The sequence below is a fragment of the Prionailurus bengalensis genome, chromosome E3 (assembly GCF_016509475.1).
Source record: "Prionailurus bengalensis isolate Pbe53 chromosome E3, Fcat_Pben_1.1_paternal_pri, whole genome shotgun sequence".
Taxonomy (NCBI): domain Eukaryota; kingdom Metazoa; phylum Chordata; class Mammalia; order Carnivora; family Felidae; genus Prionailurus; species Prionailurus bengalensis.
Window position 1 is genome coordinate 20,401,376 of NC_057357.1, and position 70,730 is coordinate 20,472,105.

The window sequence follows — 70,730 nt, forward strand, 5'->3', positions numbered from 1 at the left end:
GATTCTGTTCCCCATTCTTGGGGATGCACCACCACAAAGTAGGAAATAAGCATGGGTATACATTTGAGTCAGAGGAGGAGCTGGCAACAATCCCACAGCCAGTGTAGGATATTTAACCCATCCCACTGTGACTCAGGTATTCAGGCTCCATTAGTTTCTGCCGCGAGAGAGTCTTTGTAATACCATAATTTAAAATAAATACATATGCTTGGTCCTCCCTCACCCCTCTGACACTGAGCTCTTAAAACCCTTGGAATTTCCTAAGTGATCGGAATGATCAAGGTGCCTTTTGTTCTGTTGATGGGTGGCTTGTGGACCACACCTCAGGATGGGAGCTGCTTACTGTGAAAACCAACCACGGGATTACAGGGTTGGAACTTTTTTCCATCCCCTGGCCTCCGGGGAGAGGAAAGTGATGGAGGATGAATCCATCACCAATAGCCAGTGATTTAATCAATCGTTTTATGCTATGAAGCCTCCATAAAAGCCTAAAAGGACAGGGTTCAGAGAGCATCGGAGCTGGTGAACATGTGGAGATTTGGGGAAAGTGATACCCGAGATACCCTCGGAAGCTCCAAGCCTTTTCCCTGTACTTTGCCCTGTGCATCTTTTCCATCTGGCGGTTCCTAAGTTATATCCTTTTGTAATGAACTGGTATCCGGTGAGCAAAAGAAAAAAAAAAAAAAAAGTCGGACACTTAACCGACTGAGCCACCCAGGCACCCCTAAATATTATTATTACCTCCTGCTTCCCCTGTGACCTAATTTACTGTGTAACTATTTGGATCTAATTATTTAAAAACAATTTTTTTTTAAATGTTCATTTCCGAGACAGAGAGCACGGGTGGGGGGAAGGGCAGAGAGACAGAGAATCACAGAATCACAGACAGAGACGCGGAAGCCGAAGCAGGCTCCAGGCTCCCAGCGGTCAACACAGAGCCCGACGCGGGGCTCGAACTCACGGACCGAGAGATCATGCCCTGAGCCGAAGTCGGACGCTCCACTGACGGAGCCACCCAGGCGCCCCGATGCGACCTAATTATTAAACTGCAATTATTCCACTCTTTCCAACCTCACAGCTCTTGTGCTATCCATCTTGAAGAAGAGTGCTCGCACCTGTCTTTCACCAAGCCTCCCTCGGTGTGTGATTACACGTTGTGATTACACAATGTCGTCTCTTCCTACTCGTGCTATGTTGTAACTGACGGCACTCCCTGCTTTCAGTCGAGGGAGGAATCCACAAGTTTCATACTCTACATGACAGTCCTACTGGACCCCTAACACTGGAGCAGAGAGCACCTTGCATCACTCACAAGGTTTTTAAAAAAGTGTGGTCTAGAGGTAACGTAGAAAGAACACATGGGGGGGGCACCTGGGCGGCTCAGTCGGTAGAGCGTCCGGCTTCAGCTCAGGTCACGATCTCAGGGTTCGTGAGTTCGAGCCCCACATTGGGCTCTCTGCTCCCAGCACAGAGCCCGCCTCAGAGTCTCTGTCTCCCTCTCTCTGCCCCTCCCCCAGCTCACACATGCCCTCTCTCTCCTCTCTCTCTCTCTCAAAAATAAATAAACTTAAAATAAAAAGGGAGACGTTAAAAAAAAAAAAGGAGTACACTTATCAGAAACAGAAACTGTAACAGAGAGACGTTGTATCTGTGGTGGAAATCAGTTGCGTTTGCCTGATTGCTCCTTCGACTCTCGTGGAACCCTAATTTTCTTTTTGGGAACCACTCCTCCCCCACTCTTAGTCCACATGGTTTGGGCAAGGCCGGTCCTATCCTACGTCTGTTCTCAAGGGGTGGGAATCTGACCCAAGTCTGGCCAGATGACTGAAACCCCTGGCTGAAGTGACTGGTTCAGGGATCAGCACATGACCCAGGTAGGGCCGATGAAAGCCCAACCTGAGATTTTTGCCAGAATCACAGGGAGAGAGGCACCCTCTTTCTGCTGGGAATGTCATCTACAGGGAGAAGAGCCACGAGATAGAGAGATTCTTGAAGATTTTTTTGAGCGCCTTGATCCAACCGTGCCTGAAGCCCAAACTACTGATGATCTTTCAGGAGCCAGAATATACCTATTTTCTCTTTAAGTCAGTTTGAGTTGCCTGTTGATTTTTGGCTATTTGTCAGAATACAGTACACTAATCCGTAGTGTTAGAGTGTTACATTACACTAGAGACATTACACTCAAAGACAGGCCAACAGGCATACAGATGATCTCTGATAATTAGGAACTTCTTCCCACCTCTTTGCAGGGCAGAGCCGCCCCACCCCTCCCTGTTGGGCCCCACCCCTCCCTGTGGCTTGCTTTGCTTGTGCCTGATGCCTCCAGGGCAGGGAGCCAGTATCAGGCAGGCTGCAAATATTACAAAACGTCTGGGGAAAACGGCATTGTTCCCAATTTATGTTTTTGCTTCCTTTCCCGTCTCTTGCATTTTCGCTTTTATTTAAGGCTGTGTTCAGTGTTGTAATTACTTTTTTAATCGGTAACGTCTGTGTCTGGGGCGTGTGGCTTCCCTGCCGTTGCCGGGGTCTGGCGCTGTAAACAAACATTGGCACTTTCGCTGGGAGGCTCCCGCTGAAATATTGCCCTAAATAAATAAAAGGCAAATTAGATATTGGAAAATAACTTTAAATTACGTTTGAATTCTTGGGGAATTACATATTACATCTGCATTCGGGACAGATGAGTTCACCATGAATAATACGTCGGGAATGAGCACCGAGAGAGGAGAGCCGTGCTGGGCATTGGGGGGAGGGGGAACCGAAGCAGGTCTTTCCAAGGATACTGAGGCATAAAACAGAGGGGGCTTCCCGAGGGGCAGTCCCGGAAATGGGGAGGGCGGAATGTGTGCGTCCTCAGAAACCTTGGACACGCCTGACGGATCTGCCAGAGAAATGGGGGCTCCCTGGATGGAGAGCCACTAGGTTCATTTAACTAGGTGACTTCCCTGTGGATGCAAGGGGCTGCTGACATTACCCGGTCCCTTCGATGTCCCTGTGACGTCCCTACGATGTACGTGGTTGCCAGCTTTGGTGACAGGGGCCTGGGTGCCAAGGCTGGTTTTCTCACTAACGCTGCTGACCAGTGGGTAGACTTCGGTCTCCTGACTCGGTCACTGAGGCATCTCGGGGCAGGGAGGGATATATGTCTTAACAGCAAGGGCTTTGGCATCAGTCTGACTTGGGTTCAAATCCCTGTTCTGCCACTTCCAACCGGGTGCCTTCGGCCAAGTCACTTACCTCGCCAGGCCTCAGTTTCGTTAGCTGTGAAATGGGGGAGCATGCCAATAGTAGCTTGTCTCTAAGAGCTGCTGAAGGATTAAACGTGACAGTGGATTTTGCTCGCTTAGCATGAAGTGTGCTCACCGAATGGTAACGAGAATAATTCAGTCTTGTTATCTGTACAACCGTCTGGTGTTAAGAGGATGTTAACATCGAGATTCTAATTAGGCACCGAGATAAAATGGGTGTGCGCTTTCCCAGTGAGGTGTCCCTGCACCGTAGGCGGACTCTTGGAAAGGTGTAGCCCAGCTCCCAACCACCCCACCTGCTTCAGAAGGAGGACAGGCTTGGGCCCTGCGGGCTCAGGGATTGGTGAGCCCGGCCTGGGTGGTTCAGCCCCTCGTCCCCCCAGAGGATGCCTTCGGTGGGGAACCTGCCCTCTCGCCCCAGTCGCTGTCAACCAGCTGAACAAATTCCATGCCCAGGCCACCCTCCAGAACAATGGCGGCAGACTCTTCCGGGGCAGGGCCTGGGCATCAGCAGTTTCTCCTTTTTTCTTCCTTTTCTCTCTCTTCGAACAATGCAGTACCTTTTAGTATATTCGGAGTTGTGCATATACATCACCACCAGTTTTTTCCATTTCCTTCAGACATGACGGGCACACGGCACTGTGTGTTCATGGCATAGAATGTCGTGACTTGGTCGATGTATACTGTGCAATATCACCCCAATAGCTGTAGTTCACCCCCATCACGTCATCGAGATGCAAAAAGGAAAAGGGGAAAAATGTTTACCACTGGTCATTTAAAGTCACCCCACTTTTGGGGTGCCTGGCTGGCTCGGTCAGGGGGCGGTGTGACCCTTGATCTTGGGGTTGTGAGTTCGAGCCCCACATTGGGCGTAGAGATTACTTAAAAATAAAATCTTTAAGGCGCCTGGGTGGCTCGGTTGGTTGAGCGTCCGACTTCGGCTCGGGTCACGATCTCGCGGTCCGGGAGTTCGAGCCCCGCGTCGGGCTCTGTGCTGACGGCTCAGAGACTGGAGCTTGTTTCAGATTCTGTGTCTCCCTCTCTCTCTGCCCCTCCCCCGTTCATGCTCTGTCTCTCTCTGTCCCCAAAATAAATAAACGTCGAAAAAAAAATAAAAGTAAAATCTTTAAAAGAATGTAAGTAGGGGCTCGTGGGTGGCTCAGTCGGTTAAGCATCTGACTCTTGATTTCGGCTCAGGTCATGATCTCATGGTCATGAGATCAAGCCCTGTATGGGGCTCCAGGCTGGGCATGGAACCTGCTTAAGATTCTCTCTCCCTCTCTCTCTGCCCCTCTGCTTGTGCTCCCTCCCTCCCTCTCTAAATAAATACATAAATAAATAAAATCATTTTCATTGCTGTAAAATGTCATGCATCTCTTAGCTGTCACTCCCCAGTGCCCCCCCCCCATCTTCCCCTGTCCCCCTGCCCCTAGCCACAGGCCACAAGGAAACTACCTTCTCTGTAGATTTGTCTATTCTGGCAATTTCACATAAATGGGATCATCCAGTACGTGGTCCTTTGAGCCTGGCTTCTTTCACTGAGCATCATGTTTACAAGGTTCATAGGATGAATCAGAACTTCATTTTTTCTTTTTTTTTTTGGCTGGATAATATTTTACTATATGGATATACCACATTTCTTTTATTCGTCGATCAGCTGACGGAAACTTGGGCTGTTTCCACTATACCCTCAGCAGCATTCCTCTATGAGATTTTGTGGGGACACATGCTTTCCTCTCTCTTGGGGACAGCCCTCAGGTGGCATAGCTGGGTCCCCTGGTGACTCGATGTTGAGCGTTTTGCACAATGCTTCCCGAAGTGGCCTCCCTGCTCTACGTTCCTTCATGCAGGGTGAGAGGGTCCCTATCTCGTCACGTTCTCACCAGCACCTGTTACTGTCTATCTTTTGGATCCTAGCCTTCCTGGTGGGTGTGAGGTGCTCTCTGCCTGTGGTTTTGGTTTGCGTTTCCCTCGTGGATAACGCTGTTGAGAATCTTTTCACGGGCTTCCTGGCCATTTGCCTACCTTCTTTGGAGAAATGTCTATTCAGACTGTTGGCCCATTTTAAAATGGGGTTACTCATGTTTTTATTATGGAGTTGTGAACGTTCTTTATATATTCTAGGTACGAGTCAGACATGGAATTGGTATTCATTTTCTCCCATTCTGCGGGTGGTCTTTTCCCTTTATTTGACAGTGTCCTTGCAAGCACAACATTTTTAATTTTGATGAAGTCCGATTCATCTGTTTTGTTGTTGTTACTGTGATTTTGGTGTCACATCTCAGATCTAAATCCAAGACCACAAAGATTTCTCTCATGTTTCTTCAAGAAAATTTTTTTTAATGTTTATTTATTTTTGAGAGAGACAGAGTGTGAGCAGGGGAGGGGCAGAGAGCGAGGGAGACACAGAATCCGAAGCGGGCTCCAGGCTCCGAGCTGTCAGCGCAGAGCCCAATGCGGGGCTCGAACTCACAGACCGCAAGATCATGACCTGAGCCGAAGCCGGACGCTCAAGCGACTGAGCCACCCAGGTGCAACCCCCCCCCCAAATTTTTAAAAAAATATTTATGTTTGAGAGACAGAGTGCAAGCAGGGGAGGGGCAGAGAGAGAGGGAGACACAGAATCTGAAGCAGGCTCCAGGCTCTGAGCCATCAGCACAGAGCCCGATGCAGGGCTCGAACTCACGAACTCATGACCTGACCTGAAGTCAGATGCTCAACCGACTGAGCCACCCAGGCGCCCCTGTTACATGTGTTTTTTAAAGCTCCCCAGATGGTTCCAATGTGCAGCCAAAACTTCACGATGATGTCAACAGCAAACATGGCTTCAGCGATTTTATGCCAGGTTCTGGCTTATCTCAGTTACTCCTTATAATAATCCCAAGGGCTGCAGGACCCAGGGGCTTTTTATAGGTGAGGAAGCTGGGGTTCCCTTGGCACACAGACAGCAAGTGGGAGAGCTCAGATCTCGACTCCAGGCCGTGACTCCACAGCCTTGCCTCTTAACGCTCTGCGTTGGGTTCCTCACCTTTCCGAGCACAAGCCTGTCAAATCGCCCGTAAGTCATGGTGCACGCAGTTCCCTTTGCCTGGAACCCTCCCTTCCGCCCCCATCTCCATTTTAGCATTTGGTAACTTTGCTCTTAACTTTTCGATCGTCGGCTTGGTGGCACCTCCTTTCAATGGCTTTCCCTGAGCCTCTTCTTATCACTCTCAGCAGGAATTAAGCTGGCATTCCCGTCCTGGGCTCTCTGTGCTGCGGGGCCTGCCTCTCATACAGCATGTATCCTCTATTACGATCAGCAGCGTGGCCACTTTAAAACACTCATCCGTCTGCTTGAATCGTGGCTGGCTTGCCGAGCAAATGACAGTCCGTGGCTTCCAAGGCTGAGTCAACCGTGGCCATGCAGCTTCTGCTGGGATCACTAGAACAATTGCTCCTGGAGCCCTGAGCCCCCTTGTAGGAAGTCCAGTGACCCTGCGACTGCCCTGCTGGAGAGGCCACATGTTAAGGACTCTGGTTGACAGTCTCAGCTAAGCCTGTTCTTCAACCCTCCCAGCAAGGGCACCAGAGCTGGGAGTGTAGAAGCCAACGTGGAAGTGGACCCTTCTGCCCCCATCATTCGGGTTGTCCCCAACGAGGCCTCAGATATCAGGGAGCAGAGAAGAGCCCTCCATCCCTCCATCCACTCTTTCCAAATTCCTGACCCACAGAATCCATCAGCATACTAGTTCTCGTTTTCCGCCTCTGAGTTTCTGAGTGGTAAACTACGCTGCAGTAGACAACCCCAGCAACTGGCTTGTGTGTCTGTTTTCTCCCGCTAGAACATGAACTCTCTGAAGTCAAGGTATTCATCTTTCTATGACTCGTTCCCAGTACACGGCCGACTCAGGATAGGTGCTTTTTTTTTTTTTTAAACATTTTAATTAATTAATTTATTTTTGAGACAGGGAGAGACAGACCATGAACAGGGGAGGGTCAGAGAGAGGGAGACACAGAATCCGAAACAAGCTCCAGGCTCCGAGCTGTCAGCACAGAGCCCGACGCGGGGCTCGAACTCACGGACCGCAAGATCATGACTTGAGCCGAAGTCGGCCGCTCAACTGACTGAGCCACCCAGGCGCCCCAGGTTAGGTGCTTTTTAAGGGGCATTGAGCAAACTAACAAAGTTGTGTATGGTCCAAATCGCGCTGAGTGGGGCTTTGCTGAGAACCTGTCCCACTAACATGACAGCTGTGCCCCAGACTGGACTGTGGGAGTTACACGTGCACACACCTGGAGTCCCAGAATTTTCCTTTCTAGGGATTTATCCTTTAGCTACCCATTTACATGCCAAATGGAGTACACGCAGCGATGCTCATCACAGTGTCGTTTGTAAGAGCAAACGTACCCGTGAAATTATTCATAAAAAGTATTAGCAGGAAGGGGAACCCTGGCTGGGGATGAAGGTGAGTTTTCACTGGATGTTCCGTAACCCTTTTTGAATTTTGAAGCATGTATTCCCTCTTCTAAAATAAATATTAATATATGTGCTGCGCACACAGTTTGACTTGGAACAGAATTAATATTCTTCTTTAAATAGACTCAATTTTTTAAAATAAATAAATTTCCTGAAAAGGGAAGCTCACTCTGCCACATCCCACAGGGAGAATTGGTATCATTTGCCATAGAGAGGAGATAATCACGAGACTGAGCGTGTTGGGAACAAACACTCTTTCGGAGGCTTCGTGAAACATCCTGCTTGCTTCTGCAGGCTCTGAGTCCGAGGCCAGCCCTTTACTGATTGATAAAGGAGATTAGCCGTGTCAGAGAGATGCGAGAGGCGTGTTGTCACCCAGCTCGGGCCAGACGGTTGGGGTCACGTGACTCGTTCTGGCCAACGGCCCGTGTGTGGAAGCTTCCAGTGCCCCTTTTGGGTTCTGGCCGTAGGCGGCTGGTATTCCCCTCCCATCTCTCTTTTGCTTGGAGGCCGTGTGCTCCAGAAATCAGAGCTGCAGGGGCATCCAGACTTGGCATGGGCGAGAAAGGACCGTATTATGTCAGGGCACTGAGATATCGGGGCTTACTTGTTCTGCGGCATGGCGTAGGCTGTTCTGACTGCTGTAGACTTGGGGAAATGCCATCTTTGAAGAGCTCTTTATTAGAGTTAGACTACCAGAACCACACCGCCTTCCCAGCTGGGCCCCTTATTTTCTTCTCCTCTGTCTCTCCTCCTCTCTTCCCCATACATTCCGCTAACAGGCTGCCTCCCATTGCTCACCATCACTCTTGGCTTTGCCTACAGACTCACGGTCCATTAAGCTTCAGAGAGGCCTCTGCATTATTTTAGTCAGGCTGGTTCCCCAGTGGGAGTCACCTCCCCACACCTCTGATAGGACCTGCTTGCATACGTGCCGGGACAAGAGGCTCACTCCCTCTCAAGGTGGTTCCTTCCCTCACTGGGCAACTCTGTTCACGAGGAGCTTCTTGGGATCCATCAGACAACACTTTCGCCTCTGGCCATTTCTTCTCGCCCCCATCCAGAGTCCCACAGAATGGCTGTCCCTGACCCAGGACAAGCCTTGGAAACCCAAAGCCCCTCAAAATTTCTTTTCCAGGCGTTCTCTTCCAGGGCGCAAGGAAGACACATCCTGTGGGGCTCTTGGCCATGTGCCCTGCGGTGGGAATACATCCAAGTCTTGTGTCCAAGACTTTGTCATAGCTTGCCATTTGAGCCCCACTCTCCTGGGTGGAGGGAACTAAATCTCAGTCTGTTTAGAATTCCTTCTTTGCTGTGGGATTGCTTTCAAGTTCTGCATGTGGGGAGGATCAAGGGGTTGGAGAGGGAAACGTATCATCCATGGGGATTCTCTGCAAGTCCTGGAGGGCCGGCCACATGTGCTGCTGTGGCTATATGGGCTCCTAGCCAAAGGTGAGGGCTACTTCTCACCATCCCTGTGTGCTGACTTCTGGGTGTGTGGGGATCAGGTGGCCTCTTCATACTACACTCTGTGAGAAGCCACAGGAAAGCCAGTGAGCCTTTCCAAGGCTTTCCGAGGTCCTTCACCACGTCCCCCTTGCTCTGGGCGCCTGGGACCCGTTCTGTGGCTTCTTCTCTCTGTGCTTCTATGTGGAGGGCCCTCCAGACCTTTCTCAGCCTAGAGTGCGCCACTGAGCCAGCCTCTCAGACTCTGCCCGGGAACGGGGGTGTAAGATAGGATGCAGCGGGAGGGAGGGACTCAAATCAGAGGGCCGAAAGGTGTCTCCGCAGGAAGGAACCAAAGCAGTGAAGGAATGTGGTTTTGCAGAACCCACAGTTCCAGCCCAGGCGATGTCTTGCCTGGTATAGCCCTTATGTGAGCCAGTTTGGGCCAGACTGGAGCTAGGACCTGTGCAGAAGCCTGCCCTGAATTATCCTGAAGTTCTCTTTAGCCCATTGTAATACTAAGCTCTCCTCCCATGGCCATGTTTCCGCTAGGTTTTGCACATACGATGTATACATTAGCATGTCGACGTGCTGGGCAGGCATGGTTGAACCAAAGTGTTTAAGTCATAGAATATGTATAAGTTCCTTAATGCATAGGAAATCTCCCTGCCCCCGCCCCCGCCCCCTAATACACTGAATAAAAGCTTCCTGTACTAATCCCACAGGGAGATACGGTGCTTGGAGACCTATCTCCCTGTCTCCTTACTTGTAACAAGTAATAAAGAGTTCCTTGCTTCCAATGCTTCCTTGGGTTGTGTTCAATTTAATGTACCCCAAGTGGTGAGGCCCTTGGGTCTGGTTACAGTGGCACAGATCTGCCTATTTCCCCCACCTGGGGCTCAGCCAGGACCCCCTTTCTCAGGGACACGGCAACCTCACATTCCCTTTGCTTTCTGTCCAATCCTTCTTCCCCAGTCATGGTGCCCTGGGCAGGGGGTAGGGGCAGGCGGCGTAGGAAGCCCTACTTACCCCGTCCCATTCATCCTCACAAGGACCCCTTTTATAGCAGATGGTGAAACTGAGGTCCAGGGAAAGTGAAGGGTATAGCAGAGCCAGGATTTAAACCCAGACGTGTCTGCAATATCCAGGCACTTCTCCAGGAATCACACCTGGGAATGTCAGTGCACTGCTGGAGTTCTGGGGTCCTGAGAGGATGCGTGGGGAGGTTTGAGGCAATAAAGCCACCATCACATCCTTTAAAAGACACTCAAGTGTTCCCTCTGACTTCAGAGGCTTCAGAGCTGGTGTCCTCAGGCCCTCCTTCTAAGTGAACAGACAGCTCGTGCATTAATTCCATAAACATTTGCCGAGTTTCTCCCATGTTCCAGGTGTGGCAGGAGGGGCTGGTGCTACAGCAGTGAACAGAAAAACCTGCCCTGGGGCGCCTGGGTGGCTCAGTCGGTTAAGCATCCGCCTCTTCATCTCCGCTCAGGTCATGATCTCAGGTTTCCTGAGTTCCAGCCCCGCACCCGGCTCTGTGCTGAAGGCACAGAGCCTGCTTGGGATTCTGTCTCAGCCTCTCTCTCTGCCGCTCCCCTGTTGTGCTCTCTCTCTCACTCTCTCTCTCTCTCTCAAAATAAATAAATAACCTTAAAAAAAGCCCTGCCCTTGGGGATTAAACAGTTTTGTAGATGGAAATAGACAAGACTCCCAGGCCAACAAATAAATGAGGGGACTATTTATAAATAAAATTCAGCCTAGTAAATGTGAAGATCCAGTTGACTTTATTAAATGATTGATGAATCAGGAGGCATCCCATCTAGCAAGTGGAGGGGAGCAAGGAAAGCATCATCTAAGCAAGGAATGTCCTCCTAAGGGGGGCGGAAAGGGGCCGCCAGTCTTGACCAGGAAATTCCACATTGACTGGTTAAAGGTTACGTTCCTGGAGGGTCGAAACTGCAGTTAGGTTAGGCAGGTATTAAGTCCTGGTTTGCTCAGAAGGCTAAGTGATGCCATTTAGAGGCTGTGAGTTTTTTGTGTTTTTTTTTTTTTTAAACAGGTCTCAATTTTGGATCGGTACAAGTCTGAAGGAAATTAATTAGGCTCTGTGATATTATGATATATCATAATCAGATACACACACACACACACACACACACACACACACACAAACTTGGTCTTTGTCCTCAGTTCCTAGCACAGAGCTCTTAAGACCCTTATAATTTATTGAGTGACGCAGTGCTAGTCCCCCATCTGGTCTTGGTCCCCAGTTCCTAAAGAACTTCTAAGAGCCTTGGAATCTCTGCAGTGATAACAGTTTTTTTTTTTTTTTTTTTGTATGCTGATGAATGGCTGGAGGGAGTACCTGATTCTTCCACAATGGGGGCTGCTTACCTACAAGACCAAGGCCAGACTAGACAGTTGGAAGTTTGAGCCCCACCCCCTGACCTCTCAGGAGAGGGAGGACTGGAGATGGCGTCCAATCACCAATAAATAGCTAATGATTTAATCAACTGTGCCTGTGTAACGGAACCTCCATAAAAACCTGAACAATGGGGTCTGGGGAGCTTCCAGGGGGGTGATCGCGTCAAGGTGCCAGGAGGGGGGACAAGCCTGGAGAGGGCTTGGATTCTCCATGCACCTGCCGTACCTCACACTATGTATCTCTTCCATCTGGCCGTTACTGAGTCGTATCCTTTTATAAGAAACCAGGCATCTAGTAAGGAAGCTGTTTTCGGGGGTTGTGTGAGTCATTCTAGCAAATTCTCAAAACTGAGGAGGGGCCGTGGGAACTCCTGATTTATAGCCCGTCTGCCGGAAGTACAGGAGGCCCGGGACTTGCCCCTGGCGTCTGATGTGGGGAGTCTTGTGGGACGGAGACCTTGATCCGTGGGGTCTGCGCCGACCGCGGGTGGTTAGCGTCAGAGCTGGGCTGGATTGTAGGACACCGGGATGGAGAATTGGTTGTTGTTGGGGAAAAAACTCCACACATCTTGGTGTTCAAAGCGTTTGGAGTGAAAAACAGAGGGTGACAGGTGGTTAGGGAAAGCCTCCCGGAACAGTGACACTTGGGCTGAGACCAGCTGTGTGAAAAATCCAGGCACAGCATCCCGGGCTGGAGAGAGCAGCAAGTAAGGTGGCATCGAGGAAGCCACAAGCTGGATGTGGCCAGAGGGTGGTGAGTAAGCAAAGGACGGAGGGCCCGGCAGGGGCTGGATCATAGGGGCCTTAGACCTATCAGTTGCTGTCCTGGGAGGAAACAGGAGGCACGCCCAGGGGAACTTGATAAAGGGACTGGCTACAAGGGTCTGGGTGGGGTTGACGGGTATTAACACAAAGTGACAAGCTCCCTGGGATCAGCAGCTGGGGCACCCTGGTGGCCACCCCTAGTCCTGAGGGGGCCATGGAGGAGCAGTTAAGGGAACCCAGGCGTTGTTGTACCTGTAGGAGGTCACCTGCAGCTTTCATCAAGAAGGGGGCCTGGTCACCGCCAACCTTTGGCCAAGCAGAGAGGAGGCTGGGGGGTAATGCCCCCACCTCTCTCTGCCCCTGCCCCCTGGTCTGCTGGCACCCCCTATTGACCGAATCCCCCAGAAGCCAGAGGGCAAAGGCTGATGTACTCCCTTCAGCTCTGCCTCTGGGGGTACCAGACAGGTGTCAAAGATGGGGAGTTATCTGGTGGACAAACAGGAAATACCCAGCACAGCCGTGGAAGCGGTGGCAGCCAAGTGCGTATTATTCTGAGTTCACTGAGAAGCCACCAAGGGGTCTGAACTGGGCAATGGCCCAATTTGGAAGTCCGCTGGCCTCTCTGGCTGCTCTCTGGGGAGTGGGTACAGCGGGGAGGCGCAGGGCAGGGAGAGCAGTTTGGAGGCTGTTCTTGTTGTCCAGTGGGTGACAACGGTAGCTGGGACCAGGGAGGGGGCAGTGAGGGCAGACAGAAGAGCGGGGCTCAGGGTTATACTCGACTTAAACTGGACAGGGATTGCTGGTGGATTGGCTGTCAGGAGGGGTGAGGCCACACGACGAGGGAGCCCGAGGCAGAGAATAACAGACGACTTAGAGCTCAGAAAGCTCCGGTGACACCCTCTGGACTTGTCCCTTTTGCCCACCCTTACCACGTCGTAGGGAAAGGAGACCTGGATGACAGCCTTAGGACAACTCTATGTGGCAGGTGTTTTTAGAACAAGTGAAGAATTCACACGTCAGAGAGGTTAAGATATCTGCCCAAGATCACACAGCAAGCAGGTACAGATGGGGATTTGGACGTGGGTCTGTCTGATTCACTGAGTACCCTGTGCAGGAAGATTTGATGGGGGTCTCTTGCCTTACGTGTCAGCCACAAACCGGGGCTTGTGCTGCCCAGGGAGATCTGCCCTCGAGACAGGCTGCAAGTACATCACCAACTCGGCCACCTGTGGCATGCCGGAATTTGGGCAGAGAAGTGGCCCTGGCAGGAGTTATTGGGGTTTCTAAAACTATTATTATTATTACAGAATTGGGGAACGATGAGGAAAACTAACATCTATAAAGCTCCTTTATATATTCATTCATCCTTGAGTTAAAAAATCCCTTTCTGGATTCCAGGCTTCTTGCTGGACAGGTCACTTGGATTATCTCATATCCCCCAAATGAACAACCCAGCTGAGGTGAGCTTCGTGCTTCACCCCTGTTTTGCGGGCCTCAGGGAATGAAGGCTCAGAGAGGGGAGTGACACATCCACCTCTTCCCTAAAGCACTTCCCACGGAGTCTCAGGCCAGCTGGGTGTCAGACTGTAGGGTGCTGGCCGTGGTTAGAAGCGTGGTGCTGAAATCAGGGCACTTTGTTCAAATCCCGGCTCTCCTTTGATAGAGGCGTGACCTCAGTTTCCACATCTGTCAAATGGGTCAGTAGCGGTATCTATCTGAAAGGCTGTTGCACGGATTGATGGAGACGAGGAATACAATTGAACAGAATAAGGGCTCAGGGCACCTTGACCATCATTGTGACCTCCGTTCCTGAAACCAGTGTCAATGCTTTGCGGGAGACTCTTCAGTCATCTCTGAGCTGCTTTAGCAGGTACCAGAGCTGTCACACCTGGTCGGGGGGACAGGTGCAGACGTTACACACATGTCAGAGTGCAACAGGTGCAGTGGCAAAGGGTTCAGATAAGAGCGGTGACAACAGGGTCCCCCGACGCCAGCCCTCTTTAGTGTATCACCTCATGTCATTTATTCCCCAGCACTTATTAGGGTCCAAAATCAGCTTGTGTGCGTTCCTTGGTTGACTTGTCACCTGCCTCCACCACTAAGCACCCTGTCCACCACTGTCCCCTCGCTGTCCAGCAAGCACAGTGCCTGGCCTCAGCAGACACTCAGTAAATACTGACTGCATGCAGGAACGAGTTGTCGGGTGAAATGAAGCCCCACGTGTTAATGTCATGCCTCTGGGCACCAAGGAGGGAGAGAGGAGACAGGTGGGGAGGGGTCGGGTGGGCTCAGCCTCTGAGGCCCCCTGAACCTTGCACACAGCCTGGGTCATCAAGAACGCTGTCAGTGACTGCCCCCTGGGGCCTCTTCAGAGGCTGATTCCCAACACTCCCCCACCAGCTCTGCAGCTATCTGAGGTCAGCTCCCAGGGTTCAAGGGAGAATTGCAGGTGTGGGGGTGGGATGAGGGTCCGGGCAGCTGACTATAGACAAGTGCCCTGGATAACCCTCTGGAGGCCTCAGTGTCTTTATCTGTAGGGTGGGAACGGGCACAGCATCTCCTGTCAGCAGCATGGCAGAGCCCTTTAGATAGTGAGCTCTCTGGATGGTCCTTCATGACTTAAAACCTGGGCTCTGACACTTTCTGGCTCTGTGCCCTTAACTCCTCTGGGCCTCAGTTTCCTATCTGCCAAGCGGGACGAATATCACCAACCTCATGGCTTCTGGCCGATAAAACAAGCTCCAGGTACGAAAGGTGCCTGGCAAAGAGAAAGCCCTCGGTCAGTATTAGCCGCGCCCCTTCAAGGGTCCCGGACCCAGCCCCCCCCCTCCCCCCTGCAACTCCCCGACCTCGGCCACCGCCAGGCCTGGGTGCTGCTCCTCCATGGGACCCTCTCTAAGCGGCGCCTCCAGCCTCCACTTTCCAAGATCTACCAGTGGCCGCTGGGCTGCAGCAAAGAGCTTCCCTCAGTGCTTCAGACGTGTTTCTGAAAAACGGGGAAAAACCTTCTCTGGATTGTTGCCTGCGGCAGACAGTTTAAATTAACTTAAACCGTTTCCTGCTCCCACCCCCATCTCGTTATCCTTTTTCACGGAGGCGAGAAGAGAAAACCTTTGCAGGAGAAGCCACGGGAGACGCTTCTCTCTCTCTTGCCTCCAGCGGATGCCAGACCGGGAGATGCTAAAGTTTGCAGTCGGCGCACCTCGGCGGGAGCGCGGGCCGCGGCCCCCGGGGCCGGTTGCTAGGGAACGCGCGGGCGGGGCGGGGCGGGAAACGGGGGGCGGGGGGCAGCGCGCGGGCCCGTGCGGCAGTGCCGCGCGCCGCCGCTAGGGTGCAGCAAGGCCCCGCGGATGCCCCGCGCCCGCTCCCGGTCGCGAATGCCGAGCACGTCCGGGCAAGGTGGCGGGAGGCACGAGCCGGCGGCGGCGCGGCGACCCGGGCGCGGCTCTGGCCTGCAGGGGCCGGAGGGCGCCGGCCTGAGACCCGTCTCTCCCGACCCTCGGCTCCCGCGGCCTGGGCCCCTGGGACCGGAGCTCGCCCAGGGCAGCGGCTCGCCGCCCTTTTGTCCGCGTTCATCTCTCCCGTAATTCATTAATTCGTGCTTTCTCTTTTCATCCCTTCAACCACTCCCCACACTACTATTCCTCCCCTCCCTCCCGCCTTGATTCTCGTCTTCCCGTCTTCCCTTCCTCCTTCCCTCCTTCTACCCGCCCACCCACCACCCATCCATTTTTTCGGTCCATCCATCCATCCATCCATCCATCCATCATCGTTCCGTTCCTTTTCCTTCTTTCTATCCACCCATCCATCCATCTCTCCACATTCTTCCCTCCCTCCCTCTCCTCCTTGCTTCTGCATTCTGGAGTGGGACTAACTTCAGAGTCCACTGCCAGCCATAAGTCTCTGGGCAAGTTAACTCGTCTGCCTCCCCCTCCGGCATCTGGGCAGTTGAGGACACCGGGCCAGCCTCACTCTCGGGCCGCTGCCAGGATGTAGTGACCACCCACAGAAGAATCTTGCACAAAGCCTGGCGCCTAGGGAGCGCCCAGTGCCAGGAGCAGCATGCTGCTCTGTTGTCCACTCCTGCTGGATGTTAGACTCCCGTACGGGAGCTTTGAAAGCAATGCCGATTCCGGTGCTTCTCTAGAAATTCTGGTGGAGCCCAGACACTGTAGCTTCTGCAGACTCTGTAGGTGATTAGAATGAGCAGCCGAGTGGAGACCTGCCGAGGAGACTATTTGACTGACGCCAACCAGCGCCAGGCTCTGTGCCAGGGGAACTGGGGATGAGGTGGGGGGAGTGGGGACCTCAGGGCCCTCCGCCTTCACCCGCCTCCCCTCCTCCTGCTCCCTGGTTCCTGGGAGTCCAGCCTGTCTGCAGCACTGCCCTCCCCTCAAGGAGCCAAGCACATGCATGCCCATAGGCCTTTGCACACACAGTCCCCTCTGACTAGAAAACACTACCTCCTGGGCAGATGCCCCTTCCCGGGGCAGCCTTCCCTGGCCACACTCTCCAGGCAGGCCACATCCCCTCCTTGCGCCCCCGGATCTGCTATTGCAGTGGCCTGTTTTTCTTGTCTGTCCTCTCCTGTGTGTAGACGCTTCCCCAGGGCAAGGCCTGGATTTGATTCTCCTGAGCGTGCCCAGCCTAGGCGCTGACGTGGGTTTAGTCACTGACGTGTCCGCTATGAGGATTTGGTTGTGATCAAACCAGCTGACACAGTTACCAGCAGATCCTACCGCTTGATCAACCCCCATTTCTCCAGGATCAGCCCGTCCGGCTGTCCAGTGGCCCTTCTGGGAGAGACTGCTTCCTGGGTGGGAGAGACTGCTTCCTGGGTGCGAGAGCTCCTCTCCTGAGAGGGGAAACAGTAAAGTGCTGGGGCCCAGGGACGTCTATTCAAGGGGAAAATGTCCTACCTCTGGCTTCTCACAGACCCAGCCTGTAGACAGAGCGTGGAAGCTTGACAAAGCAAGCCCCGCCCCCCACCCCCACCCCCACCCCAAGTTTTGTTTGGCGTGCATAGAGTTAATTTTCTTCCTGAGAAAAAAGGGTTGTCACCATTACAAAGCTGGTGTATTTTACACAAAAATGGGGATTTTTCACCTTGTCTTGGAAAACAAGAGCTCTGGCAACATACCGAAGCGCCCCCCCCCAACCCCCCTCTCCAACCTGTGTACCTGGCACCCGTGGGCTAGGGGGAGGGGTGAGGTGGATGAGGCAGCTGAGGCCCCAGAGAGGGCTGTGCACTTGGCAAGAGTCACACAGCAAGTGTTCGGAGGTGCCTGGGTCAGATAGCAGAGACACAGAGGGGTGATGGGTCCTTATGAAGGTCTCTTCTGGGGGGAAGACCTGAATGGAGAGGGGTCTGAAAATCATGAGAAGGAGATGGGGTTCTGGGACTCTTCCATCTGAGAGAGGAGATGCCTCGGGGAGTGAAGTGGGGGCAAGAATGGTTGTTTCCAGGTGGGAAGGGTGTTCTCTGTGCCTTTAGGGGGCCACAGCCAGCATTCACCTAGCGCTTTTGTGTGCCAGGCACGATGCAAAGCGTGTCCCATGTGGCATCCTTCATAACAGCCAAAGAAAGAGACACATTCGGTGCGCCTGGGTGGCTCAGCCCGTTAAGTGTCCGACTCTTGATTTCGGCTCAGGTTGTGATCCCTGGGTCATGCGATCAAGCCCCGCTTCGAGCCCTGCATTGGGCTCCATGCTAAGCTTAAGACTCTCTCCCTCCCTCTCCCTCTGCCCCTCCAAGCCTTGTGCTCTCTCTTTCAAAATAAATAAATAAACTTTAAAAAATAGGCACATTTGCAACCCTCCTTTTGGTAAGAAACGAAGGCTCGGAGAGGTTTCACAAATTGCCTAGGGTCTCTGTGGTCGACTTTACCATTGGCATGAATATTTTGCTTTTTTTTTCTCCTTCCCGGGTACACTTAAAAGTACATTTCCCAGCCCCTTGCAGGTGGGCCTGGCCATAGGACTAGTTCTGGCCAATGGACTGTGGGGTGGAAGTGATGGGTGCCTGTTTCGGGCTGAAGCTGGGACACCCCCTCGTAATTACAGAGTCTGTCTCTCTCTGCCTGTCCACCCACCCAGGTGGTGAGGGACGAGGCTTTGTTGAGGTGGCTGGACAGTTCTAAGCAGTTAGCATGAGGGGGACAGCTGCCCAACCCTGTTGCCTTGACCTTGAGTAGATTTGCCTTAAACAAACTTATGTGGTTGTTAAGCAGCTGAGACACGGGGGTTGTTTGTAACTGTGGCAGATCCTAGCCAAGCTTGATTAATACATCACAAAGCTAGAAAGGGGGGGGGTGGCTGGGATTTGAACCCACATCTTACTGACCGAAGACTCTTACCTGTTACTCTAGAAGCAGAATTAGTAAGGGCGGGTGCAGATTCCATTGATTCAATGACACACAGTCCCTCTCTCCATGCACATTTTAACCTTCCTGAAATCAGGTTTCGTCTCATAATCAGCAGCGTCTCACAGTCCTTGTTGGGCTGGTGGCAGTCACACGGGTTGCCTGATGCCTTTTTGCAAGACTTTAAAAAGAAGTGCCAGCATCAAAACTTGAAGAGTGACTGTCTACTTGAAATAAAATCTCTGGGACAAGGTGGCACACTCTTTCAAGAAATGTCACATCACCTACACTCTTGATGTCCCGGAAGACGATATTGTGTGAAAAACACAAACATCAATGAGTCTGAGTTGAAAAGAGATTCACAAGAGCTCAACTCTGAATGTGAAGATGTTTGGGGATAACTTGACCAATTTATTTTGCTGGTATTTTCCGTTTTCTATGTGCACAATAGTGATATAGGGTAAAAATCTATGCCTAAATAAGTCTACACGAGCCCTTTCAATTGGTATAAAATAAAAATTCTAAGTGATAATAAAGCGCCACGTCTGGCTTTAATTGGCAGCATTTTTTCTTTCTTAGCAGTACATAAAGATGCACCCTTCAATCGATGGCATCTTATATTTGCGGAAATATAGTCCCTGTGGATCCCAGGAGGCGGAATTGCCAGCACAGGAAGCCTGGGGCCCCTGCACAACCTGCTGGTGTGGAGAAGCTGGCACCATCCCCGGGGGGCTCCCTTCTCAGGGGCCCCTCCTGTGCCCCCCAGGCACCTGGCTTTGACGTTCTTCTCTGCAGATTCTCTTTCCAACCGCTTCTGGTTTAGGCTGCTCAGTGGGGCTGATAGAGTTCGGGACAAATGCAGACTCCGCAGAGGGAATGAGGAATCCTTGGAATGTAATAAAGAGAAAGGGAGAGGGCTCCCCAGGCCCCTTGCAGGGAAATCAAGTGAAATTGCCAGAATGAAGATGAAGACAGCTGCTGTCTTTTTCTGTAGGTCTTCCTTTGCGTCAGGGGCCTGGACTGTGGCCGTGGCTCAGACGGCAACTCTGTGGGACCAGACCTGGGGACCTGGGGTTGGGGGCGCTGAAAAGGAGAGGGGCGTGTTCTGTGAATTCCAACCGCTTTTTGTTCTCACCCCTGCTCGGTGTTGTCCCTGCCATTGTCCCCCTCTCTGACTGTATCAGTCAGGGCAGCCTGTGTAATGCTGCGGTAACAAACATCTCCCCACATGTCAGTCTCAGTGGCCTGTAATCATAAAGGTTTCGTTCTCTCTCATGCTTTCTGCCCCTCACAAGCCCCTCTTCACCCAGGGACCTGGAGGACAGAACATCTACTATCTGTGGCATCCCAAATTGCCCACTCAGTAGCCACATCTACCACCTCTGCTCGAACGTCATGGCTAATACAAGTCCTGTGGCCACAATGTAAAAGGACATGCAATCCTACCCCATTACCGGGAGGCCGAGAGACAGACTATTTCTGAAAAATCCTATTGACTCTCACATTGACCACATCCCTGTTTCTTGCCAGGATCTTGTCTGTCACCACTCTCATCGCTGGCCATGCTCTGTGTCTCAGAGTCTCCACATCCTTTATCACGTGCCCAGGAGTGAGGCTCTACTTTTGAGACCGCGGGTTCTGGAAATGCAGAACTGTTTCTGTTCTTCTCCTCTGACACCTACCACATCGTATGCTTAGTTCCATGGCTGATTGCACTGCTGGGCTGCAAACGCTCATAATCCAGGAGGTGGCCATGCGTTCTGTGCCCCCAGGCACAAAGCCTGGCTCAGAGGAGGTGAGCATTTGGAAAAAGAATGGATAATTAAGTGAAAAATGCAATGAGCCTGTTGGAGGGATGAAATGCTCCTCGTGTGGGGGAGTCCATAGGGCCAAACTGAAAGTCCGCTCTCTGACCCTTGAGAAGCACCATCGGAAATGCCCAGGGATCTCAGAGAGTGTGTGTCCGTGTGTGTATGGGATGTGAGGAGACCCCAGTACTTTGGACACATCCTTAGGAGCTGGGCTGTGGCCTGGCTGCAAAAAGGCAGGTTAGGGTTGATGGATCTCCATGTGTCATCTCATTACTGAGAGAGAGCGTCACCAGATCCACACAGCTGTTCAGTGTAGACCAATGGCTCTCAGCCTCCCCTGGCCCGACCCACACGGCCAATGGCATCCACATGAGCGTCTTGCTGCGAACATATCCAGCCTATGATCGGAAGCAGAGACAAAGCCGACTGTGGGGTACATGCAATCCCCCCCTAATTGGCTGTGTGTCCACTGCTTCCTTTCCCTGCATGGAAGCTGATCTGAAAGCCAGTGAGGGAGGGGAACTTTTTTATGGTGTTTTTTTCAGGACGCTTTTTGGCTGCAGGTGACATAGAACCAGTTAGCACGGTCTAGGGCAAACAAAAGGGAGTTTGTTTATTTCTCCCAAAAGTTCAAGGTAAATGACTTCAGGCACACCTGCATCCAGGTGTTCAAATGATGTGGCCAGGTGTCTGTTGATGAGGTGCTCTGTGCAAAAGAACGCACTGACAATTACTGAGCATTTCCTTTGTTCTGGGAACTGTGCTAACACTTTACTTCGTGCCCCACCAACTTTAACCCTCGCAACCCTACAAAGTAGGTTCTGTTATTAATTACACTATGCAGCTGAGGAAATGAAGGCTCAGAGACGCTTAGTAACTTTCCCAAGGTCACACAGCTAGTAGGTGGCTGACCCAGGATCCCACTGCTGTCTGACACTAGGGGTTCACTCCCGGTTCTTGTCATGTTCCTGCTTCCGGCTCGAGATATGTATTTGAAGCCACCACATCCCTGATTCTCTCGCTCAGACTCCAGAGGCAGGTTCCCTGAGGGACATTTCAGTCCTTAGGAACCCCAGGACTAGAGATATTAACTGTCACCTGCCATCCACTCCCTCTCTGTAGAAGGCTTTGCTCCACACAGCCCTTGCCACCTTCGGCTGTCATCTCTTAGAGTGGATGACTCCACCCCTTATCTTCCCTGCCATGGCCGATTGGACCAACCGTGGTCATGTGACCCGGGGACTGCCAATCTATAGGCTGGCCCACCACCTATCACTGTGTGGTTTGTATGGGCTTGGCCAATCAGATTCTCCCCTGGAATGTGAACTCAGACTCAGGGAAACTCCCAGTTGGTGCTGGCAGTTGAACTTGGATGCCAAGTAGATTCAGGGTTGGAGTGGCCATTTTGGACACCTGAGTCCCCTTCCAAGGAAGCCAGGAGGCTGACAGATGAGGTCCCGGCTGCTGCAGAGGGCAGAGTAGAAAGGACACAGAGGGGTGGCTTTGTAAAGGTGAGCAGCTTCGTGCACTTGGCCCTTTCCTACACGACCTCAGCCCTTTTTGCAACTCTGGAAAGCTTTCCACGCCCGCCTCTGGGCTGAAACATTTCCTTTTCTCTTCCTTCAGTTCAAAGGTTCAGAGACGTCAGTTGAAATAAATCAGACACAGGGCACCTGGGTGGCTCAGCCGGTTAAGCGTCCAGCTTCAGGTCAGGTGGTGATCTCACGGTTCGTGAGTTCGAGCCCCGCGTCGGGCTCTGTGCTGACAGCTCGGAGCCGGGAGCCTGCCTCCGATTCTGTGTCTCCTTCGCTCTCTGCCCCTCCCCCACTCACACTCAGTCTTTCTCAAAAATAAATACAACATCAAAAAAATTTTTAAAAACAAATATTTTTACAGTGCTGTTTTTGAAACTTCACAATAAATTTGCCCGCTTTGTTTAGAAAAAAATTTAAATGTGGGGCACCTGGGTGGCTCAGTCGGTTGAGCGACCGACCTCGGCTCAGGTCACGATCTTGTGGTCTGTGGGTTCGAGTCCCGCTTTAGGCTCTGTGCTGACAGCTCGTAGCCTGGAGCCTGCCTCCGATTCTGTGCCTCCTTCGCTCTCTGCCCCCCCCCCCCCCCCCCCCCCCCCCCCCGCTCATGCTCTGTCTCAAAAATAAAATAAAACATAAAAAAAGTAAAACAAAAGAAATAAATCAGATGCAATAAAAATTAATGCAACGAATAGTTAACGCAACTGAGCTCCACCTCTGTGTGTTGGGCTGTGCCAGGTTCTGTGAATAAGGCTGGAGTCTCAGCAGACATGCACTCTCGCCCCACTCCTGACTTGTAAGTTTTGCTGCGGGATTGCCCATAAATCAGGCTCTGTCATGTCCGTGCTTCTGATCATGGGCTCTTTGTGTCCTAGAGTCCAAGGCACTCATGTGGAGGCCATTGGCCATGTGGGTCGTGATGGGGGCGGGCAGGAAGGTTGAGACCCATTGGTCTAGACTGACCAGCTGTGCTGATATGGTGACATCCTCTCTCAGGTCTCTACCTCAAAGAGGTTGGGTCAGCTGTGTCTGAAGGCCTTTCTAGAGCTACGATTGGGGAAGAGAATGGGCTTCCTTCTTCCCTCTAGACCCACAACAGCAAGGTTCGAGCAGAGAAAAGGACCTGAGGGTGCAGATTGTCCTGTGCTGTCCCTGCTGCCATTGCCATGCTGACTCTTGGCGTGTTCAGCCAACCTGGAGGTCTTTTCTAGAGGGAATCCAGAGGTGAGTCAGAAAAGCCATGTGGAGGGAAACACATGTTACAACTGGACTAAGGATACTCTCTTCTCCTTTCTTTCGTAACTTTTTCTTATTTGCAGTTATGCAGATTCAACTAACGTGTAGGGGCACCTGGGTGACTCAGTCGGTTGGGCATCCGACTTCGGCTCGGGTCATGATCTCGCGGTTTGAGTTCGAGCCCGAGGTCGGGCTCTGTGCTGACAGCTCAGAGCCCAGAGCCTGCTTCCGATTCTGGGTCTCCCCCTCTTCTGCTCGTGCTCTGTGTCTCTCTGTCTCTCGTTAATAAATAAATGTTACAAAAATTTTATTAAAAAAAAAAAAACCTTTTAAACTAGTCTGTAAAGACACATAGGGATTAAAAAATAACAATGAAATAAACAGCCAGGTTGAGAAATAGAACATTTCTAGTGGAACCTCCTAGATGCGGTTCCTCAATGACACAATTCCCCCTTTCCAAAAGTTACCCACCATCCTGAATTTTGTGCTACTGTTGTATTCATTCTTTTTTTTTTTTTTTTTAACTTTTTTTAAACGTTTATTTATTTTTGAGACAGAGAGAGAGCATGAACGGGGGAGGGACAGAGAGAGAGGGAGACACAGAATCGGAAGCAGGCTCCAGGCTCTGAGCCGTCAGCCCAGAGCCCGACGCGGGGCTCGAACTCACGGACCGCGAGTCGGACGCTTAACCGACTGAGCCACCCCGGCACCCCTGTCGTATTCATTCTTGCTGCCGTCTGGCGTACTGCTGTGTGAATGGACTACAGATGATTTACCCATTCTGTTGGTGATGCACACACGGACTGGTTTCAGTTTGGGGGGATTATGAACATTCTTAGTTATGTCCCCTGGCAGACTTGTTTACAGGTTTACCTAGGTATGTGCCTGGGGGTGAGGCTGTTGGGTCATGGGATTTTCTTACCTAAAACTTGAGGGCGAAGTCCAACCTGGTTTCAAAAGTGGCTGGACCAATTTTCGCCCCACCAGCAGTGCATGAGAATTCCTGGGATTGCATATTCTTGTTGGCGTTTGCTAATGTTTTACTTGGAAGTTTTTGCCCGTGTCTGGTGGGAATTGGTATCTCCTTATGGCTTTAATTTGCATTTTATGATTATAAACAAGATCGAGCATCTTTTATATGTTTATTGGTTGCTTGAATTTCCTTTTCTGGAAAAGTCCCGTTCACATCTTCTGCTGCTTTTTTTTTTTTCCTTCAATTTTGTCTTCTTCCTACCAATTCACGGGAGTGCTCAATACAATTTGGATGGTATACTTTGTCAATTTGTTTTGTAGGCTGCGGATGTCTCCTTGCACATGGATACATTCTTGAAAAAATTCAAGTGTAGCTAATACTAAAGTTCCACTCGAAATCCCCCGAAATCCCCCTTCATCCGTCCTCCTTTCTCTCCAGATGCAACAACTCTTATCAGTTAAATGTGTTTTCTGTCAACCATTTCCCATGTATTCACATGCGCACGCGCGCACACATTCCTATGGGAATACTATACGTTGTTTCCTTCCATTGATTCCAATACAGATGGGATTATACCGTGCTTATTATTCTATGCCACTCTTATTTCACTTAAGGTGTCTTGGGCTTCTTCTGCCTATGGTCATTCATCTAGATCTAGCTCATTCCTTTTCTTTATCTCATAATACTCCATAATATGGTTGTATTATTTTAGTTTAGTCATTTCTGTGTCTATAGACGTTTATATTGTTTCCACATTTTCACTATGACAAATGATGCTTGCAGTGCCCACGCCCACTTATGCCTCCTTGGGCCCGTATGTGAGTAATTCTCCAAGATACTCACTTAGCAGTGGCTAACATAACATACCCTTTTTTTTTTCAACGTTTATTTATTTTTGGGACAGAGAGAGACAGAGCATGAACGGGGGAGGGGCAGAGAGAGAGGGAGACACAGAATCAGAAACAGGCTCCAGGCTCCGAGCCATCAGCCCAGAGCCCGACGCGGGGCTCGAACTCACGGACTGCGAGAGCGTGACCTGGCTGAAGTCGGATGCTTAACCGACTGCGCCACCCAGGCGCCCCTAACATACCCTTTTTAAATTGCGGTAGGCACTGTCGAATTGCCCTGCCTAAACCTACCAGCTTTCATTTCCAGCAACACTACTTGTACGTACCCATTTCTCCACACCGTTACCAAGGCTGGGTGCCTTCGGTCTACATTTTTTTGGTTGTTTTGTTTTGCCCATTTTATAGAGGGTTTATCATTGTTTTATTTATTCATTTAATTTAGTTTTAAAGTTTAGTTATTTTGAGAGGGAGATAGAGAGACTGAGTGGGGGAGGGGCAGACAGAGGGGAGAGAGAGAAGTCCAAGCAGGCTCTGCACTGATAGCGGGGCTCGAACTCACGAACAGCGAGGTCATGACCTGAGCTGAAACCAAGAGTTGGCCACTTAACCGACTGAGCCACCCGAGTGCGCTCATTGTTCTAAATTCTAGCCCCATGATACTTTGCTGGGCTTTCTCTCATATGTAAGTCTATCGGCCTTCCTGTACTTTGCCTTTTCTATACTTTGTCCATTTTGCGATTGGGTTATTTTACTTTTTCCTGTTGATCGATAGATATGAATTTTTTGACAGTTAATTATGTCAAAACCATTTCTCTGCCTGCTGGAATTTCAGTCGAGAACTCTTACCTAGTTTTAGTTCAGTGCAGTAATTTTCCAAGGGATCTCTACTTCCCAGACCAGAGCGGTCTGGGACTGATGAGTGAACTGAGGCACCTCAGCCCAAATGAGCAATGGCTACGTGGTGAGCATAAGCCCTTGGAAACCGCAAGCCCTCACCCACACACGTCCGTGTTGCTTCCCGGTCTGTCCCCCAAAAAGCCGGTTGAGTGTCAGATGCCTGGAGCTTGGTTACCTGGGCAGCATGCTTGTTGTCTCGACAGCCACCATCTATGGTGGGCCCGCTCTGTCCCGGTCACCGTACATACACCTCCCCTATCCCCACAGCAGCCCTGTGAGACACGCACTGTTATCCCCAACATATAGATGAGAAAAACTGAGGCTTAGAGAAAGGAGATTCAGCTGCTTCACAGCAGCCATGTAGCTGGACCAGGATTCAAGCGTGGCTCTGCCTGACTTGAAATCTTATTCTTTCCACCGCAACATAGTGCCGTCGCCAAGAGGGTCGCCCATAGCATGAATTGCTAATACTCTTTCTTCTATTACTACCGCTGCTAATATTACTACTCCTCTGGCTAATACTACTACCAAATGTTACTCTCGCTGCGACTCTCATTACAATTATTATCATAAATGAACTCAGCAAATGCTTTTTATTTTATTTTATTGGGATAAGAACGCTTAACATGAGATCCAGCCTCGTAATGAGTGCATTATTGTTGACTGTAGGTAGAATACTCAAATTGTCCTTCAAAAATGAAGGAGAGGTGATGCAGTAACCTAAGGAAAGATGAAACTCGTGAGTTCATTCGACTCTTCGCATGTGCCAGGTGCAATCCTGGCAAACACAGACTTGTTCCTCACTATAAAGGAGCTTAGATTTTAGTGGCGGATGATAAAGCCAGCATATTTTGAGCTCTACCTATGCACTAGGCAGTGCACTTTATGGACATTATTTATGGATAGTATTTCACTTTATGGATGTAGTTCTCAGAAAGCTCTCTGGGGGTTGGGCACTATTATTCATCTTCTGGTCTCAGCTCAGACGTCACCTCCACCAAGAAGTCTTCCCTGACTCCCCATGTAAATGGATCCCCCTCTCCCATTCCCTCCATCCTGACACCCTGTGTGCTTCCATCGCTGTTCTGATCACATGTGATCACTACCTATTTGTTGATTGTCTGTCTCCCCTGCCAGACCGGAAGTGGCCCGTGTCTGTTGTGTTTACCACCATATCACAGGCACCCAGCGCAACATCTGCCAGCCAGGAGGCAGCCAGCCAATGTTTGTGGAATGGGAGGCTGAAGCTCAGAGAGGTGAGCAACCTTCCCGGAGTCAATGCTTCCAGAAGAGGCAGAAACTGGACACAAATCCTGGTCTTTCTGATTCCCAGGCCCGTTTTTGTTCACTGTCCTTTAGAGGAACTTCCTAACATGGGGCTACATCCTGGAGTTGTGGGGTGCCACTGAAGATGTGGCCAGGTCACAGTGCTGCCTCTTACCTGGCATCTGACCTAAGAGGGTGGGTGTCTGTGATGCCCTGGTGTTGCTGTGGGCTGGGCATGAAGGAGTTTGCTCCAGACGTGTTGACCTTCCTCTTCTTCCAATGTGTCATGGCCTCTTACCTCAAGGTCTTTGTCTAGATGTTGTCCCCACTGCTGCTGGGAACACCCCTCCACTGCCTTCCGTACTTCCTTCACCCGGAAAAATGACTCATAATCATTTACTGTTGCTGAGCTTAAATCCAAGTCATGACTAGGGATGCTCTGATGTGTTCCCATGGTGTCCTGCACTTCCTCTCGGACATTCTAGACTCTGAGGCAGGAGGCGCCTTTTGTTCACCACAAGACCTGCAGCACACAGCTCAGTGTCTGGGATATAGTAGGTGCTCAGTACACTTTAGCGGTATGAACATGGGACGTCTGACTACATACCTACCCTTCTAAACAGAGGTGACCAAAATCTTTTTTGTTCTTTTGCTTATTCCATTTGGTGGTTCAGAGATGCCACTAACATGGAATAAGCAAAAGAGCAAAGATGATTTTATTCACCTCTGTTTAGAAGGTTGCATCTGTACAAGACTAGCCCTGGATAGGTATGCAAGGCGCAGCAAGAAGGTGGTTGACTCCCTTCAAGCCAGGATGACGTCTCTCACCAGTGGCCACGATTTCCGAAACACTGACGTTGGGCTTCTAGCCCCCAGAACTGTTAACAAATGGATTTCTGTGTTAAAGCCACCCAGCTTCTGGTATTTTGTTGTGGCAGCTGCTGCAGACCCGAGACTGATTATTCTCCTCGGGGAAACTGAGTCAGGCCTCTAACTCTTTGCTCTAGCTCAGGCATCTTAGTTTACAAGAGGCTCTTCCTCAGGGATGGCTGGCCTGGGACCAATGGCTGTGGCCACAGAGAACCAAGCCACCAGCAGTTTCCACCCTTGGAGCCCTTGTGGTCTGGCAAATGCATTTCCTATAAACCTCATTAGGGCCAAATACACAGCAGTGTGTCAGTAATATATTTAGCTAACTATTTAATTGGGCTATTGGCAGCCGTTTCAGAGGAGTCCGATTGAGTAACAACAGAGTATGTCTAACTATCAAGAAAACATTATAATATGTCAGCATGTAGGCACTGCGAGAGTACTGCTCAGTCCGGAATCACTTTCTTCAGGTGGGGACCTTGTTTTGCTTTTCTGACAGAAATGCTGCTGTGATTATGTTCCCTTTTAGAGCACCATGAAATACACGAGAAACTCCAAACACACTAATATTTCTCACCTTAAACTGCCTCCTGCAGAACCGGCTGCTTTACCGTTTGCAAAGGAGGCTTAGTCTTGGAGGAGCAGTGAGGGGACTGTTTGGTGCTCCTCTGGACCCTTCCTGACAGCAGACATAAGGGTCCAAATTGTGCCCTGTGGCACTGGTGAAATCAGTCCCTGAACACATGACCCGTAGAAGCTATGGCCTTCTCTAGCACACCCTACTTGAAACCACTCACCCTCCCTACCTAATCTGATACCAAGTTCTGTTGATTGTTCCCCCTCTTTGGCAGGTACATTCAGCACTGCTACGGTGGACAGCTCCCGGCTCCTCCTAGCACCCTGTTTTGTAAATGCGCTGTGAGGTCTCTGCTTTGCTTTCTCCAAAGATGCACCGTGCAGTGTGGCAGCCATGATCACATCCGACCATGCGATTTTAAGATCATTAAAATTAAATAAAGTAAAACTTCAGTTCCTCAGTCACAGCAGCCATTCTTCAAGTGCTGAGTAGCCACATGTGACCATGGGTACCATATTGGACTGTACAGATACAGAACATTTCCATCATTGTAAAAGTCATCCAAACCTCCAGAGGTCATTCGGCTCTGTGCACATACTACTCAGATGTACAGGGGAGCTAACACCCCTGGGGGGCTACTTCCAGCCAGTGGGAGATGGGAGTTCCTCAGGCTCCCTGTCCCCCAGTAGGCAAATTCTGTCTCTAGTAGCAGTTCTGTTTGGTTCTCAGCTGGACCCCAGTGGGACTGGGTGCCCGGCTGCCCACAGGGGTAGTTTGCCCCTTGGCATACCCTTTATCGGTTCATCTCCCTTTCCTGTCACATCTTCACTACTGATGTGTGGTTTGCCTTTTGTTGTACTCTCTTCATCTGGTACTGGTGTCCCTGAAATACCGGCTTCATAAAATGAATTGGAAGCGTGCCACCCTCTTCTATTTTCTGGAAGAGATTGTGTAGAGTTGTTATTTTTCCTTTAAATGTTTTCTGGAATTCTCCAGTGAAACCATCTGGGCCTGGAGACTTCTTTTGGGAGTTTTTAAATTCCAAATTCACTTTTCTTAATAGTTATAGGGCTATCCAAATTACTTGTTTCATATTGGGTGAGTTGTGGTAGTTGATGCTTTTCAAGAACTATTCATTTCATTTAAGTTATCAAATTTGTGTGTGTAGATGGTGTGTGTTGTTTGAAGTGTTCCTTTATTCTTGTGCTTCAGGTGCCTGCGGGGTCTGTAGTAATATCTCTACATCATTCCTGATATTGGCAATTTGCGTCTTCTCTCTTTTTGTTTTTGTCAGTCTTCCTAGAAATTTGTCAATTTTATTGATTTTTTTCAAAGAACCAGATGTATGTTTCATTGATTTTCTCTACTGTTTTTCTATTTTTAGTTTTGCTGATTTTTGTTTTTATCTTTTTTCTGCTTTCTTGTAGGCTTGTTTTTGTTTCTAGGTTCTTGAGACGGTAGCTTAGATTATTGTTTGAGAGTTTTATTCTTTTCTCATGTAAGTACTTATGTAAGCTATCAATTCTCTGTCAACATTTCCTTATATGTGTCCACAAATTTTGTTATATTTTCATTTTCATTCATTTCAACTTACTTTTAGTTTCCTTTGAGACTTCCCTTTTGGCTCATAAAGTATATTGTTCAGGGATGCCTGGGTGGCTCAGTTGGTTAAGTGTCCAACTCTTGATCTCAGTTCAGGTCTTGATCTTAGGATTGTGATCTCGGAGCCATGAGTTTGGGCCCCATGTTGGGCTCTGCAATGGGCATGAATCCTACTTTAAAAAAGTGTAGTTTTTAGTTTCCAAATGTTTGGAGATTTTACTGTTTTTTTTTTTCTGTTATTCATTTCTAGTTTGATTCTACTACAGTCAGAGAACACAGTCTATGTGATTTGAATTCTTTTAAATTTATTGAGGTTTGTTTTCTGTGCTAGGATTTGATCTATCTGGGTATATATTCTGTGAGCCCTTGAAAATAATATGTATTATGCTGATACTGGGTGGTGTGTTCATAAATGTCAACTAAATCCTGCTGGTTGCTGGTGTTGTTGAGTTCTTCTACATCTTTACTGATTTTGTGACCAGTTGCTTTATCAGTGCAACCAGAGAGGGTATTGAATCTCCAACTGTGATTGTATATTTGTCTATTTCTCCCTTTGGTTCTATCTGTTTTTGCTGCGCATGTTTTGTAGTTCTGTTGTTTGATGCATACACATGTAAGATTGCTTTGTCTTCTTGACAGATGGACTCTTTTATCTTTAGATGGTGTTCCTTTCTGTCTCTGGTAATTATTTTTGCTCTGGAGCCTCCTTTGTCTGAAATTAACATATCTTGCTTTTTTGGTTAGGTTTTCAGGATACATATCTCTCCATCCTTATACTTTTAATGTACATGTATTGTTACATTTGCAGGGAGTTTCTTGTAAAGAGCATGAAGTTAGGCTGCTCTGCCAATCTCTGTCTTTTAATTGATATATTTAGACTACTTATAGTTAATGTAATTACGCTGTGTTAGGGCTTAAGTTTGCTTTTTGTTTGTTTGTTTTATTTTTGTTCTGTTTTTCATTTCTCTGTTTTCTTTTTCTTGGCTTCCTGTGGGTTACTTGAATAATTTTTAGAATTCCATTCTGACTCATTGATAGCGTTTTTGAGTATATATTGTTCTATGCTTTTTTCTTAGTGTTTTTCCTGAATATATATTATATATACATACTTTTTAAGTCTACTCGTGTCAGTATTTCATCAATTTAAGTGAAGTATAGAAGGCTTTCCTCTCTTTACATCTTTTTACCCACCCCTTTTACAATATAATTTTAAATATTTCTTCTACGTACATTTAGAAACACATCAAATAGTGTTATAATTTTTGAATCAACCATCAAACATAATTTAGAAATCTCAAGGGGAAATGAAAATATACTGCATTTACCTGTATCTCTTTTATTTACTCTTTGTTGGTCTTTCTTCTTCCTTGATGTCTCAAGGTTTCTTCTTTAATACTTTCTGTTTAGAGAACCTCCTTTAGTTGTTCTTTTAAAGGAGGCCTGCTGGTGACAAATTCTTTTAGTTTTCCTTTATCTGAGAATGTGTTAATTTTTCTTCATTCCTGAAGGATATTTTTGCTGAATATAGAATTTTGGGTCGACCATTCTTTTCTTAACAGCACTTGAAAAATGTTCTACTTTCTTCTAGCCTTTGTGACTTCTGATGGGAAATCCATGGTCTTTCAAATTTTTTTCCCCATAGGTAAAGTATTGTTTCTCTTGCTGACTTCCAATTTTTGTTTAGTTTTCAGAAGTTGAATAAGATACATTTTGGTGTGCACTTCCCAAAATGTGGATTTCTTTGGTTTTATCCTGTTTGTTGACCTTTTCTGCATCTGTGGGTTTATGTCCTTTGGCAAATTTGTTAAGTTTTCTGCACTTATATCTCCAAGTCCTTTTCAGTGCCACCCTCTTTCTCCTTTTCTTTGGGGAATCCAGTGTTAGATCTTTTGTTACAGTCCCAGAGGTTCTTGAGGCTCTGTTTAATTTAATGTAATTAATTAATTTATTCATTAAAAATTAAAAAAAAAGTTTATTCTTGAGAGAGTAAGACACACAGTGAGAGCAGGGGAGGGGCAGAGAGAGAGAGAGAGAGAGAGAGAGAGAGAGAGGAAGACACAGAATCTGAAGCAGGCTCTAGGCTCCGAGCTGTCAGCACAGAGCCCGATGTGGGGCTCGAACTCCTGAACCATGAGATCGTGACCTGAGCCCAAGTCAGACGCTTAACCGACTGAGCCACCCAAGCACCCCTATTTTATCTGTTTTTAAAATATTTTATTTTACTTTATTTTAGTAATCTCTACACCCAATGCAAGGCTCGAACTCACAACCCCGGGATCAAGAGTCACACACTCCAATGACTGAGCCAGCCAGGCACCCCACTTGGAAGCACTTTGATGATTCCTGCTCCAAAATCTTTGCCAGATAATCGTAACATGTCTGTCATATCAATGTTGGTATCCATGGATTGTCTTTTTAAAAAATGTTTATATATTTGTTTTGAGAGAGAGAGAGAGTGCAGGTGAGGGACAGAAAGAGAGAGAGAGAGAGAGAGAGAGAGAGAGAGAGAGAGAGAATCCCAAGCAGGTCTGTGCTCTCAGTGCAGAGCCTGATGTGGGGCTCAATCTCACGAACATGACCTGAGCCGAAATCAAGAGTCGACATTTAACCAACTGAGCCACCCAGGTACCCCTGACTGTCTTTTTTTTTTTTTTTTCATTCAAGTTGAGATCTTTCTTGCACTTGGTATGATAAGCTATTTTCTTTTTTTATTAAGTAAGCTCTACACCCAACGTGGGGCTTGAACTCACAACCCTGACATCAAGAGTTGCATGCTCCAGTGACTGAACCAGATAGCTGCCCTGGCAAGTGATTTTTGATTGACACGTGGACATTTTCGTGTTATCTTCTGAGACTGAATCTTATGTAAACCTTCTGTTTTAGCTGGCTTCCTCTGACATTTCTCCAGTAGGGGATAGGGGATGAGAGGGTGCGAGCCTCATTACTGCCAGTGGGGGCTGGAAGTCCAGGTTGCCCATTTAACCTCTGTTGACCCTCAGAAGGGAGGCTCCTTGCTGCTTCTGGGCAGGGTTGGGAGTCCTCCTCTTCACTAGGCCCCCGTGGATATCTGGCTGGATGGGAAAGGTAGGAGTGCCTGAATTTTGGTCTCCACTTGGCCTTCCTGACGCCATGGGCACAGTGTCATCATTATCATTGGACAGTAGTGAGTGAAATTTCTGCCTTGGAGGCAATGAGAGGTGCTTCATTACTGCCTGATTGAAGTTCAGGTTCTCTGCATGGTCTCTGTTGATACTGATCCCCTGTGGGGATGGAGTTCCCTATCGGACCCTGGGAGAGGTTGGGTGTCTTGTCTTGTTCCAGCATGGTGAGTGTGGCCGTCCAGGCTCCCCACTAAGCCTTGCTGGCATGCGTGGGGGGGGGGGGCGGGGTGGGGGTTTGGGGTAGGCCTAGCACTTTCTGTGGTGCTTGGCTGCCCTGGAGCGGTTATTGGCTACACATTTTCTGCCTTGCTAGGTTGCCCTTTCACTTCCTTTGGCTGGAAAGAACCAGCTTTGTTGGGGCTTTTCGTCTGTGACTGATGTTTCTGGATTGTTGGCTTCTTCAGCCCCAAGTATGGGGTATATGAGGCAAAAAGAAAACCCAGGGAACTAACTCACTGTCAGGTCGTGCCTTGGGTCCCACTGTCCTTGGCCATTCTGCCTCCTTCTCTCCACCTTTCAGAGTTCCATGATTGTTTTATACATAATGGCCAGGTTTTCAGGAGTGCCAAGTAGGAAGAACAGGGAAAAAGAACACCTGCTTCTTGTTCCCGGAAGCGTATGTTGACAGATAATATTTCAACACATATTTTTAAAAATCAAAGTTACTGAAAAAAAAAAATACCCAGGGTGAACAAAATTCAAACATTTTAGATAAAGATGATCTCGGTACCATTGACTTTTCCTTTTGTCCGATGCTCTAGCATGGCTTGCCACAGCACTATCTTTATTGAAAATGTGTTTATTCTGTTCCTCGTGTAATTTTTGCATTAGTATTTTTGATTTTTGATTTTTGGAAGTATTGCATTCAAGAGTTTATTGTGGTTTTTGAGTTCGTTTTGAGCCCCTAAATATTCTATGTGAGGCGAAGCCCTCAGTTACCTTACTCAGGTTCAGGTTCTGGTACCTGTGGCCTGTAGACCCCCCAGCCTGGAAGGGCAGTAGCACTTTGGCTGGGGGGAGCGTGTCCATGATGAGTCCGCAGTCTGAGTGATGGCCAGCAGATGTCCTTCCCAGTGCCCTGCCCCAGGCCTGTGGCCACGGCAGCCCCATGAGAGGAGGTCTCGGGAACACGTCCTCAGCTGTTTCGAGGGCAGAGGCACACGGGGCTGGGGCAGTGCAGCTATAGTAGGACTTTGAAAAATCCCCAAAGGCTGCCCAAACTGCTTTGTGCCACGAGTGGCGAAAACCTCATAAACAGAGTAGAAGCAAAGATTCAGTGAATTAGTTGCCCAGTAAATTGGTCATTTGGCAAATTGATTTTCTCTGCCCGTGTGAGCGTCCTGTGAGAGGTCATTGTTGTCACGAGCCTGAGGTTGTCTCCACTGACTCCCTTGCCTGCCTGGCTCTCCAGCGTTCCGCCCACACCTGGACAGGTAGGCGGGAGGTAATCTCAGAACGTTCCATGGGTCGTGAAGGAAAACGAAGGGAGCAACGTGACGGTAACTGAGAAGCAGGAGATGGCTGCCATGTATAGGGGAGGGCCCTATCGGGCAGGTGACCGTTGAGCTGGAGAAGGAGCTGGCCATGGGGAGAGCATTCCCAGCACAGGGAATGGCAGGCAGCAGGGCAGAGGGACGCCGATGCTGGTTTGGCCGCTTCCTCCGCCACTTCTGAGCTGGGCGCCCTTGGCTCGGGCATGTGGCTTCTTGGAGCCTCAGTCTTATCATCTGTAAAATGAGAATAGAAATTAGAGCTACTGTGGTCCGAATTGCGCCCCCTGCCTCGCCCCTAAGATGTGTTTGTTGAAGCCCCAAACCCGGTGTGACTGTATTTGGAGATAGGGCTTCTGGGAGGTGTAAAGCGAGGTCGTAAGTGTGGGGTCTCAATCTGATAGGACTGGGGGCCTTATACGAAGAGGAACACTGTGAGCGGGCCCCGAGGAGAGGCCACGTGGGCACACGGCAAGGAGGCGGCCGTCTGTGGGCCGGGAAGAGGGCTCTCACCAGAGCTCACCCACACTGGCCGTCGGATCTCAGACTCCCAGCCTCCCGATTGGTGACGAAACCCGTTTCTGCTTTGAAGCCACCCAGTGTATGGCATTGCATCGTGGCAGCCTGAGGCTGAGGCTAGGACCAGGGCTAAGCATGACCTGTTATTTGTCTCTTAAATCAGGTAATCGACACACGTGGAGCTCCGCCGCTAATAAGCACGAGGTGGCATTCTAGTCACCGGACACAAACCCCAAATCTCTGCCCCTGTGGAGTTCGCGGGAAAGACAACGACGGGTAAAATAAGTGAGGAAGTTATACATTCAGAGGTCAGTTCCTGGAGAGGGGAAAGCGAATCAGAGCTAAGGGATGGGACAGGTGGCGAGGGGCTGGAGTTTAAAATAGAGCGTTCGCTGTGGTGCCTGGCTGGCTCAGTCGGTGGAGCGTGTGACTCTTGATCTCAGGGTAGTGAGTTCCATCTCCATGTTGGGTGTAGAGATTCCTTAAAAATGAAATCTAAATAAAATAAAATAAAATAAAATAAAATAAAATAAAATAAAATAAAGCAGTCAGGGAGGGCCTCCTTGAGAAGCTGATATTTGAGTGGAGATCTGAAGGTGTAAAAAGTATTCCAGGATGGGGAAGCAGCAAGTGCAAAGGCCCTGAGGCAGGAGTGTGCCTGGGGAGGCAAATGTGCCAGGGTGCAACAGGCAAGTGGGAGGGGAGTAGAAAGGAGCTCAGAAAGGCCGTTGGATGGACTTTTTATCAGAGAGGTGGAAGCTGAAGTGGGAGTTTGAGAAGACGGGGACTGTAATGGACAGGGTTTAACGTGTCAGTCTGGCTGCTGTGCTGAGAGGACACTGTACAGGGGCCAGGGCTGGGTGGGAGCATGGAAGCCGGAGGGGCTACTGCAGTGCGTCAGGTGACAGATGCTGGTGACTTGGACCGGGGCACGTGGGGATGAGAGACCCTCTCAGGAGTGAACTTGTCCAGCCCTTGGGAGACGGCCCCTGACCCTACAAGCCCCTGAGTGCGATTTTGTGTCCTTGGTGGTGATGGGATCGCCCCTGATGCTCCAGAGATTGGCCGCAGAACAGGAATGGTGGTGACAAGCGGCCTTAATTGCTTTGAGTGTTTGCATCAGAGGAATATCCCGCTCTTTCTATAAAAAACAGAAGGAGCCGGCTCCGTGGGCACCGCGGGCAGAGCTGGGACGCGAGGGGCTTGCCAGAGTGTGGGTGCCTGTGGGAAGCAGGTGAGGGAGTGAGAGCAGGGGTGTCTGATGCTCACGGTCGGTCTGCAGGCTTCCTTGGAGTCAGAGCTGGATACACCCTGGGAGGGGGGCAGGGGCTTCATCCGGGCTGATGCCCTCCCCTGCTGGGGCCATACAGCTGCTCACGAGGCACTGCCCTGGGCCTCACCCACGGAGATGCGCCTCCCAGAGCAGCCACGGCCAGTGATTGACCAGCTGGGGGTGCAGAGACCCGGTCCCTTTGTCTCAATTCGGGACAACACCGAGGAGCCACCTGGCTCCAGAGCTCAGCACGGGACAGGTGGCCGCCTCCCTTGCAACCACACCACAGGCCAGCTTGTCCCTCCGCCAGGGCCGCCCACGTCACTTCCCCAGGGCACCCCCATCCACCTCACCGAACCCCGCCTCCCAGTCTGTTTCCAGGGGACCCCGTCCGGTGCAGTGGGTCGCATGGTTTCTGACAGCTCCATTTGGTGGGCCCCTGGTGGCTCACACCTCACCTGCCTGAGACCAAGTCCGCCGTCCTCCCTGCCTCCTCCACGGCGGCCCCTCCTGTGGCCTCCCTCATCTGGGGGTCGCGTTGCCGGCTACCCAGTTACCCGAGCCAGAAATACCGGGGTCACCCCGATACAGCTCCTTCCCTCACCTCCTCATAATTGCACCCGCCATCATGTCCTGTCGGCTGCCCTCAAGTCTGTTTCCCCACATCCGTCTCAGGGGCCGGCCACGGCCATCTCCTGCTTGGACAAAGAGATCGACCTTTTCACAGGCTTCCCTGCCTCCAGCCTGGTCTTGCTCCGATCTGCCCTTCCTAGACTGAATACATGCCCCAAATATAATTCAGATTTGTCCCCCTTCTCTCTTATATGTACATATATATTGTATGAATATATGCATGAATCAAATACATATATTATACATATGTAATGCACCTACTATATATGATATACATATATATACACACATATGTCATATGTAAAATAAACACACATACATGTGTATGTTTACTCCATCTATTCCAGACAAAGGTGTGGTTGGTTATGTAGTTGATTCTATGTTATACATATTATGGCCACAATATGCTCTTCTCTCTCTCTTTTTAAAAAATGTTTAATGTTTATTTATTTTTGAGAGAGAGAGAGAGTGTGAGCAGGAGATGGGCAGAGAGAGAGACACACAGAATCTGAAGCAGACTCCAGGCTCTGAGCTGTCAGCACAGAGCCCGACGACATAGGGCTCAAACTCATGAGCAGTGAGATCATGACCTGAGCCAAAGTCGGACACTTAACCGACTGAGCCACCCAGGCGCCCCCTTTTTTTTTTAACTGAGGAATGACTTAGATATAGTAAAGGGCACAAATCTTAAGTGTTCAGCTTGATGATTTCTTTCTTTTTTTTTAAATGTCAATTTTTTAACGTTTATTTATTTATTTATTTATTTATTTATTTATTTATTTATGTTTTTACAGTCTTGAAGTCTTTTATTTCTTTACATTTGTTTTTGAGAGAAAGAGACAGAGTGTGAGCGGGGGAGGGTCAGAGAGAGGGAGACACAGAATCGGAAGCAGGCTCCAGGCTCCGAGCTGTCAGCACTGAGCCCGATGCAGGGCTCGAACTCACAGACTGCGAGATCATGACCTGAGCCGAACTCGGATGCTCAACCGACTGAGCCACCCAGGCGCCCCCATCTTGATGATTTCTTTCCGTAACCACCACGGAGAAAGAAGATATGGAGCATTTGTAATGTCCCAGGAGGCTCCCTCGTGCCCTCTCCCAGCTGATACTCCCCCAAGATAACCCGTAGTATAGTCTTGATCACCACTGATCCACTTTTTGGTAAATGGGATCGTACAGCGTGTACCCTCTTGGGTACGGCTTCTTTCGCTAAATGTCGTGCCCGGCGAGCTCCGTCTACGTGGCACGCGGTGGTGGTGGTGGTTTCTTCTCTCAGCGCTTCGCAACATGACGAACATGCCACAATTTATTCATCTGACTTTACTGTTGATGGATGTTGGGGTTGTTTGCGGTCTGGGGTTGCTGTGAACATTTCAGGTATTGCTTCAGGTGGTCGTAAGCCATCATTCACCTTGGACGTCTCCTCAGCCGGGGAATTGCTTGGCCAAGGGGCAGGGGTACCTTCGTTTGGCTTTGGAAGACGTGCCAAGCAGTTTCCCGGGGTGGACGCATCCCTTGCCACTCCCGCCACGCTCAGCCTTGCCACCGACCGGTGTTGTCAGGCCATCAATTCAAGCCATTCTGGTGGGGATGCAGGACTGTCTGTGTGGAACTGCACTCCTTTGAGATCATAAGCCCCAGCTGCAGTCTGTACCCCACCTCCGCTGCCACCTCCCATCCGATTGGCCCAGGATCCATGCCTGACAGTAAGCTGGGCCAATCAGAATTTGGAAACGAGACCTCAAAGATGCTCAGCAGGCTGCTGAGCGCTCGGGAAAGGACTTCAAACCTCAGCGCCCCGAGGTGGGGTGGCCGTCTCTCTCTGCAGAGAAGCCAGAAGGCCAGTTTGCAGAGGGAGGAGAGAGGAGCAGACACTGGAAGGGACAGGGAAACGAGATGTGGGAGGGCCGAGAGGAGAGGAGGCAGGCGCCCAGAGAGCAGTCCTGGCCCCGGAGGCTGGCTGTCTGCCGTGTGCTCCTTGACTGGGCTCTGCGGGACCCCACCCGCGCCCTGCCCTGAAAGGGACCCCTCTGTCCTCAATCAGCTGCTCCTTTTTGTCTGTCCCCTCTCCTTTTGCTCCAGCTCTTTGAGTGGATTTTTCCCCCCTTGCAACCAAAGAGCCTGGCAAAACAAAGGGTATTTTCTCTGTCTGCTTCCTTGCTGTCTTTCCCCCTGGTTTTTAGCACATCTTTTTGAAAACGTCAGCCTCTTGCTCCGATGAAGAGAAGGGGTAGGGAGGCTGGCATGCGTTGGTCCCTCACGGTGTGCCAGGCCCCAAATGGGCATTCTCCCTGCTGTGTGGCACGTGAGCCTGTGAGGGAGGGGCCGGCGGTAACTTGCTTCAAGGACGTGGGAAAGTGAGGCACAGAGGCGGTAAGAGACTGGCTCAGGTGGCTCAGCTGGGGACGCCCTCCTAGGCTGGTCTGACTCTGAAACGTCTATTCTGCCAGGCTTCGTGCCCTTTGTCCGTCATTGAGCCTGAGTGTTAAAGGTGCACATGGATGCCTTCGTCACTGTTGACAGAGATTGCCTCTTACCCCTCCTCCACGCTGCCATCGCGCTGTGTCACAATAAAGGAGAGCCGTCCCTCATGGGGGCGCCACAGATGCCCTCGGTTCTGCTGCCCCCACGTTCAGAATTTCCTCCCATTCGTATCTTCCTCTTGCCAATGGCTCATCCAAGTGCTCTTTGAGAGTAACATAATTTGCTTCCAGAAAGTTCTTCCTTGTATGCAGCTAAAACCCCAGGGGGCACCATAGTGTCAAGGTAGAGAAGGTGCTGCCCGTGGAGTCACGTAGACTTGGAGTCCAAATCCTGTTCTCCACATTGATGAGGTGAGGAACCATGGGCAAAGATGGGGCCTCTCTGAGTCTGTTTTCCCATCTGTAAAATGGGACTGGTGAGTCTTACTACACAGAAGTTTTGTAAGTTGCATAAGTAGGTTGTGATCTTCCTGGGTCACAGGCTCTCACCACCACATTCCCTGCTTGCTGTCACCCTGTGACACCTAAGCTGGCCAGCCCTTCCTCCTTCCCTCCACCTGTAGCCTCATCCTTGTGACTCTGCCATCGTGTTCCAGGCGTGCCCAGTCCAGGGCTCCATCCTGAAGAAGGTGCTGGAGCCGCTGAAGGACGTCATCATCAAGGCCCCCTGGGACATCAGCCTGGGGGTGTGAACCTGCCCAGTGTCGACTCATCCCACGCCTCCCCGGTGCAGCTCGCCCCTGTGCTCCCGGGGTTTCCACACGTCCAGCTGTGACCACAACTTGGCCGTGACCGTGAACCTCACCAGCACGTCCAAAATACAAAACTGGGCTGGCACTGACGACGTCGTTATGCGAAGGGTTGGAGCTGATGCAGGCACCTCGATGCCGGTACTTGAAGCTCCAAAGCAGGGAGAGGTTTCAGACTATGAAATGAAGTCAGCGGACTTAGATGTTGAACTTGGAAATCCAGACGCAGAGAGAGTATAGCTGTGGAGCGAAGATGCCTTCTGGTGAATGCGCACCTGTATGCCCAGATCTCAGTCACGCTGGGGACCCTGGTGTAGCCTTTTGTGCAAAAGACAGAGCGAGATTTTCTCCAAGTGCAGAAACCTGGGAACGGAAGTATTAAGTGGTCGAAAAGGAATAACGTTGACAAAGAGGAGGAGGCTGTTACTGTAGAGCTGAGTGAACCAAGTTCAGCTAGCTTTTGCAACCGAGGTCCTCTTTATGAAAGCGACCCCACTCTCCCCTACAGTAGCACTCCGTGTGCCGGCAGATGGACCCCTCGTGGTAGAGTGTAAGACTGCTGGGGTGGGGCGTGTGAAGTGCTATCTGGCCCCCAAGATCGAGGATGAAGAGGGCCTTAGGCATCTTAAAATCCAAGAAAATAAAACAAAGCTCTTTGAGAACGCCTTCTGAATGCCAGCATATAGCGTGCACCTCTGAGTACATGGGTAGATATCGTTTTCTGTAAACAGTTTCCATTCTCTACAGTTTGGCTAAAGAATCCATCCCCAAGTCGGATCTGGTCTTGTTAATGTAGAACTAATTCTGCCCAGGGGCGCCTGGGTGGCGCAGTCGGTTAAGCGTCCGACTTCAGCCAGGTCACGATCTCGCGGTCTGTGAGTTCGAGCCCCGCGTCAGGCTCTGGGCTGATGGCTCGGAGCCTGGAGCCTGCTTCCGATTCTGTGTCTCCCTCTCTCTCTGCCCCTCCCCCGTTCATGCTCTGTCTCTCTCTGTCCCCAAAATAAATAAACGTTGAAAAAAAAAATTTAAAAAGAACTAATTCTGCCTTACCTAAAAATTCTCCTTTTGATTTGCAGGGGTGCTTGGGTGGCTCAGTCGGTTAAGCGTCCGACTCTTGATTTCTGCTCGTCGTGATCTCACGGTTTGTGGGATCGAGCCCCACGTGGGGCTCCGCACTGACGGCCAGGAGCCTGCTTGGGGTTCGGTCTCTCCCTCAGTCTCTCTTTGACCCTCCCCTGCTTGCACGTGCGCCCGCGTGTGTGTGCTCTCTCTCTTTCTCGAAGTAAATAAACTTAAAAAAAAAAAAGAAATTCTCCTTATGATTTTGATAACACAGGGCTTTGACTCCAAATGCAGTTTTAAGAATTGTTTGCAGTTGAAAGGAATTATTTGAATTTCCAAAGAAAATGGAGTCAAATAAGTAAAAGTTAAGTATTTAGCTTCACGTTTGGCACATAAAACACAAATACATAGTCACTGTTCTTGCTATTTGTAGAGTTTCCTTCGTCCTGGGAGTTCCTGAAAATGGAAAACCTTTAAGTACCTGTCTCTGCTTGGGCTTAATGCTCTCAGTCTGGCTGCCGTACACCCTAACACACCCCTGACCCCTTTGAAATGCTTCCTCAGCAAGGCAAAGCTCTGTGGGAAATTCGGGGGTAGGATCACTAGCTCTGAGGCCTTGGTTGTTGCTGGATGCAGAGAAAACAAATATTGCTTTAGAAACATTAATAATTGAGAGCTTTTCAGCACAGAATTGGCCAGCATTAGGGGAATTGAAAATTAAGACTAAGACACTACCTCAAACAGATTTTCTGGTGAATAATTCATAGAGCTATAATGCCCATGAAGACCCAGAAGAGAAAAGACCTTCTGTGTCTGCCCTCCCCAGCCCCCGCCACCAGCCCCATCACCTTGACTTTTCCCTGAGCCCTTGGTGGGGGGAGGGGCATCTGGGGAAGCAGACAAAAGCCAACCACAACAGCAGAGTTCTGATTGGAACTTTCCATGCAGTTTTGCTCCCATGTTGCTGTGTGACCATCGATAAAGTCTGCCTTCTCTGAGTAGCAATCCTGCCAACTTTGAACTGTGATTCTTTGAGGCCCAAGGGACGGGAAGGCCTTTGAGTACTCATTGAGGCCTCTGTCCCCAGGGAGATATATACCCCAAAGCATTGGGGGGATGGTCTCTATTCCATTTCGGACCTCCTTCTTTCCTTCCTTCACACGTTTACTGAGTACCTACTCTGTGCTAAGTGCTGAAGATATTGTCTCCTTGGGGGAGAAACCATCGAGGAAGCGGATAATTGCAACTCACAGTGACTTGAACACAGATGGGGGGAAGGAGAAGGTCGTGGGTGCGGGAGTGACACCTAAATTCAGCCTGAGGTGTGATCAGGGAGGGCTTTCTGGTGGAGGCCACACCTGCACTGAATCCTACGGAGAGAGCTGGGTAGGAAAAGAAGGAGGAGGGTGTTCTAGGTTATAACATTTTTATAACATTTATAAAAAAGCCCCAGAAGAGAGAGAGAAGGAAAAGTACTTTTGTGGGGACAGCAAGGGCCCCTGGGGCACATGGCAAGGATGCCCAGAGAAGAGGCTGCACCTAAGGCATTAAGGTCAAGTTAAGGCCTTGCATTTGGACCTCACTCTGAGGGCAATGGGGAGCCAGCGAAGGTGTAAGTGGGGTGCTGGATACTCGTTCGGATTTGTTTGAGAAAGATCCAGGGACTGGCGTGCGGAGCATTGGTGGTTCCTGCGTTCTGGTGTCGGTGTGAACCCTTCTCAGCCCGGTCCGACCGATTGCCCGTCACCAGTTTTGAACAAATTGTGCTTTGTGTTTCCAAGGTCCATCCATCAATTCTCAAGCTGCATTCTTGCCTCAGTTCACATGTCACATCTGTTCTCTGTGTTGGGGGGGGGGCAGGGGGCAGTTTGTGCGGGGTTCCCAAGCAAGGGAACTCTTTTGTCGGCTCAGATTGATCTTGCCAAGTTCAGGGTGGGAAGGCAGCCAGCCTCCAAGGAGAACTGGCTTCCGAGGCCCGTCTCAGGGTGGATGTCTCACACTGGCGGCTCCTGGGGTAAGTCTGCATCTCTGGGTGTGTTTTGTTGGAACAGGGTCTTGTTTGGCAGAAAAGTTAGTAATACTATTTAAGTCAGGAGACTTCTCATCAAAAGTCTGGGTTTCTGATTTTCTAGAAATAGCAGACTTGGCCACCTGGAACCTCTTCCTTGAGGGCAGCCATTGGCTGGTGTGGGGTGGCCTGTGTATGCCAGATCACCACCGTCCCCCCTCTTCCCTTTCGCCTTCCTGTCCTGAGGCTGACGACAGCCGCTGTCTGTCATTATCTCTGTCACTGCAACCCTAGTTTTCTCCCACAAAGCAAGGAAGGATGTAGACCCTTTCTTGAGAGCCACACGCCCAGCAAACACGGGAAAGTGAAAGACAGACTAAGAGGGCCGCGTGCTTCGAGACAAATGGGGAAGCACACTGTTTTTAAATTTTTTCATGTTCATTCCTTTTGAGAGTGAGAGACACAGAGCACGAGCAGGGGAGGGGCAGAGAAAGAGAAAGAGAGAAAATCCCAAGCAGCCCGGATGGCGGGGTTCGGTCCTGTGAACCGTGAGATCGCGACCTGAGCCAAAGTCAAGGGTCGGATGCTCAACCGACTGAGCCACCCAGGCGCCCCAAGGGCACATGTTTCCTGATGGAAATAAAAAGTCCTTGTTTGGTACATAGACCACATGGGGCCGGTTGAAAGAGTTCAGTCTAAGGTGTTCAGACAGGCAAGTCGGGCTCAGGTGGCACTCACGCGTGGTCCTCGCCTGGCCCGGCGCTTGTGGGCCCAGACTGATGAGACGGGGTTTCAGGGCCCTGCCCCGCTGCCCAGCCTTCTCCCCGGCAAGCTCTGCTCACACGTGCGTGTGGGTTTACTTTCATTTGGGGTGGGGGTGGAGCAATGATGGTTTCAGGTACACTTAAGAAATGCCTAAAAGCCATCAGGCTGCTAGAGCCCCTTCGTGTACCTTTGGGGTAAACTAAAGCCAGGGAAGGGGACCGACCTATCCATTGCCACCTGCATGGTCCTGTGTGGGGGCAGAGCCTGTGCCCTGCCTTTTTGTCTACCCGGGCTGCAGGCTGCAGGCTGAGCAGGGCCCCCTGCCCTCCCGGACCCCATCGTCTGCTCGCTTGCACTGCTCAACTATCTGCACTGCTTGCCCGGGGTCGCAGACCCAAAGGCCTGAGTCTGGAGCAGGGGAGGTGAGCTCCAGCTGCTTGCTGGCAGGTGGGAATGGCGGGGGGGGGGGGGGGGGGGGGCAGGGTTTCCAAATCTCAGGTAGCCAGCAGTTTGGGTCTTTAAGCGAAGCCTGGGGGCTGGTACTTCTGGTGTGTGGCCCCAGCTCGGAACGGCCCGAAGGTGTCTTTTTCTGACTTGATTCTCCGCTGTCCAGCATGGGCCTGAGCTCATTCGTTCATTCCTCCTTGGTTTCTCACGTCTTCACGACCCTAGGAGGAGCTTTTTCAACCGCATTTTACAGATGATGGCACTGAGGGCTCGGCAGGTTAAGGCACGGGTCCCGAGGCACGCAGCTCTTGTGCGTCAGAGCCAAGACTCAGGCCCAGGGATTCCGAACCCTGAGCCCGCTCTCGGAATCGCCGTGAATTCTAGGATGAATGTGAGGCCGTCCTGTGCCCACACTGCGGTTCACGGGATACGTAAGTGAAGGATTTCTTATCAGGAAGAAAGGATTCTAGGCACATTTTCGCAAACTGTAACTGACGTCCGTTGAGAAAAGCAGGTGGCCCTAAGGACTCAGATGAGCCAAGAGGTAAGGCTGTCCATAGTCACATTTGTGACAAACTTGATGAGTCTGTGTGTGTCACTTAAAAACTCTGTGGGCTCCCATTTTGTCACCTTTCATATTTTAAGAACTAACATTACAGTCAAGGCGTGACGAGTTTCCACCGACGGCCTTTGGCAATGCTCAGATTCAACTCCTTCATCCTGAAGTCTGTATTGGGCGCCTACTGTATGCAGGGCGCGGATGTGCATTCCGAGACACAACGGCCATACCCACTGTGAAAAGGCATTGTTCTGGGCTCTGGGGACACAACAGTGAGCCAAATAGACCCAGTCCTTGCTCCTGCGGAGCTGAAGCCTTGCGGGCGAGGCAGATTTAATCTAAGAATCCCATGAGGAAGTGTAAAGTGACAAAATGTAAAGCATAAGTGCTGTGGAAGAGAGGGACGTGGTGGCCCGAGAGCGTGGGTCAGGTCGGGGGGGGCCAGGGCAGCCTTCCCTGGGGAGGTGACATGTGAGCTGAGCTCCGCAGGAAGGGGAGGCAGGAACCGGGTGACGGGGCAGCTGCAAAGGTTTGGGGCCAGTGGGTCTGTGGAAGCGAAGGCCCCGCAGAGGGGAGCGTGCTTGGGCTGAGGCTGGAATGGTCAGCCAAGGCCCGACCCCTGCTGGTCGTTGCTCTTTATCCTGAGAGCAAGGGGAGGTCATCGGAGCATTATCAGTTAGCCTGGGCCGTGTAACAAACAAACCCCAACCACAATGACTTAAAGCAGCCATCTCTAGTTCTGGTCGGGAGCCCGCAGGACAGCAGGCTGTGCTGGGCTGGGTTCGTGGCTCTTCCGGCCTGGGTCAGGCCCAGCTGCCCTTGGGCACACTCGTTCATGTGTGCAGGGTCAGCTGGTGGGGTCACGTGGGGCCGGCTGGCTTATGACGGCCTTGGGAGGCACGGCTGGGGGAGCTGGGGACTCTCTCCTCCTGTGGCAGGCCAGCGCGGGCTTGGTCCCAGGGTGGCTGCAGGGCGTGTGTGAACGGAAGCCACGAGGCCTCGGAAGGCCTAGACCAGGAGCTGCGGAGCGTCAGTCCCTTCCTGCTGGTCCAAACACATCACGAGATCAGCCCAGATTCAGGGGAGGGAGAAGCAAACTCCTCCTCTCAGTGGGAGAAGCTGCTAAGTATTAGGGCCATTTTTGCCAACAACCGCAGAGATTTTAAGTAAAAGTGATTTGTCTTTTTTGTAGAGAGTTAAAAAGCCCCTTTAGCTTCTGAAGGGAGAATGGATGGGGGAGAGTATTTACCTCGATATCCGTTCCTTCCTCCGTTGTTACTAACAGGATGCCAGTTTTTATTCCCACACATTGTTTCTTGAATGAGGACCGAATTTCCTCACGTCCTTTACAGCTCCATGTAGCTGTGTTGTGGGACACTTTTAGGGCATCTCCTTAAGAAAAAAGGGTCAAACCTTTCTTCTCTCCTTCCTCCCCCTGCTCTCCTTGATGTGTTGGATGGAGATGTGTTGGGGAAGCTTGGGCAGCCACCTTGGACCATGAGGATGAGGACCTCATCTGGAGGAGGGTGGAACGGAGATCCAGAAGGAGCTGGGGTCCTGATCACCCCGGGAGGCCACCATACCAGTTTTGGCTACATGGTGGCTGGTAGCTACAAGTGGCTCGTGGCTTTCCCTTCTCTGGAGAATGGCCCATTTGGACCGGAGCTGTTCCACCCATAACCCGCTGAGCCGCATTTGCTCAGGAGGTTATGGGTGTGGGGGTTCAGGGTGTGGGGGTACAAAGGGCCTTTGCCTTTGACTGATGGTAGGGCCCACCCTGAGCTGCAGGAGACGCTCCGGAGCTCCCCATGGGGTCCTCCTGAGGCCAGTCCCCAGCCCCATCCCGTGTCCCTTACTCCCCTTCTCCTTGGAACGCCCCTCATGAGAACCACCGTCTCAAGCTCTCCTTCTGGGGACCCAACCTCAGACACCCTACTCTGCTCCCTACCCGTGATAAGCCATAGACCAAGAGTCTGTGTCTCAGAACGTACCCTAATCACTAGACTCCATCCACTCGCCCACTGGTTTTGCAGTGGGCAGAAGAGGAGACGTCAGCTGCTTAAATCCAGCAAAGCAGGCGCTATGGTGCGAAGAGCTCAAGAAAAATGAACTTCTTCCGGGCCGGGGGACGAAGGCCAAGGGAGCGCTCGGCAAGAGAGGCTTCAGATCTGGCCAGCGTGTGGGGCCCCCCCTGGCCGAGTCCCTCGCCTTCCCGCCCCCCTGCTCCAGGCCTGTTTGAAGTCTGGGCTGCCCGGGCTGCTGGACGGACAGCATTTGTAAGCAACTCTCTCCCCAGCCCAGTTAATAATTCAGGAGCCAGCGCCTGCAGCCAGCCCATCGCTCCAAGCACGCCGCGTCCCCAACGCCAAGCCCGTGGACAGGAAAGGAGGAAATCACTGGCCCCGCTTGAAAAGTGGTCCCTGCTCCAAGCGCTTGCTGCCTCCCCAGCGCCGGGCTGGGAGAGAGCTGGGCCGAGACGTATCTGCTGGGCAGACGGCGGCCCTGGGGGCTCAGGCGTGCACCCGGAGCGGCATTTAATTTTCGGATCCTGAGCCGCGTTTGCTTTTGGACCGCGGGCTGTGGTCGCTGGGATGCAGGCCCTGGGGGACTCAGTTTTCTTCTGACTCAGCAATTCATCCTTCACCCACTGTCTCCCCTTCGTTCGCTCATTCGGCCACCGTTGATGCTACTGACACGGAAGTGGCATTGACGATACCGGCAGGGGGTGGGGAGTGACAGCTGTCCTCAGGGGGGCAGACACGAAGAGTGGGGGTGCCACGCTTAAGGGGCTCGGGACAAGAAACAGCCAGCCGGGAGCTCTGCGTGTGGGGGCAGCCCGTCCCCTGGGTGTGCCGGGACCCTAAATGTCCAAAGCAGGGAATGGTTAAGGTCATGGACTCTGGGGCCAACGGCATGGGTTCAAATACCAGCCCTGCCACTAACCTACCCAGAGTTGGCCTCTCTGTGCCTCAGTTTCCCCATCTATAAAATCGAGTTAATAATGGGAGACCGGTACAAACTACCTCTTAGGGTTAAGATCATGGACAGGGACTTTGAGGGCGAAAATGAAAAACCCAAACTCGGGAAATTACAAAGTGCTGGCAATCACAAAGGAAAGCCACCTTCAGAAAGTGACTCGGTGGGTCCTTACAGAGCTGGGCACCCTTCCGTCCCAGGCAGCCATCCCACTCGTGGGTGCTCAGCAGAGTGAAGTGAGAAGCTTATGTTCATACCAAAACCTGTACGTAAGTGATTATTAGTCGTTTCGTAACGTCCCCGACTGGGAAACAACCCAAATGCCTCTCAACCAGAGACCTGATGGACCATGAAACATTACTCAGCAGCAAACAACGCGGGTGAGTCACAAATGGCCAAGTGAAAGCCGCCAGGCTTATAAGGCTGCTAGCAACGTGCGCTTCTACGTGTGTGACATTCTGGAAGACGAGGGACAGAAAACTGGCCAGCGGTGCTAGGGTGGGAGGAACTGACCGAAAGGGGCAAAAGGGGACTTTTGAGGTGCGATGGAACTATTTGGTATTGAGGGTGTGCTGACCATGTGTGCTTATCAAAAACCAGAGAACTGGAAACGAAAACGAGTACATGTTACTGCACATAAGTCATGACAGGTTTGAGGTGGTCTAGAGAGGGTTAGGGGGAGGTGGCAGGAGTCCAGGTAAGGAAAACATATTCAGGCCAGCTTGTTGTAGAGCCTTGAAGGCCGTGTCAAATCCTTTGGCCCGCGGGGAAATTCGGAAGTTTTTAAGCAGTTAGGGAACAGAAGCCAAGTTTTGTTTCAGAAAGATCGCCGTGTTCTCTATTCAGAAGCAGAAGCCTCTGTGTGTGGTTCGGAAGTTGCCTTCAGAAATGTTTTCACTGACTACCCCCGCTTTTTGGAGAGAATTTGATTTTGTGACCCACGTTTGGAAATCAGGAGATTTGAGGCGCGCCTGTTCACGAGTTCGAGCCCCGCGTCGGGCTCTGTGCGGACAGTTCAGAGCCTGGAGGCTGATTCGGATTCTGTGTCTCCCTCGCTCTCTGCCCCTCCCCCGCTCACGCTCTCGCTGTCTCTCAAAAATAAATGTTAAAAATAGTTAAAAAATCAGGAGATTTGACATACAATTTTGAACTTCTGGCTTCTCCTTGTGTGGGTTGCATGCTCTCCAGTGTGCCAAAGCCCCTCCCCTGCTCCCTTGTAGCAACTTCCTGGTTCCTGCAGGTGTCAGTTTTAGACCCCAGGGCTTGAAAGTGCATTTGATGGGGAACACAGCAAGGGCAGAGGTGCTTCCCAGCCCTGGCTGTACATTTTCATCACCCGGGGAGCTTTAAACCCACTACGGATGCCCAGTCCAGGTCTCTGGAGTGGCCCGGGCATCTGTATCTTGTAGATATTCCCCAGGTGACTCTACTGTGCAGGCAGGGCTGGGAACCACCGGTCGGGGAGGAAGGGGCCTGGATTAGGGGGGGTCAGCAGTGGGGGAGGGGCGGTGTTAGGGACTGATGAAAGGTGGGGCTGAGGCAGGGGTAGACCCCCCTCGTGATGAAGGTCCAGCCCGAACAATGGAGTGAGATGATGGCGTTTGCTGAGAAAGGAGACAGGAGGAGGTGGTCAGGGGACGGTGGTGAGCTCATGGTGGCCACTCTGTCCCCGAGCGGTCTGTGGCCTCCACACCGAGGGCTCAGCATGCAGCAGCACCTACAACTTTGCCTCTGTGTGCCCTCTGTCACCCTCTGAGACAGGAGAGCAGGGCAGCAATGGGGGTGGGGGCGGCGATGGGCGGACAGGGACCCCCTTGGGCAGGGCTGGGAGGGGCCTGGGTTGTGGGTGCTCTGTTCCCGCTAAGCGATTTTGCTGGAAGGAGAGTGGGGGAGAACGTACTCACGCTCCAGAGGAAGGGCCTCAGCAGTCCAGACACGCGATGCCCTTGAACCCGGAACCGCTAACTCCTGAAACCTAGCAAACCATCTGCTGATCTGCCTCGACTTCTAAGCAGATGCTATGGGTCCATTGTTTTCGGTTTTTTGGTTTTTGTTTTGGTCAAGAATACTTCATCTAGGGGCTCCCGGGTGGCTCAGTTGGTTGAGCGTCTGACTCTTGACTTCAGCTCAGGTCGTGATCTTGCAGTCCGTGAGACTGAGCCTCGTGTCCGGCTCTGTGCTGGCATCTCGGAACCTACCTGGGTTCTCTCTCTCTCCCTCTCTCTGCCCCTCCCCCACTCACTGTGTCTCGGTCGCTCTCAAAATAAATAAAGTTAAAAAAGCCGTTTTCACGTAATCCACATGACCCTTCTATCTGTGTATGACATAGAGGTTATCATTCCCATTTTCCAGATGAAGAAACTCAGGCTCCAAAATTGTAAGCATTTTCCCCCAGATCACCAGCCTGGAGGTAACAGAGTTGGTAGCTAAGCCCTCCTGTCAACACGGCTCTTTAGTGCGTCTGAGTTTGTCTCTGTAACCTCGGCCGGGAACACACACACGAACCTCACACCCTTTCAGCCTCTCCAGACACTTTTTATTGTCTCTGGTGCCCCCTCAGCTTTCCTTCTGGTACCTAGTGGTTGTCTTCGTGACTGTTCTGACCTCCGCCCCTCCGTGGACACGCTCCCTCCCCAGGGTTTTCACGGTCAGCCCCCCGGGGAAGGGCTTTATGGTCCTGAGAAGGGGCAGGCAAGCGTCCTCAGCCCTCCCACCCGTCCAGGAGACTTTTGCTAAACGGCTCAGAGCTGTCTCATCCCAGCCATGCTTGGCTGGGTTGGTTTCTGTCACCGTTAAGCATTGACCATGGCATTGTCCTGCCATAGGAAGCAGTCCCAACCATCTCAACCGAGAAGGTGTCTGGGCTCCTTTCTCGCCTCTACCTCCTTGGAGATGCAATCAAGACAGGGACGGGGCCTCAGGGAGCCCCGTCCGGAGCCTCTCTGGCTCTTGCAGGCAGCACATCTTGCAGAGCTTGGTAGGGATCCGGCTCCCCAGGGTTGTGGTTTCCCGTCGATGGTGCTTCCTTCGGCTGGCTCCCGACGCGGACGGTCCCAGCTGCGGCTGGTGCTTGCTTCTCCTGAGCTCATCACGGTTGGTGTTGACTGTAGACGGTGCTCACCACTTCGCACGGTTTCTCCAGGGGAGGTTCTGACATCAGATGGTTCTAAAACAGAGCTGGCATTTGCTGCTGACCGCAATCGTCCCCACTGATGAGTTTTGGCTGGAGATCCCGCCGTGACGGTTCTCCATACAGACGGTTTTGCCACTGACGGATCCTGTTAGAGGTGGCTCGTCGCTGGGGCTCGCAGTGGAGGGTAGACCCAGCCCCCCAGGATCCTGCTACAGCTTCAGAGTAGACGGTCGTGCCGTTGATCGCTGACGGTCACTGCGGGTGGTGCTTACCTTCCACAGTTCTTGCTACACGTCACCCTGCCGCCGACAGTCGTTGCTACAAACGGGGCTCTCCACCCAAGGTTCAGACGCACTGGGTGCTTTTTAAAGGCGTCTGCTTGGCCGTAACCGCTCTGGGTAAAGTCCAGGCTTGCTGGGGGTTCACGTCCAGTTTTCAAACCCCTAGTGGCCGGTGAACCTTCTCACGCAGGCACGCACGTCTGGGCAGGCTGCTCGCCCTCGGTGGCCTGGCTTTGGCCTTGCCCCCGACCTTGGTCGCTGGCCTTGGCCTTGCCTCCGGCCCCGTCCTCCTGCAGACTGGTGTTACTTTTCACCCCGGTCTGCACGCCGCCGTCCTCCCGCGTGCCCTGGCGGCTGCTGGCCTGGCTGGAGGGAAGGCTGCTGGTGGAACTGAACAGCCCGCTACTCACCTGGTAGTTGAGGGCGCTGCTGCCCAGACTGATGAAGCTCATGCTGGTCAGGCTGCTGGCCCCGCTGCCGATGCCGCTGCTGGGCAGGCTGGTGTTGCTCTTCCCCTCCAGCCTGGTCTGCTCTGTGCGCCCGGCTGGCTCCTTATCTGGCTGGGGGAGTAGATGGCACACAGCTGGCTGCTCTGGGCGCTGTCTGTCTGGGTGTTGAGACTTCTGTGCAACCTCACGATGTGTCTCCTGGCCACCAGGCTGACCTCGCTGTTCTCCTCATCCCCCGCATACCCGCTGTCCAACAGGCTGGTGTCACTGTCCCTGCATGTCCCCAGGCTGGACTGTCGCAGGCTCAGCAAGTCGCTCTCCCTTCTCCACGCGTTTCCCAGGTTGCTGCCCAGAAGTCTCAGGGGCCCCTGAGTGGCTCCTGCGTCATGGTGTGGCCATGCGGGTGACTGGGGCTCTAAGCTGGGGGATGGGAGGCCTGGAGCTTGGTCCTGAGCATTCCAAGCAGCAGACTCCCCTGTTGTACCCTGGAGGAAAGTGAGGGACAGATGATCTGGTTTATCCAGGGGGAGGGGACCCTGGGAGGCCTCTGAATGGTGGGTGTGGTTTGTCTGGGGGAGATGTGGCTCAATTTATAAGGTGGCCTTTCAAAGGGCAGTGTTCTGATTGGCCGGCCCGGTTCCCATGGTGATGGGTCTATGAGGCAGGGTGGGTGTGCGAGGGAGGACAATGCTGTCCTGGCACCAGTTACATCAGTGGCTGGGGCTGGAGGTGGGTAGATAAAGGACTTAGGGCCAGAGAGAGGCAAGGACCACCTTCCTGGGGACATTTCCTACGGGGCCTGTGGCCCCTGCTTTGCCATATCATAACATCTGGGTGTGCCTCCTGGCTGAGCCCCTTCTGAGCCGCATTTCTTTAGGATGTCATTGGTCACTGGTCCCACATCACACCCTACCCCTTCATCACCTCGAGGTGCAGTCATGTTGGCTGTTTTCTTATTTGGAGCTCTTACCTGCAGAGTCCCCTACAGGGACTTTGCACTGGCAAAAAAAAAAAAAAAAAAAAGTTTCTACCTGGAATGTTCTTCCCTCAGCCCCTTGGCCTTCAAGCCTCAGCTAAAGTGTCCCTGGCCTCTACAAGAACATCCCTCTGTTATTCTTTATGTCATTTTCTAACTTATGTGCTTTATGGCATTAAGTGCAATTTGCAAGTCTTTCGATGTGTCGGTTCCTTATTGCTGGTTCCCTCTGCTCGAATATCTTTGCAAGGGCAGAGATTTTGTTTCCTTATTCTCTCGGGGAGGCTAGGACCTGTGGCCCTGGTGAGTTGGGAGCTGCTGGAGACTCGTCAGCAGTGATGAGCAGACCGGAGTTGGAGCAGGCCACTGCATGGGGGGACGTCCGGTGGGCAGGGTGGGACAGGGAGCTGGGTGGGGCCAGTGCAGGAATCCGGGAGTGACAGGGAGGGCCCGGACCATCGAGTGGCCGCAGAGCTGGGAGATCCTGGGTGTATCTAGAAGGCAGGACTCAGGGCTTGCTGAGGGGCCGTATCTGGGGGCTCGAGGAAGAGCAGGGTCAAGGCCAGCTGCGGGGTCCACGAGCCTCTGGGTCAGGGGCAGGATGGCCTTCTTGAAACGGCACGGCCTCCTTCTGAAGCACACCGAGCAGCATGCACCGTGGTAAGGGCTGTGAGGAAGGGCAGAGCCTAGTGTCTCAGAGGTGAGATCAGCGTGGGTTCGAGCCTCAGCTCGTCCGCTTCGGAGCCGTGCTTAGCGATGCCCCAAATGGGTGGTGGCGATTAAACCCTCCACAAACATTAGTGGAAGAGAAATGAATGCTAAGTGTTCTGTTAGACCCTCTACAGACAGCCGGGCAGTCCCTCCTTGCTGGGCCTCACAGTCGAGAGTTGGGGGGACACACAGGCTCATTTCCGACAGAAGTGCTGTGGGGAAAATAAAACGGGGAGGCGGGGGGACGGTAGGCTGGACGGTGCTCCATGAATAGAGTGACTGCCCCTCTCCGTCTTGGGACTCTGGCCTGCTGTGGTTCCACTCCCGTGTCCTCCCCCCGGGTGACATCCCGTGACCACCTCAACCTCTCTGAACCTCAGCTCCCCCAGCCGGGAGGACAGGAAACACCCAGGCTAGGGTCTGCCCCTAGGTTCACCGTGGCAGCGCTGTCCAACCTCATGGAACCTTCTATTCAAGACAGTATAAATGTTTGCATGAAAAGAAATACACAAGTGTATGTGCATACGTACATATGTATGCACATATACCTAAGTACGTATGTGTATGGATGCAAATACATTCACAGTATGTTTACATATGAATACAGAAGAATATGCATACGTGAGTGCACACGAGAATATATATCCACATGCGTATATGCATATGTAAGCATATCCACATGAAGGCATATGCAAATATATATAAACATGCACACACTTTTTGGAAACCACAAACCCTCCAGCTCTCAGCATCACCCTCCAGGGTGCCCACTTGCCCCCGAGGTTCCCCCTGCCGAGCTCTCTTATCCCAGAGCCTCCCCTGGGACCTTGCGATGGACACCGTGTTCTCTTTGCTGGAGGCTCCGTTGTCTGGCTGCGTCCGGCCAAGGACCCGTGTTTGTTCACTCTGGAGCGCCCCTGTGTGCTCACCGGGCAGTGGGGTGAGTGTGCTCCCCTGAGAGGCACAGCCCAGCACAGGCCGCGGCACTGGGAACTCCTGGGCCCCGTGCCAGGCTGTAGAATGACCGGATATGGAGGACGTGTTGCACCCCGGGCACCTAGCTAGACGCTGGCATCACTGTCTCGTTGAAGCTCATTCCATCCTTAGCCCGCCCCGAAGCCTGGCCCCTGACTGCCTGATTGGGCTGCCAGGCAGGCAGTGCTTGTCCTGGGGGTAGTGAGAGGCATTCCTGGGGGCCCGAAGTGGTGGGTACCTCCCTTCTCAGGTGCACTTGGCACTTGAGCAGGTGGTTCCAGGGATGGACCTGGGTCCCTGATGACAGGACCTTGGACTTTCTACCTTCTGCAGGGAGCAAGATGAAGCTTAGCCATGGCCTGGAGGGGTGAACTGTTCCAAAAGAAGGAAATTCTTCCTCCGAGTTGCATTCTGCCCCACCCCCAGCTGTTAAAATTATTTAGGACATATGAAGGAAAGAAAGAAAGAAAGAAAGAAAGAAAGAAAGAAAGAAAGAAAGAAAGAAAGAAAAAAAGAAAGAAAGAGAAAGAAAGAAAGAAGGAAAGAAAGAAAGAAAGAGAGAAAGAAAGAGAAAGAAAGAAAGAAAGAAAGAAAGAGAAAGAGAAAGGGGAAGGAAAGAAAGAAGAGAGAAAGAAAAAGGAAAGAAAGAAAGAAAGAAAGAAAGAAAGAAAGAAAGAAAGAGGAAGGAAGGAAGGAAGGAAGGAAGGAAGGAAGAAGAAGACATTACAGGGGCTCCTGGATGGTTCAGTTGGTTAAGCATCTGACTTTTGATTTTGGCTCAGGTCATGATCTTGGGGTTGTGAGATCAAGCCCTGTGTCGGGCTCCATGCTGAGTGAGAAGCCTGTTTGGGATTCTCTCTCTCACCTTCTCCCTCTGCCCGCCCCTCCCCGCCCCCCCAACTCTCTCTCACTATAAAAAAAAGAAAAAAGAAGAGATAACTGATAAACCTCCAAACCCATCTACCCCTCCCCATTCTCTCTCCGTGGCAGTCCAGCATCTCACGCTCCTCATTGAATCTGACGCACGTCTCTGTACTTGGGGGTAGAAGAGGACGTACCCCTAAGCCAACATGGAATTGTGTCGCATGCTATCAATCTTGATATAAACGGCGTTCTTGATGTGTGCTTTTCCAACTTACGCTCAACACCGCGTGCGACTCCTCTGTGCTGTGTCGCAGCTCAAGTTCACTTCCAGTACTGTAGGGTATCCTATTGATGAGCGTCGTGATTCGTCCATTCTAACTGGTGAGCATTTAGGTTACTTCCCCCTTTTCCCTTGCAATAGGCATGCCTTTAAGTGTCTCTGACATGACGTTTCCCCTGCAAATTTCTGAGAAGTGTCCTCCCAGACTAAGAAAGCTTCCAATCATTTTAATTGCACGTAATGAACAGAGCAGACACTTCTCCTCAACAGTCGGGCCTCATCTTCCATCTGAATGTTTCTATGAGGTTCGGCTTAGGGATGGGATGAATCACTGGGGCATCTGTGGCCTGCATTATTGGGCCGTAAAACATGGCCCTTACGAATGTTCAGCTTTAGCTGAAGATGAGGTCACAGAGCTGCCCCCTTGGGCGGGGATGGGGGGGGACAGCAGGAAGCAGGGGGACACTGGGGTGGCTGAAAGCGGGTGATCCTCTCTCAGGGCTCGTCACCCAGCTCCCGTTAGCTGTGGCAAGACCCCATCTTGTGGTCTTCATTGTGGACTCAGCGTGTGGAGGAGGGGGTGGGGGGGGGAGGGCAGAGGAGAAGCAGCCTGAGGATGAGGAGGGGCAAGAATATTTCCTAGAGCAAGTATGAGAACCGCACAGCAAAGTAACCAGCAAGCTCTCAGAGGTCTGAGTTCAAATCTGCGCAATGCTGCTTATCAGCTGTGTGATCCCTGGCGACTTACCTAACCTTACCTAACCTTACCTAACCTTACCTAACCTTACCTAACCTTTCTGTCTTGGGTTCCCTCAAGAGCAGCCTTAAGGCCTGGGCTTGGATCCAGTAGTTTATTTGGGGGGGGGGGGGTCCCAAGAAGCCCCGTGAAGAGGTGGGGCTGCAAGACAGGGAAGGCAGGGAAGCCAGTAATGGGGGCGTTCCAGAGAATGTGGGAGTCGGCTTGGGCCTCTCAGAGGCTGAATGGAGCACATCTCAGGGGCCTGGGGGGTTAGCCACGGGCTCCCTGAGCAAACCCCTGTGATGCCTGAGGAGCCCTGAGGCAGAGGAGGGCGGAGGGAGACGGAGCACAGGTGCACGCTGGGGGGAGAAGCCGTCACTCAGTACCGTCCGGTCGGAGGCTGACAACCCTGGAGGGCCAACAGGACCTGGGTGGGGCTGTCACTGGAGCCTGCTAGAGTTGCCTCGTCTGCGGGCTCATGGCCCCTCAGGCCGTGGCGAGGATTCAGTGAGGCCAGTAAGCGCTCAGCAAACCCGAAGTACCCGGAGCCTCCCCCAAGCTCCCCCGAGATTGTGGCAGGACCGGCTTGGAGACACTGTGTCTCACGCTCCGGGGGCTTCAGGCTGTGGGGCGTGGAGAGGTCAAGGCCCCCAGAGTGGATGCCAAGTGTCTGTCCACCTTGTCTGCCTCAGGTGGCACACAAGTACTGGCCCGGGGTGGGGGTGGGGATCTCAGGTGACCACCGGAGGGAGACCAGCGCCCCGCCAGGCAAGGCGGAAGGGGGTCCCTCCCGGTCAGCCGAGACCACCCTGAGCACAGAACACGCAGGGCGGTAAGCAGTCTGTGGGAATTACTGTCTCCGTTCAGCACGTGACTGAGGAGGTTTCTGGGATGGGAGACCTTCCTGAACAGTCCCGAGCAACCTGAGGCGGCCGTCCTAACCCGAGCTGGAGTCCTATGTAGTCAAAATGACCCCTGAAAACCCGCTTCACCTGTCAGGCCCACAGGTTTGTGAAGACATTCCTCCCCGGACCTTCTGAGGCACGCACACTCCAGCTTGGGAACCGTCTGGTGAGACCCAGGGTCGTGGGCAGTGCGTTCTCAGATGCCCGGGCTGGCCTGCCAGGCCCTCGGGCCCCAAACTACCAGCAAGTCCTTGGTGGTGTGGGCTCTGGGGTCAGACAGACATGGACCCCCCACACCCCCCACCCCAGGCCCTGTCTCCTCCCGGCCGCCATGTCAGGTTATCCAAGCCTCCTCAACCCGGTTTCCTCTTTTGAGAAAGGGGGCCAGTAAATGCCGGCTCTCGATATCCTCGAGGTCAGGGAGCGTGTCAGGGAGGTCAGGGAGGTTTTGACCCTGCTGAGCCCTCGGGCTGCCGAACGCACAAACGTAAAGCATCCAGAGCAGTGACTGATGCTTGGGAAGTTCACTAGGTTTAATTACCCCTGGTATCCTGTGGTGACGCAAAACCTTTATGATCAACGTAAGGCAAGCTGGAGTCGCTCATTTTGGGGGTGGGTTAAATGAGAGGGTAGGGTTATATCTTAGCCAGGTGCTGAGTCCTAAAGCCAGAAGGAGGCTGAATGGGGGCTGGGTGGGATTCTGGTGCTGGGGTGGGGAACCCTGGCAGACGAAGTGCTCATTAAGTCCCAAGTTACAGATGAGGACGCTGAGTCTCAGTGAGCAGGAGGAGATCTCCAAAGGCCACCATGGCTGGCACACAGCAGCCAGATCTTCTGGCTCCCGGTCTAGTCTACTCTGAGGGGCACCCGAGCGTAACAGGTTTGCAGATAGGGACACAGGTTCTCCGACAGGGGAAGCGGTGCCTGAGCCACGGACCAAGCGGGGGGGCAGCGCTTGAGGGAGAAGCCACTTGTGTCACGGAAGGGCCGGTGTGGGACACCGTGGGAGCTGCGTGCTCAGGGACACAGGGAGTGGCAGCATGGCAGAGCGGGACTGGGAGGGCCCCGCCAGCCTCCGCCCCCCCGGGCACGCTGGACGTGTGACCCTAGGCACCTCAGCTTCCCTGTTTGTAAAGGGAGACCACACTATCAACTGCCTCTCTCTCTGGGCTTTTGGGGTGCAGGTGGGGAGCCCCCCTCTCCAAGCTCCCGGTGGAGAAAACATTGCCGGGGTACTTAACCATCACCCAGTCTGCAGATGGGGCCCTGGCTGCCTGCCCTGTGTCTCTGCGGGGCTTCTGGATTAACCCCCAACCGGTCGCTCCCGGGCAGAGGGCACCAGCAAGGGGCTTGGTTGGCCCTGAGTTAGCACAGCCAGGGCCGTCCTTGGAAAGAGGCCACTGCTGAAGGGTCAGCTTCCTTTTCACCAAATTATTCCTCCACGTTCACAGAGTGGAGGAATTATTGGCAGAAAATGAGGATATAAAACCCCGCTAGAGCCGAGCACCTTTTAGGGGCACTGAATTCTGAGAGCTTGGAGGCATTCCAGCAGATTGGTTCATTTTTAATGGTCTAGGACTGTAGTTCATCTGTTTAATTCAAACGAGGTGACATAATATCTTTCATTTGGACTTATTACCAGCACGGTGGTGATTCGGCTCCCAGCATTCTCCAGGCAGGATATTCTGTCATTACCGCACATTTTCTTTTTCTGGCCAAATTGAAAGTCCGCGGGAAGGGCTGCAGCCTTGGAAAGGAGAGATCAACCGAGAATAGGTCACATCGGGTATTAAGGAATGAAAATGAATTCATTCTTTCCTCCGTTGAATAAGCAGCTGTACTTGCGTCTCTGTGATCCATGAAATAGGCTGTCAGGAAAATTGGAAATGGGCTGCGTTTGAACTTCACCCGCCGACTCTGCCCCGTCACCTTGGAGACTGGTACTGCAGCCAGGGCAGGGGCAGGGGCAAGAGGGGGCGCTCACTTCTATGGGGCACCCACCATATGCCAGACGCCTGGCTTCAGTGGTCCCAGAGGGGGACCCCCCTGAGTATCCCCATTCTGTAGATGAGGACAACAAGGCTCAGAAAGATCCAGGGACTTGCCTGAGGTCACCTAGGCACAGAAGGAGCACAGACCCTGGCTCTGAGGTGCCCAACATTACGGACTTGAACTTGGCCCGGAGAACCTCAAAGCCTCGCCTTCCCCGGGCAGGCTGCTCAACATCAGGTGTCCGCTTCCCCCATGATGGAAATATGCGCGGCGAGGGTTACGTGAGGGAACGAACACGGTGAGCTTGGCGTGGGGCTCCCTGCAGAGCGATAGCTCCCAAACGTCTTTGTTATTACGGGCTTTCGCCTTTACATGCCTCAGATGACGGAGCACCAAGAAGGGAGCCTGGAAAGCAAGTGACCTGCCCTAAGACCTAGTGCGGGTGGGTCACGGGGCTGCAAGCTGGCCTTGGAGTGACCCAACAGTCCCTGTTCCTTCTGCTACACTGGGTAGTAGAAAGTCTGGGGCGGGGAGGGGGTTTTGAGATGTTTATAATGGAAATACCCCCCATCTGGCTTTATCTCCCTCCAGAAGACCCTTCCCCAGCCCTCTGTACTTGACTCAGTTATTGTGTTCCTCGTTTGTCTCGCACGCAGCCTGGCATTTGTGTGAGGGGGGCGATTTGATCAGCTCGCTGTTGTACCCCCGATGCCTAGAACCCGGGCTGGGGATGGGTAGGGTGGGTGAGGCAGGTCCTCCAAGCACAGGCTTAGAATCCTCTCTGTGATTAAAATTTTGATATTTTGTTCATCGTAGATGCTTTTGCATTCGTTTTTGTTTTTAATAATATTGCGTAAAAATTTTGGTTATCTTGATTGCTGAGTTTGTTTTTTTTTCAATCACTCTCCTAAGTTTAGCCCCTGAGTTGAGTTCCTCACTTGCCTCACCCTGGTCCCAGCTCTGCCTAGAATGGTGTCTGTCACCTCCTTATATTCAATAAAGATGTATAGAATGATTGATGTCCTATTAGGTATCCAGACATTTTCTAGGTCCCTGGAAAAGTCTTCAGTGGGTGTTCCAGGCTCTTCCAGACATTTCCTGGGTCCCTGGAGAAGTGTTCCAGTGGGTGTTCCAGGCTCTTTGTATCTGAAGGAAGCGAGAGCCCCAAAGGGAGCTTTTACTTGGCTCCAGAATCTGGGGAACAGCTGAGATTTTCTGCTCCCGGTGAGAATAAAGGCGTGTCTCTTCCAGGATCTGATTGCGGAACCAATGGGAGCCCGGACCTCGACACCTGCCCAATGGCAGAACAGAATGCAAGAAATCCACGGGGCTCTGGAAACCTAGGCGGAATGGCATGCCTTCATTAGGGACCACCGCACCTTTCCCCCTCCTGGATGTTTCTTGCAATGAAAAGCCACATCGAGTTGCGCTGACGCTCATTAGCGTAATGAGATCTGGCTTTGTGGTGCTGCTAACCCCCTTCTCTCATCTGGAGCACATCTGGGCTGAACCAGCGCGTGGTCTGCTGTGATACCTGATGCTCCATTTCGATGAAATAGCGGATCTTGCCTCTACCTTTGGCTTTATTTCCCACCAAAGCTGAGGTTCCGTCGAGATGCATTTTTCTAATTAAGGCAGGAGTAAGAAATAACCTCCTATATAATTTAAAATGGTAAAATCATCGATACCTTTTCCAGCCACAGCTTTAAATCTTAGCCACCAATGACTCCCCTATTAACGGGCCTAATTAAATCCATTTTTCAGGACGTCTTTGGCAAATTCCATTTTAGCAAAATTGTAGGAAGTTCAGTTTGATTTGTCTCTGCTCCCCAGGGCTCTCTTGTAAAAACGAGGAAGGGATGGATGCCTGTCTCTTGTGTCTTCTGTTCATTGATTCACTCGGCAAATATTTACTGAGCACCTACTATGTGCATTGGCATTAAACTAGGAAAGGAGGAGGGGGAAGTGAAAAGACAGTCAGTTTCCTATTCCAATGGCCAGAGGGGAATGGAGGTCACTTGTTCATTCAACAAACATGCATTGAGTCTACTGACAGGGGAGTCCCTGTGCCAAAGCCCTGGTATCACGGTGATGAGGTGCTACAGTTCATATTCAGTGTGGTAAATGCTCTGATAGGCTTGAGTAGAGGGGACTGTGGGAGCTCAGACTGGGAAGCTGAGGGTCCGGAAGATTCCCTGGAGCTGAGTTTTAACGGACATGTAGGTGTCAGCCAGGTGAAGCCAAGAGAGAAGGAGGTGTTAGAGGAGCAAAGGTGGATGGGCCAAGAGTAAAAACTGAGGGTAGGGTACTGAGAGCATCTGCTACTGGAGGGATCTCATTTTTTTTTCCAGCCGGAAAAGAATTTGTCATGATTGAATGGTGAGGATGAGTGAGAGGGAGAGGCTGAAAATACAAGGAAGAGAGGAGATCACTGATGGAGAGCGGGCCAGGAAGAGATGGTGTGAATAAGAAAGAATGCAAGTGGAGGGCTTGGTTGAAATGGTAGGAGGCTGTGGTTGGTAAGCAGGAGGCCGGGATTCAAGCTCAAGCAGAAGGTTGAGCATGTCAGGGACATGGATGTGGGTGGCTGAAGCGGACGGAAAGTGAAGTCCATTGGAATGGGGAGGCTAAGGGCCAGAGGTGAAGATGGGGACTGGCCCATTCACATTGGACATCAAAGCCCCCAGGGACTTGGGGGTGGAGAAGAAGACTAAATCAACTGCCAAAGTTGTTCATGAATGTTAAACATGACCATGTAGGGGCCCCTGGGTGGCTCAGTCGGTTGAGCGTCTGACTTCGGCTCAGGTCATGATCTCGCTGGGTTCGTGAGTTCGAGCCCTGCGTTGGGCTCTGTGCTGACAGCTCAGAGTCTGGAGCCTCCTTCAGATTCTGTGTCTCGTCCTCTCTCTGCCCCTCCCATGCTCATGCTGTGTCTCTCTCTGTCTCTCAATAATAAATAAACGTTTAAAAAATTAAAAAAAACCATGACCATGTATCCCAGTCCCACTCACAGGGTAGGGTGAACCCAAGGGTGTTTGTCAACCATTGGGTGCTGGATCTGGAGGGAGCCATGTTGGTCAGAACAACAGCTCAGTCCAAAGAGGCATTATCTAACTGGTGAGTCTGGCTGGAAGTCTTGGAAAGAAGTCAGAGGACAGAGATGAAAAAGCAGAACAGAGAGTCCCATAGCCAAGGGGAGGCAGGAGGCCTCAACAGGAAATGGGGTCAGGAACCAGGGAAGTCCAGAAGAGGTCAACAGCCGAGTTCAAGATTATCTGAAGTACATGGTTCTGGATGAAGGCTGTGGATAAGGAGAGGAAATAAGGGCTCACGATTCTTGGGGGGACATGGGTAGTCAAAGAGATGGGCAAAGAGTGTAGGGTGCTGACTCCGCTTAGATGTTCCTTGAGGCTTCATACCTACAGAACCCCAAGGCTCCCTGGTATCCAGTCAGCCAACCACTGATGAAAGGCACGGAGTTCAGACTCTGGAGTCAGATCGACCTGGGAGCAGAGAGAGGAAGCTGGAGAACCACACGACCCTGGTGCCATAAAGGCCAAGGGGAGGAAAAGTTGAGTAACTCCACCGCTGAATGTTGCTGAAACATCAGGCAAGGGAAGGAGGAAGGTTTTCATGATTCTCTCGTTTTCATGATGAAGACTTTGGAGAACGAGACAGAGTAAAGGCTTATATTATTCATACAGAAAGTTGGGGGCACAGCCTCCGGTGCCAGTTAGCTATGGCTGCGTAACAAAGATCTCTGACATGAAGACTTATTAGTTCTTATGTCTGCAGTTTGGTTGCGGTGTTCTGCTGATCTGGACCAGGGTTGGCTGGTCTTGAACAGACTCACTCATGGCCAGCTGGTAGACCGGCCCGGGGCTAGCTGGTCTAGGATGGCCTCAGCTGGAACAGCTTGCCGGCGTTCCCTGTGGTCTAATCCTCCAGCAGGCTAGCCCCATGGTTACGGTCCAGGCAGAGGGAACAGCATGTGCAAAGACCCCGAGGTGGGAGCAAGCTTGGCCGTTTGAAGAGGAGCGAGGAGGCCAGTGTGGCCGACAGCAGCATGCACAGGGAGGGGCAGCAGAGATGAGATCAGAGAGCGAGTGCCACGAGGAGAAGAATATCGTGAGCGCCTTGTGGACCACGGTAAGGACATAGGGTTTCTACTCTTATTATGATGATGACGCTTGTTTTCAGCCATGTTACCCCGGCTGACTACACTTTGGCTTCCACTCCATGCCACAGGTTTTGCATTTCATCCAGCCGTGTTGCGGTGGACTTTGCTCCTCCCCTCCCCGTGCTGGCATTTCCCACCTCTTGGCGTCACTGCGTGATCCAAGACAGGTCAGTGTCCTGGGTCCAGAAATCGCAGACTCTTGCTCCTAAAAACCCCGTCCTCCAGGGCACGAGGCTGTGGCCTGCAGGCTACATCTGGTCTGTTGCCTGTTTTCGCACATAAAATTGTATCGGAAGGCAGCCACGCCCATTCATCCACCTGTCGTCTGTGGCCGCTTTTGTGTCACAATGACGGAGCTGAGTAGGCGTGAAAGAGCTGTATGGCCCACAAAGCCCAAAATCTTTATTGTCTGCTCCTTTGGAGATAAAGCTAAACCTTCTGGAACTTAAGAGGGAGCGTGTTGGATTCTCTTCTGCTTTGGAGGGTGGGGAAGTTGGGGGTCTGCGGAATTGCCTGAGGGCAGTGGAAGGTGGCAGCGTAGATAGACCTACCCTGTGCTCTGGTTTCCGGCATCTTGTCCCTCTGCTCCCTGCCTCCCTGGGCCGACAGAGTGATGCTTCTGGGCCTGGACAGAGTGATGCTTCTGACGTCTTGGTCTGCTCAGGCTGCCATAACAAAATAGCATACTGGGTGGCTTACACTGCAGCCATTTGCTTCTCACGGTTTGGGCGGCTGGGGAGTCCAAGCTCAAGGTGGCAGCATGGTCAGCTTCCCGGGGAGGCTCTCTTCCTGGCTTGGCGATGGCCGCCTTCTCACGGTGTCCTCGCATGGTAGAGGGGTGGGGTGGGGAGCACACGCCCTGTGGCTTCCTGTCCTTATAAGGACACTGATCTCAATATGGGGGCCCCATCTTCATGACCCCATCTAGCCTGATGACCCCCCAAAGGCTCTGTTTCCAACACCATCACATTAGGGCTTAGGGCTTCAGCCCATGAATTGGTGGGGGGGGCACAAGCGTTCCATCCATCACACTGAACATCTATTCTTTCTACCTGTGCCCTCTCTTGGAGCTAAAGGAGGGAGGCAGGGCAAGGTAGGTGCTGGTCAAGAGCATAGTCTCCGGAGTTATGCATACCCGAGTTCAAGTCTGCTGTAATCTGGGGCAAATCCCAGAACCTCAGTTTCCTTAGCGTAAGAGCTAATGGTAATTCCCACCTGTTTGGGGTGCTGGGAGCAGGGGCATTCTTGCAACCCCGGGCAGGATGCCTGATTTCAGAAAAGCGGGGGGGGGGGGGGGGGGGGGGTGGGGAGAATCAATATCTCCAAGCTCGCAGCCAATAAAACCTCAGGAGTGGCAATTTCATCTGTACCGTGGCCGCCCGCATCACTAACAGTGTACTCAACACGAGGGTGCTGACGCGTTTGGGGTAAGGGAGGCTCGTAAAAATGACCGATGCAGATATTAACGATTTAATCTGCTAACGCGGCATGGCCGCGGCCGAGAATCCTATTCGTCAGCATCCAGGAACCCATCAGGAGGAGGCCGGGAGAAAAGCACCGGGGCTGGTGCGGGGATGTGGTCCGAATGAAGATGAATCGCTGAGCGCGGTATCGATTTGCCTTGCCTGGAACAGCCGCTTTCTGTTTGGAAATATGGAAAGCAAATTAATGAATAAATGAGCTGGCTCAGTGGCCAGCGCCCCGCTGGGAGCCCCGGTCTCTAAGCCACGTAGGCCAACGGGCTCTGAGCAGAGACCGAGAAAGGTAGCATTTACTGAGAGGGACAGCGTGGCTTGGTGCGGTGGCCTGAGAACCCGCGGCCGGAAAGGCTTTGGAAAGCAGCGGCAGGTGTCCTGGGGTCAGACAGATTCTTCATTGAACTTTGGCTCTGCCTCCTTCTAGCTGTGGGGTCCCTAAAATCCATGTAATCTCTCTGAACTGGAGTTTCTTCCACTGGCAGAAAGGGGGCAGAAGGGGATCAATGGAAGATTGTATTAAATCGCGTATGTTTTATATTGGCCATACCTCTTCTGCGCTGTGAGATATCGGGCAAGTTTTCTGACCTCTCTGTGCTTCACATGTCCCTTCTATCATATGGACATAACAACACCCATCCCTGGGACACAGTGTTGAGGCAATGGTAGCTTTTATGAGTACTCATCATTTGACCAATATTAAGCACTTACTATGTGCCAATTACTGTTCTAGGTGCCTGATGTAGAGCTATGTAGAAAACACAGTGACCTCCCTTCTCTCATTACATTTATTATTTAGAAATCTAGCCTATGGCTATCCAAGTGCTCCAGCGCCATTTACTGAAAAAAATATCTTTCCTCAATTGAACGGCCTTTGCACTTTTGTCAAACATCAGTTGATTGTGTGTGGCTATTTCTGGGTTTTCTATTCTGTTCCATTTTCCTATGTGTCGCTATAGCAATAACACAGGGTCTTGATTTTTGTATAGTAAGTGTTTGTTTTAAATTTATTTTGGGAGAGCGCATGTGCACATGTGTGGGGGGGGGAGGGGCAGAGAGAAGGCGGGGAGTGGGAATCCCAAGCAGGCTCCCTACCAGCAGTGCTGAGCCTGACACGCGGCTCAAATTCACGGACTGTGAGATCACGACCTGGGTCAAGTCCAAGAGTCAGATGCTTAACCAGCTGAGCCACCCAGGTGACCCTGTATAGTAAGTCTTAAAAGTGGGTAGTATGGCTCCTCCCACTTGGGTCTTTTTCAAAATGCTCAAATTCTAGTTTGTTGCCTTTCCGTATATGTTTTAGAATCAGCTTGCCTATATCTACAAAAAAAATCTTGCTGGGATTTTGATAGGAATTATGCTAAACTTGTATGTATCAATTTGGGGAGAATGGACATCTTTACTATGCTGAGTCTTCTGATCCATGAATACGGTATATCTCTCCATTTATTCAGGTCTCCTTTGATTTCTTTCATCAACATTTTGTGGTTTGCAGCATAGAATCCTTGTAATATTTTGCTGGATTTATGCCCAAGCATTTCATTTTTCTGAGCAATCGTAAATGGTACTTAATTTCCATTCCTACTTGTTCAGTGCTAGTATATAGAAATGCAATTGATCTTTGTGTGTTACCCTTGTAACCTATGACTTTGCTGAACTTATTAGTTCTTGGAGCGCGAGTGTGTGTGTGTACGTGAGTGCAGATCCCTTGGAATTTTCCACATAGATAATCATGTGATCTGCAAATTGCAGAGTTTCGTTTCTTCCTTTCTCATCTATATGCTGGAATTGACTATTATTACATCAGAAGTCCTACACCCAAATGTCTGAAGGGGCCAGGGTGGTAGGACTATGGCAAATGGGGGGGGGCCATGCCAGTCAAGAGGGGCTGCTACTACCCAGCTATGTGGGTCCAGACCTCTAGACTGTTCAAAGAGATTTTTGATGTTAGCTTGTCTGATATTTCACTGTTGATCAGTTATTCAAATATTTAAACAGCTGTCGGGCCACACAAAACACATCTGGGGGCTGGAGTGAGTTTGCACCAGTTTGCAACCTGGCACAACATGGGTGTTCTGTAAACAGAAGCACCTGTGCCTGCTGCCTGATGTCTCAGGTGGGCGGTGCTTCAGGGACGTGTCGGGCTGCATGGGCTGTCTGTCTGCCCCGGATTCCCAGGATGGACGAGAAGGCCTAAGGGAAAGCTGTGTCTGAAGGTCATGTCTGGGATTCTCGGGGCTTGGACGCACCAGGCTGCTGCTTCAGTGTCTCTCCAGCGGCAATACAGCTGTGCCGCAGGTCGGTGAGTGGGTGTGTGTGGCTGCAGAGGAATCGGGGATGAGGGCTGGTGGCTAACGGTGAGGGGGGTGGAGTCAGGACGGGACCAGACAACACGTGGGAAAACCACAGAAAGTGGCTGGGCTGTCCGGGTGCAAAATGGGAGACGTGGCAGGAGGGAATGAACGAGGAGGGAGCATCTCTAACGTGCTGAATATAATGCTAGGTTGGTCCCTCGCTCCCTCCTCCCCTCCCTACTGCCCTCCTTCCTTCCTTCCGTGCGACATGTATTTACGCCAGGCCCTGGGCCAGGCACTTGTCTCCCATGTATTCCTTACATATTCCTAAAACATAGGCATCACCCCTCCATTTCACAAATGAGGGGACGAAGTTATAGAGAGGGTAAGTGGCTTGCCTGGGGTCCCAGATCTGACCTCACAGTCTGTGCTCTTTGCGCTATGTTCACCTCGCTGTCTCACAAAGGGCACAAGAGACCCCTCCGGTGTGTTGTGACAGTCCAGTTCCTAGAGCTCTGGCTGGGGGTGGGACAGCGGTGGGGGGGGGGTGCAGCAGGAGCGGTGGCCACTGGGTCGGTGATTCGGGCCAACCACGAGCTCGGCTGTCTATCAAATGGCACGTGGCACCGCAGGAGGAGAGCCCAGGACCACTGTCCTTCGGTAACTCCTCTACAAAGAGACAAGAAGGGATCAGCCAGTGCCCGAGGGTCTTAACCACATTCCCACTCCCAGAGAGACTGGTGGCAAAGGAGGCCCGGGTACAGGGCTAAGGGAGGCTTTGTACCAGGATGTGGATGGGAGGTGTGACCCCAAAACCCGCCAGATGGGCTGTGTGGAGCTGTGCGACCATGCCGCAGCTCTGGCTGATTGGCCTCCGATGGGCAAGGTTGGATCTGAAGGATAGCTGGTGGCCCTTGGGACCTGCCACTGAGACTCTCCGGGGACAGACACCCTCCCCAGGCCCCTACTGTGCCTTCTGATTTCAATCTGCTTCTTCATGGGTAACTATGCAAACAGTAGGAACTTAAGGCAGGAGCATGGCTTGAGGGAGAGTCAATTAATCAGGCCTCTCTGGATTACAAGTGGCAGAAACTCCGATTTTAACTTACTAAGAAAAAAGGGTATTCACTGCTTTGCATAGTCCAAAGCTCCAGGGGATCGAGTCTGCCTACAGGCATAGCTGAATCTGGAAGCTTGAACAGGGGAGCCTGGGTGGCTCCATGGGTTGAGCGTGAACTTGGGCTCAGGTCATGATCTCGCGGTCCGTGAGTTCGAGTCCCGCATCGGGCTCGGAGCCTGCTTCGGACTGTGTGTGTGTGTGTGTGTGTGTGTGTGTGTGTGTGTGTGTGTCTCCCTCTCCATGCCCCTTCCCGCTTGCACTCTGTCTCTCTGTCTCTCAGAAATAAATAAAAACATTAAAAAATTAGAAAAAAACCCCAAGAAGCTCTCACAGTGTCTTCAGAATACGTTTCCACCTGTCACGTGCACTTCCCTCCGTGTCGGCTTCTCCCTCGGGCTTCCGGACGACAACAGCCCTCATTCCCATAGTCCTAAACAGCCATCTTCCGCCCAGAGCTTCCAACAAAGGCCCTGGAAGTCGAGTCCTATTGGCCTGGCTTTGTTCATGTGCCTGCCTCTGAACCAATCGAGGGCCAGGAGAGGCATTGGAGCGAGTTGATTGGCTAGGCAGGGTCACATGCTCCCTGTTGGGCGGGCTGGGGCAGCCTCCGTTGGACCACGTGAACCCAGAGTGGGTGGAGTGGTTCCGGAAAGGGAAACGGGGTTGTTGCTCCTTGAGGAAAACGCGTGCTAGCCAGGGCCCCTTCCCTCCTGGACTTAATGGGAAAGGCGTCAGTCTGGCCTCACCAGGGACTCAGAAGTTAAAAACGTTCAGTGATCTAGGTCTCTTTGGTCTGGACGTCCTATTTTATTTTTCTTGCTCTCTGCAGACGGGGTTTCTCTGCCTCTCTGAACACATCATTGCCTTGCAGATTTCCTGCCTCGTATCTCCATCAACGGGATGAGCCCCCATTAACAGGTGTGGAGTCCCGATCCCAGAGAGACTACAGAATGTCTGCCGGGGGCCATCCGGCATCTTGTGGTAGCGGCTCCTTGATTTTCTATTGGGGAATGCCTCCCTACCCCTCGCCCCCGAGTGCAAGCAGCTGGGGCAGGAATCTTCCCTTCCGCCCATGTCCCCGCTCCCTGGAGGAACCTGCGACCCAGGCAGGGTCAATCCCCACCTTCCAGGCCCTGGCCATTGTGATTTTATTTTCCAGGGTGGTCATAGGAGTTGGGTAAGGTCCTCGCCTTGGAGCTTTTGCTAGGACTTTGGGCAGACAGACATTGCCTTTGCGCTCAGTTGCAAAGGCGGTAGGATAGCCTAGCGGTGCTAGAGGTCACCCGTGACGCTGAAGAATAGAGCCAACCTAGGGGGAAACAGAGTCAAGACATAGAGTCTCAGTAAGTTTTTGTTTTTGGGCCGTGGATCCGGCTCAGTCTCAGTCTCTCCTCCCCTAGGAATTTTGTTCCCATGAGCCCCTACATTCCCATTTTGCTTAAGCCGGTTTGAGTAGGTCTGCCTCTTGCAACCGGGACTTGGCATGAGTGCACAGAGGGTCAGAGAGACCCGCTTCAGTTGGCTTGTGGATGTGCCTATCAGGGTCGCGTGGTACCACGTGGCTATGGGCAGAGGGACGGTTTCTGCAGAAGAGGTTTGTCGGCTGGCCCAGGCTTGCTGGCTTTGGGGCTCACGAGTGACCCAGGGCAGAGCTGTGTTGAGAAAGTCAGGGAATTAGCCTAGGAGGTGCCGGAAAGGAAGCCTGGGCGGCTTCTCAGAGAGAATCAGCGCTGGGTGGGTCAGGCCAGGGTTTGGAGAGGCGGCGGCCCCCTCCAGGCACGTTTGGTGCCCACCCCCGGGGGCAGCAAGGCTCATCCTAGCTCTGTCCACTGTGAGATGGCGCTTCCAATGTGGTCAGGCCTCGCTCAGGGCCTCGGTCTGAGCTGTGCCTGCAGCCTGATGACTTGGGGCGTGG

At 51.7% G+C, this 70,730-nt stretch overlaps 1 protein-coding gene and 1 pseudogene across 1 annotated transcript; one reads left to right on the forward strand and one right to left on the reverse strand.

Annotated features, from left to right (window-relative positions):
• The first annotated feature begins 20,406 nt into the window (after positions 1–20,406).
• On the forward strand, positions 20,407–41,380 carry LOC122472075 (annotated as a pseudogene).
• A 9,575-nt stretch (positions 41,381–50,955) lies between these two features.
• On the reverse strand, positions 50,956–52,894 carry CE3H16orf82 (chromosome E3 C16orf82 homolog; the record flags this gene model as incomplete). Its single annotated transcript, XM_043561383.1, is given in 2 exon segments — positions 50,956–52,405; positions 52,407–52,894. Coding segments are annotated over 2 exon segments (636 nt in total), but the record flags the coding sequence as incomplete, so codon positions are not given.
• Between the last annotated feature and the right edge of the window lie 17,836 nt (positions 52,895–70,730).